Raw genomic sequence first — 72,089 nt, 5'->3', positions numbered from 1 at the left:
AAGGTTTTATAAGTTTGGTAATGCTCAATATCAATCAAAGGAGTAACCTAATACCCAATCTAGATATATCAACTATCTTTGACTGGCAGAGACATGTAAACATCTGCCTCCATGTCTGGCCCCCCTCTCTCTTTCTCTCTCATCACCTAGCTCCTCCTATCCTTCTCCTCCTCTCTGTACTCTTCCCACCTTAGCTCTTCCTACATATCACCCTTCCTGTTAAATAATTTTTTTCTCAAAATACAGTTAGAGCATAACTGTACCAATTTATGTCAGTAAGGTGCAAGATAGAACTAATACCCAGTCCATCATTTTGTTGACTAAGCAGAACCTCTGTCATCTCTCCTAAATAAAAGACTTAGTTCTGAACCTAGCTTTTTTTTTTCTTGGCTTTAGAATGAATGTCAACTGAAAACCATCCTCTGAAATCTTTTCTCTGAAAGTAAATAGCAAGGATTGGCTATGAGACTATAAGTTTTCAACCCCATCAGAAATCCAGAATGACTGAGTTAACTGAAATTATGAGAAGCGCAAAGCATAGCTTCTAAAACATAGCCAATTTATAGAGACCACTGAACACCTGGACAGTCCCTATACTACAGAATTTTGGAACATCCAATCTTCAGAGTTCTGGCCCAGGATCATCTGACAGACCTAGTGATGCAGAATTATTACGGGCTGATTACTCTGTCTTGGCAGATATGATCAGTCAACTATTCTGCAAGTGTGTCCTTTTCTGGACAGTATTTTTTCTGTAGATGGAAAGAGGCAATTCTTGCCTAGTGGCTGTCTCACCACAATTCGAATAACCCCAAAGGTGCTCCATTTCTTCTTAGAATCCAAGACAGGAAGCTGTCAGGAGCAGACAGGTCTCTAATCAAAATGAGCATTAATACAGAAATGTTTGTAACATCAATTCTGTGGATTTCTGATGTTTTGAAAACCAACTATTTATGTAAGGCAATCTGGACTGTTGTCTGTTAACTCCTCTCAGCTATTTATAAAGAAAACATAGAAAACTCCCTAACAATAAACTCAAAGCCATGAATTTGCTATAGGCCTTTAACTCACGGGCTAACCATCTCAAATAATTTAAAAAAGTTAAAGAAGGACTGGGTCTAAGCTTTGTATTCCTAAATGTGTTCTACAGGCGTAATGCCTTAGATAGTAACAATATTCAACTCACTTTTATATTAATAAGAAGCTTGTACCAATGAAAACCTTAAATTTGAAATCAAAGTAAATTTTGTATCATTTAATTAATTTTAACTTCATCTTAATAACAATTATACATATTTCTACCAGTAAGTTATGGCTATGCAATAAATCCTAGCTAATCCTCCCTGTTCCACCAAACCCACTACTTTGCCCTAGAAAGACAGCCCAATATTAACCACCTCAGTCCCCAAGCCCAGGGAATAGGGGCGCCGGCTCTTCATTAACTTCTTCAAGCTGATTATGGGTGTTGAGATATTAAAAGAAGGGTTGGGGGAAGAATAAATTGATAAGACTCTGACACTGTCTTCACTGCATCCAGCTGGTATTCCAGGACATCAGAAGTTCGAGCAGGTCTGCTCAGCTTGCCTGATGAGTAGATACACCAAGGCTATGTATTCTGCAGTATACAATTCTCAAAACAAATTTTACTATCAAGATAATTGTTTGTTTAAATTCTGGAATCTAGTCTTCCGGCTGCCTGCCTCTATCATGTCTGATCCATATAATTCTGGGCGTTTCTATGAAGGTCTGCTCGCACCATCCTCCCATTTTCGCCTCCCTGCTCTCAAATTCCTCAATACTAGGGAATCCAAACTTTCAGGCACCAAGGCCCTCCACTTCCACTGATGCCTAACCCCTTACCCCTTCTCAAATTACTATGAGGGTGTGCTCCCACCATCCTCTCATTCCTGCCTCCGTGCTCTTGAGATTCCCCAACACTTGGGAATCCACACTTTCAGGAACCAAGGCCCTCTACTTCCACTGATGCCTAACCCCTTACCCCATCTTTCCTCCTCCAATTAATTTGAGGGTGTGCTCCCACCATCCTCTCATTCCCACCTCCCTGCCCTTGAAATTCCCCAACACTAGGGAATCCAAACTTTCAGGTACCAAGGCTGTCCACTTCCAATGATGCCTGGCAAGGCTACCCTCAACTATCTATACAGGTGGAGCCATGAGTCCCCTTCTTTGTGTTCTCAGGCTGAAGATTTTAGAATTGCTACTCCAGCTTGTTTCTTAGGACCATTTGCTTGAAAAATTGTTTTCCAGCCTTTTTCTCTAAGGTAGAATCTGTCTTTGCACTGAGGTGGGTTTCCTGTATGCAGCAAAATGCTGGGTCCCGTTTATGTATCCAGTCCATTAACCTATATCTTTTAATTGGGGAACTGAGTCCATTGATGTTAAGAGATATTAAGGAACAGTGATATTTGTCTCCTGTTATTTTTGTTATTAGAGGTGAAGTTATCTTTGTGTTGCTATCTTCTTTTTGATTTGTTGGAAGAGGATTACTTTCTTGCTCTTTCTAGGGTATAATTTCCCTCCTTGTATTGGAGCTTTTCTGTTATTATCCTTTGTAATGCTGGGTTTGTGGAAAGATATTGTGTAAATTTGGTTTTGTCATGGAATATCTTGATTTCTTCATCTATGGTAATTGAGAGTTTTGCTGGGTATAGTAGCCTGGGCTGGCATTTGTGTTCTCTTAGGATCTGTATGACATCTGTCCAGCATCTTCTAGCTTTTATAGTATCTGGTGAGAAGTCTGGTGTAATTCTGATAGGTCTGCCTTTATATGTTACTTGGCCTTTCTCCCTTACTGCATTTAATATTGTTTCTTTGTTTTGTGCACTTGGTGTTTTGATTATTATGTGACAGAGGTATTTCTTTTCTGGTCTAGTCTATTTGGCTTTCTGTAGGCTTCTTGTATGTTTATAGGCATCTCCTTCTTTAGATTAGGGAAGTTTTCTTCTATAATTTTGTTGAACATATTTATTGGCCCTTTAAGTTGGGAATCTTCACTTTCATCTACACCTATTATCCTTAGGTTTGTTCTTCTCATTATGTCCTGAGTTTCCTGGATGTTTTGTGTTAACGACTTTTTGCATTTTGCATTTTCTTTGACAGTTGTGTCAATATTTTCTATGATATCTTCTGCACCTGCAATTCTCTCTTCTATCTCTTGTATTCTGTTGGTGATTCTTGTGTCTATGACACCTGATTTCTTTCCTAGGTTTTTTATCTCCAGGGTAGTCTCCCTTTGTGATTTCTTTGTTGTTTCTACTTCCATTTTTATGTCCTGGATGGTTTTGTTCAATTCCTTCACCTGTTTGCTTGTGTTCTCTTGTAATTCTTTAAGGGATTTTTGTGTTTCCACTTTAAGTGCTTCTACCTGTTTACCTGTGTTCTCCTCATATTCTTTGAGAGTGTTATTTATGTCCTTCTTGAATTCCTCTATCATCATCATTAGAAGTGATTTTAAATCTAAATTTTGCTTTCCTAGTGATATGGGAAATTCAGGACTTTCTTGTATGGGAGAACTGGGTTCTAATGATGCCAAGTACCCTGGGTTACTGATGCTTATGTTCTTGTGCTTGCCTTTTGCCATCCATATTCCCTTAGTGCTACCTGCTCTGTCCCTGACTGGAGCCTGTCTTTCCTATTATTTTGGTTGTATCAGAACTTTGTATGGTGGATGTAACTACTGGGGTAATAAGCACTGGGGCCCAAAATCTGCTCAGTGCTCAAGTTCAGACAGGATACTGCCTGAGTTAGAGCACCTGGGATCCCCACTTCCTCTGAGTTCTTAGAGATTAGGGACAGAGCTACCACCCAAGATCTGCTCAGTGCTCTGGCCCAGACCAGAAGAAACCAGTGTTCTGGGCCGTGAGTGACTTCCTGGGTCCTTGTGGGTCCCAGTTACTCCCAGTAACAGGTCTGCTTACCTAAGATACTGCCCGAGTTAGAGCACCTGGGATCCCCGCTTCCTCTGGGTTCTTGGAGATTGGGGGTAGAGCTGCCACCCAAGATCTGCTCAGTCTAAAATTTCAATTAAGGAAAATACTCAGGTAGAGTAAGAAGAAGCTAGAGAAAATCAACCAAGGGTTATTAGAAAACAAACTTTAGTGTATCCGATTAATATGCAACAAAGACCTCCAGACGTTGATTATCCACAGAGCTATCAGGAATTTGAATGGTGACCTGTGGATATGTTAGATCTGAGAAAATTTAAGGAAAGTGTGACTAATTTTGGAATGCATTCACCATTTTTAAAACAAATCCTGACTTCTTGGGCTATTAAAAATAGAATAATCCCCCAAGACTGGGAAGATATGGCAAGAGAAATACTAGAACCTGCTGCAAATTTGCAATGGTTTGCATGGTGAAGAAATGAGGCACAGGAGATAGCACAACAAAATAGAGCCAGGGGAAGAGAGATTTCCATAGACCAACTGCTTGGTGAAAGTTGCTTTGCTGAGGTAGAGGTGCAAGTTGTATATGATGAAGAAACTTTGGCATTGTATCAATTTTCAGCCTTAAAGGTCAAAGTCACAGAATAAGGGAAAAGACTTGAACCATTTACTTAAGTCATACAAGGTCGAAAAGAAACCTTTCCTGACTTTTTACAAAGACTGACCTCAGCTGTGGAAAGGACTATATCAAATTCAGTCACATAGGGCAATGCCACAGGCCACAGAGCCTCAAGACATCTCCATATTCATGAATTACTTAAAGGCCAAAGGGTGTAGCCAATTAAGCTTTTCTTCCAGACCCTTCTCCTATATGCAAAAGGTACTCTTAACCTCAGTCCCACCCTGAGAACATGAGGTACAATTTCATCCATTTTCTGCCATGACAATAAACGTTTTGAAACCATGGACAACCTCTTGTCATTGGGGCTTTGCTGTGGGAAACCATGGAGAATGTCTTCAACTATCAAGCTGCCATCTAATCTCCCACCAAAGACCCCTCTGCGTTCCAACCATGAAGCCCACTAACTTAAGCAAGCTAGCCATGCCATTGGAGACCCAACCAAGTGGGTCACAGTGACCAAGAATCTCTACCCCTGGGGCTGCCAGAGTTTCACCCTCTGTCCCATTTAGACTGAAGCCTGCACATTCCATATGAATGTCTTTACAGAACTACATGTTGTTTTTAAGTTTTATACACTCCAGGATGAAAGAAGGGAAAGACAGCCCTGAAAAGATTCACACTCTGGGATGATCAGATTCGGGGACCTTCCATTCCAGCTTTCTGCTTGACTCTGCTTCAACCACATCGAAGCTGCTTCCTTTAAAGACTTGCTTCCAGAATCTTCCCAGAACAGCTAGCTTGCCTGTCCAGCCTTTCAGACTGTCACAGTCATGGTGTCAGCTAAGCAATAACCTTTCTCAGCACATAGTGACTGCAAAGCAAATGATGTCAACTACCTCTTCTTAGACTAAGCCAATTTTCCTACTTCCCTTTGGGTCCCCAGATGTGAATTCTTCACCCCAATTCAGCTAGAAGCTGACAAAGAAAATCATCCTCTCAGTTCCTTATGTTGAGGTGGATGCTTCTTGTTATTTTAAAAATTATAGATATGTTGTCATTTAAAGGATATTTTACAAATGTACCTTTAGACAGGGAAGGAACTAGAGAGCTTAAACTCAGGGATTTCTACCTTTCCTGTCCTTTTCTCTATCCTTCCTTCTTAGGTAAAAGGGAGGGGTCATAAAGGAAAGGGGGGATACAGTAATATCATACAAATCATAGAAATAGACAAATAGAGATAGATTAACAAATTTATGCTTAAACAAAACATTATATAGGTATATCTTACACTGATAGAAATCTTTATAATAGATACAAAGTTGAAGTTATAATTTCTTACATTGGTACAGAATTTATTTTGTACAAATTTAAAGTTTTCATTGGTATGAATTTCTTATTGATATAAAATTGAGATTAATATTGTTACTCTCATATAGTGATTGTGCCTATGTAACACCTTTAAGAGTACAAAGCTTATAACCAGTCCTTCTATGACTGCTGTTATAAATTGTTTTTAGATAATTAAGAAATGTGAGTTAAGGACTTTAAGTTTATTGTTAGGGTGTTGTCTAGATTTAAATTTAAAATAGCTGAGAGTATTTAATGGACAATGGTCCAGATTGCTTTACATAGTTGTTTTAAAAAACATCAGAAGTCTACAGAATTGAATGTACAGACTTTTTTTTTTATTAAAGACCATATGATTAGACACCTGTCTGCTCCTGAAAGCTTCCCCTTCTTAGATTCTAAGAAGAAATTGAGCATCTTCGGAGTTACTCCAGGGGTAGTGAGACAGCCACTAGGCAAGAATTGTTTCATTTTGTCTACAGATAATACTGTTCAGAAATAGGACACATTATGTAGAATACTCGACTGATAATCGCTGCTGAGACAGGGAAATCAGCCCTTAGAAATTTTACATTACTAGGTCTGTCAGATGATCCTGTGCCAAAAGGCTAAAGATCAGATGCTCCAACTTTTTGAAGTATAAGGGATGGTCTAGGTGATCAGCGGTCTATATATATTGGCTAAGTTTTAGAAGCCATGCTTTGTGCTTCACATATTTTCAGTTAATTCAGTCATTCTGGATTTCTGATGGGGTTGAAGACTTACAGTCTCTTAGCCAACCCAGGCTATTTATTCTGCGATAACAGATTTGAGAGGATGGTTTTCAGATGACATTCATTCTAAAGTTAAAATATAGTCAGGTATAAAACTAAAGTTTTTAGTTAAGATAGATGACAGAGGTTCTATTTAGTTGGCAAAATGATGGACTGGGTAGTAAGTCTATCTTTCACTTTGTAAATCACAAAATGGTAATAGCTGTGCTCAATTTGTATCTGAGATAAAAGAGTCTTTTAATTGGACCAAAAAAGAGAAGTGTTGTGAATAGCCCTGGTCTTGTATTTTGATGTTAATTCCACTTTCCTGGGAGGGGCTGCAGATGAGGAGTGAATCAGTATACAGGTGACTTGTGAACCTTCTGCCCACTGTAATTTGTAGAGTAAAGGCTAGAGCCTATGATTGGGCAGGAGAAGAGGAGGTGGAGTGAAATTTTTGAGGAGAGAGGTGGAGGACGAGGAGGAAGGTGGTAGGACAATGGAGTAGAAGCACATGGCCTGGAAAAACTACAAGTTATAAGGGATCTCATGGATGGGGAATAGAGTAGTGTAGTAGTAATTCTGCCCAATCTAGGCATGCAGTTTGTACTTATAGTATTTGAGCATAAACCATTGGTGTTCTGTTCAGGAACTTTTCCCCTCTGCCTAGGTATTCGAGGGTCTTCCCCAACTTCTCTTCTATTAGTTTCAGTGTATCTGGTTTTATGCGAAGGTCCTTTATCCACTTGGAGTTGAGCTTTGTACAAGGAGATAAGAATGGATTGATTTGCATCCTTCTACATGTTGACCTCCAGTTGAGCCAGCACCATTTGTTGAAAATGCTGTCCTTTTTCCACTGGATGGTTTTAGCTCCCTTGTCAAAGATCAAGTGACCATAGGTGTGTGGGTTCATTTCTGGGCCTTCAATTCTATTCCATTGATCTTCCTGCCTGTCTCTGTACCAATACCATGCAGTTTTTATTATTATTGCCCTGTAGTACAGTTTGAGGTCAGGGATAGTGATTCCCCCAGAAATTCTTTTTTTGTTGAGAATAGTTCTCGCTATCCTAGGATTTTTGTTATTCCAAATGAATTTGTAAATTGCTCTTTCTATCTCTATTAAGAATTAATTTGGAATTCTGATGGGGATTGCATTGAATCTGTAGATTGCTTTTGGCAGGATGGCCATTTTTACTAAATTAATTCTGCCAATCCAGGTGCATGGGAGATCTTTCCATCTTCTGAGATCTTCTTCGATTTCTTTCTATAGAGACTTGAAGTTCTTGTCATACAGATCTTCCACTTGCTTGGTTAGATTCACTCCAAGATATTTGATTTTATTTATGGCTATTGTGAAGGGTGTCATTTCTCTAATTTCTTTTCAGTCTGCTTATCCTTTGAGTAGAGGAAGGCTACTGATTTGTTTGAGTTGATTTTATATCCAGCCACTTTACTAAAGTTGTTTATCAGGCTTAGGAGTTCTCTGGTGGAAGTTTTAGGGTCACTTAAATATACTATCATATCATCTGCAAATAGTGAAATTTTGACTTCTTCCTTTCCTATTTGTATCCCTTTGACTTTCTTTTGTTGTCTAATTGCTCTAGCTAGTACTGCCAGTATTACTGTATTAAATAGGTAAGGTGAGAGTGGGCAGCCTTGTCTAGTCCCTGATCTTAGTGGGATTGCTTCATGTTTCTCTCCATTTAGTTTTATGTTGGCTACTGGCTTGCTGTATATTGCTTTTACTATGTTTAGGTATGGGCCTTGAATTCCTGATTTTCCAAGACTTTTAACATGAAGGGATATTGAATTTTGTCTCACTGATACAAATTGGCATAATTATGCTCTAATTGTATTTTGAGAGAAAAGTTTTATTTTAACAGGAAGGGTGATATGTAGAAGGAGCTAAGGTCGGAGGAGTACTGAGAGGAAGAGAAGGAGTAAGGAGAGGAGGAGAAGGAGGAGAGGAGCTAGGTGATGAGAGAGAGAAAGAGAGAGAAAGAGTGTGTGTGTGTGTGGGGGACATGGAAGCAGATGTTCACGTGTCTCCACCAGTCAAAGATAGTTGATATATCTAGGTTGGGTATTGGGTTACACTTCTGATTGAGCATTACCAAACGTATAAAGCCTTTGATTAACATTTTAAAAAAAATTGTATAAAAGCAAAAAGGATAAGGGGGCATGGGATTAGGGGTTTTCTATGGAGGGGAAAGGGGGGAAAGGAATGGCAACTGAAATGTAAATAAAATATCAAATAAAAAATAAAAGAAAAAAATATTTGAGTTGTGTTTTTATTGATCGGGCCTTTTTGGGTTGAAGATTTACTGCAACACACATGTAGTTAATGATTGCACTATATGGAACATTCATGGTAATGGTGCTTCCACAGAGGAAAATAAAGGTTACTGGTAGACTGTTCTGAATCAGTCAAAGCCCATCCCAGGAAGACAAGATGCTATCAGTGAAAAGAACCACTGGATTACCAACAGCCATGGTTTTCTGATTGCATCAGGAAAACTGGGACTTTAGAAGCTCCCAGGAATAGAGGTTGAGTACATATTAAGTGGAGGTAACATCAAGGAAGGTTTCATAAAACCAGGTCTGCCTAAGCGAGTTTTGAACCAAGAGAGGGTTTAGGAACAGAGGCAGAAACTCTACCAGTACAAAGGATGTAGACAACACATTACCCATAGCTCTTCATTAACGTTTAAAGTTCCCAGTTTACATGTGGGAATACAAATAAGCCCCTCATGTTTTGTATTTGAAATTATAACTACAACATCCTGGCATAAGTCTTTAAAAATTACAGAATACTGTTATGTGTAATTTTTGTCTTTAATTCTAATGTTCAATTGTAAGAGTTCATATCCAAAGTTTTAAAAGAAGGCTGTTTCTGTATTCTGCATTTTATTTAAGGGGACTCAATCTAATTTTTAGAGACTGAAGACATTATTTTGTTTTGAAATAAAAGGTAAGCTGTATTTCTTCTTCTATTTAGCTTCTGATGAGTTCTGAGACAGGGAAGAAACAAAAGGCTGAGTAAGTATTACCAGGTTGATTATCATCGATGCCATATAATTTTATATGTATTATTTTGGACTTAGTCTCACTTCTCATGATATGTAAAACAGTTCTGCTAATGGTATATTTAAATTTTTTCTACTTGATGCCAAGTTTAAACAACGGGTGGCAGAAATAGCTACCTGATTTCTTATTGACAGGTTATTCCAAATATACTTTTCTGTGTGTTCAAATGTATTTTGCCCACAATCTAATAAATAAAATGTACATGTGATTGTACATGTGTTTGTTGGTGCTATATCCTTATGTAAGCTCTGAGCATATAGGGGTCGGGGAACAACCTGATATGTCTTTCTTTAGGCACCATCCATCATTTTGGCAGGGATCATGAGGTTTCTTTCACCACTACTCAACAAGTAGACTCACTTGGCAAAGTTGTATGCTATCATACTTTGTTTTTAATATACATTCTGGGTATCAAATTTGGTTTGAATTGCAAGACAACCTTTTCCTGAGGAATCTAAATTTCTAAGCCCTTCCACATACATTTTTATTGTCAGTTCTTTGAGTGTTTTGTAGAATGTGTTTTGATTATATTTATCTCCCTTCTTCCACGTCTTTCAGTTCATGTCACTTTCCTACCCACCCAAATTTATGTCTTTTTTATTTTTAAACCCACAAAGTTATACTTGTGATACACACATAATCTTGGATATTTGGCCTGCCACTGAAGCATGACTCACTTACCAGGAGCTTTACTTTTAAGGAAAGTTGACTCACCGTTTCTAAGAAGCTAACAATTGTCAATAGCTCCTTGCCTATTGTAGAGGTGGGACTTCATACCTCCATTTCATATACCTGCAGTGTGGTCTGGCTTGAGTTCTCACATATCGTATGTCTGCTCTCATAACAGAGTTTATATGTCTAGCTTATTCACTGTGTCTGGAAAACATTGTTTAGTTTCTTGTAGCCATCCACTACCTTTAGCTCTTATTGTAACTTTGTCACCTCCTCTACAATGATCCCTAAGTCTTAAGAGGAAGACTGTGGTGTATATGTTACCGTGGGATTGAGAGTTCTGTAGTCTTTTATTTTTGTCATATTGACAGGATGTGGATGTCTGGGTTAATTGATACCATTTTCTCTGATGAAGGCTGAGAGAAGGAATCTATGGTCTAATGGTAAGTCAGGAAGAATTGTTTTAATACTATGTTTATTTGGCAACTAAAAGTAATAGGTTCTGCCATAGAGCCTAATACCTGTCTAGCCAGAAATTCCTTGTCCAAATATGTTTCCAGGTATGGGTTTTATCTTGTGAAGTAGGACTTAATTCCAACCAGAAAGTAATTAGTTGCTTTGATGATCTTGCCATGCTTAAACTAGTGAATATATCCTTCCAGGTCAGTCATTATTATAACTTGCAGTATTCATAGATGAAGAACCCACTCACAGTGCCCATAGCACCTTCAAGTACTATGAAAACTAACGAGTAAGGATGAAACTTCTAGCTCATTACCGCCATAAGTTTTCCAAACCTTATGACTCTAACATCTATATACGTTCAGCATACAGGTTGGAGGATCTAATCTCTAACACTCACATATAATCTGTGTGTAGTAACATGTACCTGGAACACACATGTTACAGATACAGAGACATGCTGATTTTGGGGGCTCATCAGTAGTCAGTCTGGCCCAGGCTAGTAAGAAAACAGATACTGTTCCCCAGGCCCGAGAGAAAGAGAGAGAGAGAGAGAGAGAGAGAGAGAGAGAGAGAGAGAGAGAGAGAGAGAGAAGAATAAAGGCAATGAGGAAGAAGCCCGAAGTTGACCTTTGGCGATTACCATCTACACATACAGAATAGCATATTGTGCACATATGTAAACACAAGAATTCCATCCCACACACATACAAACAAAACCACGCACACCACATATACATCACACACATACAACCATTTTTCATTATATTTAATACATTTACACACTAATGTAATGCAATGTTAATTTTAAAGAAGTGTTATTTTGTCTTGTAAGTCTTATGCCTATTAATGGAAAACTTAATTAGCTTTTGAGCAAGAACAATGCCTACAGGACTACTATTGGACCCTGTGCCAGGCATGACATATGCCATCTGATCAATTTCTCACAATGACAATGTCCTGTATTATAGTCTTCTCATAGACAAAGGGAAATAATAAATTTTATGAAAGCTCTCATAGCTAACACATGACAGACATGGGATTTTGAGTCAGAATTTATCTGCTCTGATTCCAGTTGATTTTGTATAGTCCAACTACTCATTAAATCACACTTCTCTGTTTTGTTCAAAATGTATGCACTTTCACTTAAATAACTCAAAGTTTTTAAACTAGAAACTTCTTTCCCCTACATTGGGGGTACAGAATGATTTATGAGAAGTCTATCTAGCATACTAGTTTCTTTCAACTTGTTCCTGTTTCGTGATTGTATGTGTGTCTTCTTAGATTTCTGTGCAAAATATTTTTTAATTGTATCTTTCGTCAGAATCCCTTTCAACCATTTAAGAGTCTAACCTTTTTTTTTATATATATTTCATTTCCTTTTTGTACTTTCTTTGCTATGTTTGTTTCTTTCTTTTCCTTTTGTGATTATGGTATCATTACACCACTTCTCCTCTATCTTTTTTTTCCTCCAAACTCTTCCATGTACTCCTCCCGATTCTCTTTCTTTTTTTCCCATTAATTGTTGCTCATGTATGTGTACACATGTATGTACATATATATTTGTAAATAGAACTTGTTCAATCTGTATAATGTAACTCAAAGGTATGTTTTCAGGGCTGACCATTGGCACTAGATAACCAATTGTCTGCAGTTCTCTGGAGAAGACTTATTTATCCCACTCTCTCAGCAATTTCTTCATTACCTGTAGGTCCTTGGGTTAGGTTTTTGTCATCACAGGCTCTTCCTCACACACTGTGGCATGTTCATGGTATCATCCATGTTAATCACATATTTGACCATGCATATCAGTGAGACTTATAAAATTAGCTTCTGACATTACTAGTAGACACAGTCTCACAGCAAACTTCCTGGTTTTCTGGCTCCTACAACCATTTTCTTTCATCTTCTACAGTGTACCCTGACACTTAAATGTAGGAGTTTCATACAGATATGTCCCACAGACCAGCTCAATATGAGTGAAAAAAATTTTTTTGTTTTATGCTAATACATAACTAGTATTTTCTGAGTTACTAAAATAATGATGAAATTTGTTTTTAGGAAATAAAATTTTCTATTCAAAACAACATTTATCATCTAAAAACAATTTTATTTTGGTTCTATGTTGCTATTGGGAAATGGCTATGTGCTTTTTGTTTTGGTCAGGTGACAAGGAATAAAACACGGTAAGATCACTGAGCCATGGCAATTGAGGGAGTTGCCCAGTTGGCCTTTAAACAAATGCAGGTGGTATCTGTGATTTCAGCTTAGTGAGACCAAAGTGAAGCTTCCTTTAGAGTAAGCTGAAGATTCGAGATACAGTAGAGCTAGAGTATCACATTCTGTTTCAGAATATTGCTTGCCATTCTTGTACTGTCTCTACAGCTTCACTGTCAGTGTCAGGCACTTAAAACAAGAATGAACCTGGAATTATACATTGTTCTTTTCATGTAACCCATGAAGTTCTAATAGTTTTCTGTCTCATCATGGAGTATGATCTACAGAGAAATACTTTATGTGTAGCCGCCTGCGGCTACGGATCAACTGGGTTCACCTAAAAGGGGGGCTGGAAATGAAGAAAGGGACAGAGGGTGAGAGGAAATGAAGCCAAGACAAAGTTCTCTGATCAAGGCTTGAAGTTTAATGTTCAGCTCTCATTTTAAAGGGAAAGTCTCACCACCGAACTTTTTCTTGCTTCAGCCAGAGATGAATGGAAGAACCCATTCTTTGTCACAGCTGGAGATAGCTCAAGGCAAGCTCAGTGGGCAGTTATTCTTCTAAGTTCCTGTAGCAGGCTGTACATACAGCCAAGGTGGGTAACTCCACCTAGGTCCTATTATATTTGGCCTATTGTGGTAAACAAGGACTTTCAGGCCTGCTCAAGGCTGGAGGGAGGGCACATTTATGGACTATAGTTTCCTGATGGTTATATCTCAAATTTCAATGACTGTAGCGGCTCTATACAAAGCCCTGCATAAAGTTTAAGGTTGGCTAGAATTCTTATCATATTCTCTGTACAATAAAAAATGCTTAACAATTATAAGACTTTGATTAATACCATCAATGTGCTAATGACCTATTTTATATCCTAAATACTGGGGGAAATATGCTTCATGCTTTAAAGATTGTGCAGAGAGTAAAAGCCTGGAGGATCTCTTATCTGACAAGAAGGGAAGGCTGGCTGTGTAATGCCAGTTGCATATATTACTGATCTGCTACAAAGGAGAGGAAATTACCCAGTCAGAATAGATATGTCTCTGTAGCCTTGTATCTGCATTCTAATAGCCACAGAGTTTATCTTAGTCTAAATGAAGCTCTGAGTTATTAATTGTTTTAATGATTTCATTGATTTCTGTTACTCTAGGTAATGTTCCTTACCTAACTTGGTAGTTTATTTTGCTTTTTAATTAACCTTTTACTTTTGTTATATCATTTTTTATTAAAAACAAAGGTTGGATCTGCATTTTAATGATATGCCCATCTTCGTGTATTATGAATAGTATTTGGCTGTACAACAATTTCCCTGAATACTTCAGGGTAATGGCCAATCACAGTGAGTATTCTTTATTTCAGGTTATTGTCTATATGAAATTTTTTATAATGTCATTGGAATAAATGATAGAATCTTATGTAAAAGATAAGATTCTATGTAAGAACCAAAAATATTTTTAAAGAATTTTAAAGAATATTACCATGAAGAGAAAGTTCCTATTTAACTTGTGCTCCACGTCTTTAAATTTAAGAATCAGAAAATTATTTAAATTTAATTGTAATTTATTTTTATTTTATTTAGTAAGTAATTTTAAAATGTTATCAAAATTTTGGAAATCTAGTTGAAATAAGACATATACTTTAAAAAAATGCACTGTGTATATTTTCTTGTAATTACATCTTATACTATATGTTGATCATTTAATATTCAATTTATTATGCCTAATTAAAGCCTCAGTTTGCCTTGAATGATATGAGATTGTGTACCCATAAAACATTAGTAAGATATCTAAAAATGATACTGAATATTCTGTATTCTTCCTTTCTGAAGAGGGTTATTCACATACAACTTTTATACCAATTAAAACCTGTTAATGACTAAACACTGCAATTGAATAGTCTTTGTATGTTTACAGCTCACTTTAATTGCTGAAAAACGCCATTTGTCAGCTTCATGTTCTATTGACAATGCTATTGACTTATCTGAATTTGGCTTTGTCTTGTCTCTCGTACATAAAACTCACATATGCAGTTCAAATGGGAAATGACTGTATTGATTTCCTTAACTTGAGCCCAAATGCTAAAGATTTTTGGATAAGCTTTCTCATTACTTAAGCCAAAATCAATAAGAAAGAGCATCTTTTAATGAAAGAGCAGTTTGAGCAACATACTTCAGAAATAGGGTCCTGTTCATTCTTTGCTTTACAAATCGATTTCCTAGGTTCCTTAAGTGAGGTCCAATTGGTTGACATTGTGGTTTGTCTTTGTGTATAAACTTGGAGCTTCAGAAAAGAGAAGCTGAGCTATGCAGACAGTGGAAGGAACACTCTCCCTGGGAAAGAAGGTATCTGCTCCCAGGTGTAAAACAGAATCGGCAGCACGACTTACAAACAGCAACCATTACACTTGCTTTTTAACAATTCTCTTTTTAACAATTCTCTGTGCATGTGATATACATTTATTTTATGTACTTCAGTACTATTTCAACATTAGCACGTATTTAAGTATATCTTTCTAAACATTGGTACAGTTTGCATAATGGAAAATAATTTATGAAAATATCAGGACATTTAAAATGTATTTTTGTTTGAGTGTGTATGTGCACATGTGAGTATGTGCACGTGAGTGACTGTGTGTTTGCTTGTGCTTGTACGTGGGTATGTGTGCACATGTGCTTGTGCATGTACTTGTGCATGTGTGTGTGCATGCATGTGTGTGTGTGTGTGTGTGTGTGTGTGTGTGTGTGAGAGCGAGAGAGAGAGAGAGAGAGAGAGAGAGAGAGAGAGAGAGAGAGAGAGAGAAATGTCTCAATTTCCTCAGGAAGACAAGCATAAAAATGCACTGAAAAAAAAAATGTGCCTGTTCTGAGGAACAGCAGGAAGAACTGAACACATAAAACACATTGAGTGGACAGGTCAGACGTCAGGTTCTGTACTAAGATACCATTAACTCCATGAACTACATAAATTAAGCTGATTATGCCTGCACTTCATTAACTGACAATGACCTATTGATGCATAGGCCATGTGAGCTAGAGACCGCCTGCTGCACTGTACTTAATTTATTGGGTTTCAATTAGTTCTTCTCTTGCCTGTGATTGTTGAGGAAAAAAGTTCATTTACCTCTGTGTCTTGTGGTATGCTTTCACACACAGAGAATTTATATTTAAACCTGTATTCTCAGTCATTATTGTTATTATTAAAAATCTTAAGGTTGATGTGAGAACTTGCTTTTAAATTGCTTCATATAATTTGATTTCTGGATGGAATAAATATGTGGATTAATTGTCTAGTTATAGAGATATTATGTAAAATACTATTAAATGATATTCATGAGGATCTTCATAAGTGATCTTATATTCACTTCAAGTGTCTTCCTGTAGTAAGCTTTAAAAATAAGTTCTACTGTAATTGCTGAAATATATAGTTTTATGAATAAAGTTCTAGGGCAAACATGCATAGGTTTTAGTGTTTTTTCTTAATTATAAAAATTATACTCCAAGTTACATCTCTAAAATTTTTCAGTAAGTAAGGCTAATATATCCAATATATATATTTCAGGCCAAATATTCTTTCACATTACATTACAGGTACAGGGAAAATAATGGCAGTTACACCTTACTATGTTGCCATTTGCTCTGTAATCTACTAATGTGAAGATAATTATTGATCATTTTTAATATTGTCAGACTCATTTAAATCACCAGATACCACTGTGAGTATTATACTTATTTGTGGCTACCTATTATGTGTATATATAAATTATTAATGTACAGGGTCAGTTCAAGTATAAAACTAAAAAAAATATAAAGATAACATGTTAGTTTGCTTTGGTAAGCCATGGACCCTTTACAATCTCCAATTTGCATTTCAGTAGAGAGTTATCAGTGGAATGTGCCTTCAGAGCTCTTCTTAGGACTTTGAGTCCTATCTGCATTTTGTGTACTTATTACCTAGTTTGGAAGTTCAGAAGAGATAAATATTTCTGTGAACTGAGGAAGTCAAGAATGGATTAATGACTTAATTGGCCATACAGTACATGGGTAGCACTGTATTGTCTGCAACCATAAATTTAGTGTTGAATAGTCTATGCATAAACCCTAGTATTAGCAAGGGAGTTTGTAGCCATTTTAAATGAAACACTGACTTATGTTTTTAATTGATTTTGTTTTCCTACTTTAAATATTTTTTCTAGGAAAGGAGCAGTAGAAAGGGAAATAACATGATATAAGTGACTTGAAAGGGAGAATGAAAAGGCTTTAATTTAGGTAGTTCTGGGAATATTCTCATTCAAGACAGAGGAAGGAAAGTTAACATTATAACAAGGATATCTAAAAAATAATTAAGAATAATATTATTATATAACTACCTAAATTTACATATAATGCATAGATGTATTAAAATAAACATAAATTATAAATGGAAGCTTATGATCCATGTTACCCAGTGCTCTCTAAAGAGCCATTGAAAATCTAACAGAAAACCCAACACTAGGCTTACAAAGCCCTCATTTGCATTGTTAGTCAGAGTTGATCAGGGGACTCCTCATTCAACATTTGCTATTGCCTTTGCTTGCATTCCTGAGGCCAGACATAAATTCATATTGATGAAGATATCATGTACTTTAAATATAGAACCCGCAGGAACTGAAATAATCTGAACTGAGTATCTCTCCCCTGAGGATTAGCTTTCATGATACTAAAAAGCACCATTCAAGTTTCCAAAGGAGGAAAGCAACTAAAAGTCCTCCCCAGATATGACAGCTATGAATGAAAATAGTAACCAGCATGGAGTGACATCATTAAGGTCACAAAAGTGTCACATGTGCCTTTGAGGTAACCAATAACTCTCTAACTGGACTTAAAACCTTTTCAACAAGAAGGAACTGATACCTAGTACTAGATACCTAAAGTACTAGATACCTAAGTATTGGGGGATATTAAAGTTATGATCTTGGAGGGGAACAGAAAATTACCACTTTACCAAACCAGGATAATACAAAACCAGATTCTATATATTTGTCCCTATATGCAGATAAATGTAGCATACATCTTCATCAAAAAGCAATGTCTTTAACCAACAGGTTTACAGAAAACTACAACTGATCAAAATACAGATCCCAAGTGATCATGTCATGCCCAGCCCAACTGATATGCCTACATTTCAACTTCTAAACATAAGAATTAGTATTCTTAGCCAAAGTGCAGATGAAAACATTGTCAGAACAAAAACAGAATATTAGTTGTGAGATTGTGTCTTCTAGAAAAGTCAGAGAAGCTAAACCTAAGAATTCTTATCAATATTGCTGTCTAAACAAGACCAAATAAATAAATAAATAAATAAATAAATAAATAAATAAATAGAACTGTAGCAACATTGATGTTGAAAGGGCAAATCCTACTGGGCTTCAATCTTATATTATTAACTACTTGAAATTAAAAAATGTGAGAAAACTGTCTCCTCCAGGGAGATTAGGTATCCAATACCAAGTGGTCAGTTCTGAAATCAATCATATATCATATATAATATATCATTATATATCATATATCACCATATATTAATCATCCTATATCATCATATATCATATATCACACATCACATATTACATATCACATATATCATCATATATCATCATACATAATCATATCATATAATCACATATCACACATCACACATTATATCAAGTATCAGTCACCATATATCATATATCAATCATCATACATCATATATCAATCATCCATATATTATACACTTATATGATACATATAAATATATATGGCCAATATACATCACACATATGTATATATAAATACACATATAAAACACACATATACATATATACAATAACATACAGAGTAAATAAGCTATTGTTAAGAATATATATCACAACAGATGGCCATATTTTAAGAGATAGGGCCCATGAATTTGAAAAAAAACTAGAGAGATGAGTAGGAAGTGCTGGATGGAAAAAAGTGAAATGGAGGAAATGAAGCAAATATTTTTTTATTATATAAAAACTAACTTTTCCAGTAATTCTCATTGAAAATTTGACTGACAAAGTTAAATTATCATTTGTTTCCTTGAAATTTTATATGATCCTGAAATTTATAAATTAGAAAATGGAGAGGGAAAGAAACATTCTTTGGAAATAACAAGCAGAAGTTGCCTATCTAAAAATGAATTATATTTATCTAGAAAACAGTATATATAAAATGTATAATTCTTCCCCCAATTAACAAGCTAGTATATGCAGTATTGTTAAGCACTTTTCTTTAGAATTTGTTTGGAAACAGTGTCTCATGTAACCCAAATTGGCCTCCAAATTACTATGTAGCAGAAGGTAATCCTGACCTCATTTTCCTGCCAGCAAACTCTTCAGTGCTGATATAATGGGCATATGTCACCACACTGAGTTCATGTGGTGTTGAGAATCAAACTCAGAGCTTCAGGCAGACTTCATGAGCCCTCCAGGAAAAGATTCACATTGCCAGCCCCAAGTATAGGTTTCCTGACGAAGAAATTCTGTTCTTTATGAGCCTGTGTGCACTTGCATATGCACATGTGTGTGTGTGTGCACATGCACATTTATGAATGTGTATCTTTGTGTGAATATAGTACTGGTGTATTTTAGAGGTTTTGTAACCTCAAATTTGGAAATGGTCCAACATGCAGAAAAGAGTGGGAATCAAAGAAGTAAATGTGAGAGAACTAGGAAAGAGTTAGGAATGGTTTGTTTACATGTCAGCATTAGGTAGTCAGAGATGCGCAGTCAGGGAAGCAACCAAACACAGTATGAAGCCAGAAGACACTTCGAAATAAGACAATCATGGAAGCCAACTGCCGGTGGGTTCCAGGAGAAACCATTATTCTGATAGTCAAGTGAGAGTGGAGATTTATGGTTGAACATAGCAATGCAGAGGGACTTCTGATAATGTTAAGTGTAGAAGTATGCTAGTGGGTTTAGCACGGCCACAGCTTGAAAGGCCAGCATAGACAGACAGAAGACCTATAAATGGTCATCTGCACTTGGATTCAACAACTTCTCAGTTTATTACTGAACATGTTTCATATTGTATTTAACCAGCAGGCACTTACTTCAGCCAAGTGTATAGTTTGTGTTTTCTGAACTTCTAAAGACCTTTAAGTCACACTTATGATTTCCTGAAGATTTAACTTGTACAGATGTTTAAAAGAGAATTTTTTCATGAATATGAAAAATTTCAGTATATTGAAAAGTTTGAATATGTTGTCAAAGTGCAAGAGTTTGGATATTTTAATATTATTAATTTAATTCTGCACAATTTGTATTCATTGTCATGAAGTTTCATTATGGAAGGGACTTGTTATGATCCATTTAATCAAATCTTTGTTTTAAAAACCAACAAAATGAAGCCAGACATAACAGAATTCTCGAAACTACAGTATATGTCTAATTATGTGCTAGTTAATAGGACTGTATATATTAAAGTGCACATTGTTGGCCATATAGTTTTCATAGACTCGTAAATGCAAAAAAAATTCATAATTTAAAATCCTTGGACTTTAAGGAAGATGAGTAACTATTTTTATACTCATTCAACTTGCCAACAGTTGTACTTGTACTCCTTTTAATCATAAAACATTCACTCAAAACCTTTAGGAGAATTATATTCAATTCAATGATAATTCTCTAAACTTGAAGCCCAGTACTCTTTTATTTGGCTATTCTCAGTGGCTGAAATATTTGCACTAAGTGGTTCATACTTATTAATTATGAGATGCTTTCCCTCATTTTAAAATTTTGTTTATTTACATCTCAAATGCTATTCTACTTCCTGGTTTCCTCTTTGAAAAGCCCCACATTCTACCCTTCTTCTCCTGCCTCCACTAGTGTGCTCCTCCATGCACTTGTCTACTTCTGCCCCATCACCCTAGCATTCCACTACCCCGAGGCATTAAATCTTCACAGGACCAAGGTCCTCCCTTCCCTTTAATGCCAGACAAGGCAATCCTCTGCTACATATGCAGCTGGAGTCATGGGTCTCTTCAGGTGTATTCTTTGGTTGGTGGTTTAGTCTCTGGGAGCTCTGGAGTATTTGGTTAGTTGATATTGTTATTCTTCCTATGAGGTTGCAAACCCTTCAGCTCTTTCAGTCCTTCCGCTAACTCCTCCTCCTGTGGGTTGTCATTTTGTCCTACTGACAATGTCCTTTGCTTTACAGAAGTGTTGCAATTTTACAAGATCCTATTTGTTGATTATTGATCTTATGACATATGCCATAGGTGTTCTCTTCAGGAAGTTTTCCCCTGATCCCATGAGTTCGAGGCTCTTCCCCACTTTTGCTTCTGTTATTTTCAGTGTAATTGGTTTTATGTGGAGGTCCTTGTTTCATGTGGACATGAGCTTTGTACAAGAAGATAAGAATGGGTCAATTTGCATTCTTCTACATTCTGACCTCCACTTAAGGCTGCACCATTTGTTGAATATGCTGTCTTTTTTTCCACTGGATAATTTTAGCTCCTTTGTCAAAGATCAAGTGACCATAGGTGTGTGGGTTCATTTCTGGGTCTTCAGTTCTATTCCATTGATCTTCATGCCTGTCCCTGTACCAATACCATGCAGTTTTTATCACTATTGCTCTGTAGTAGATCTTGAGGTCTGTGATGGTAATTTCCTCAGAAGTTCTTTTACTATTGACAATAGGTTTTGCTATCCTGGGTTTTTTCTTGTTCCAAATGAATTTGAGAATTGCTCTTTCTATCTCTGTGAAAAATTGAGTTGGAATTTTGATGAGAATTGCATTGAATCTGTAGATCACTTTTTGCAAGATGGCCATTTTTACTTTAATCCTGCTGATCCCTGAGCATGGGAGATCTTTCCATCTTCTGAGGGTTTCTTCACTTTCTTCAGAGACTTGAATTTCTTCTCATACAGATCTTTCACTTGCCTGATTAGAGTCACACCAAGGTATTTTATATTCGTGACTATTGTGAAGAGTGTCATTTCCCTAATTTCTTTCTCAGTCTGTTTATACTTCGAATAGAGGAAGGCTACTAATTTGTTTGAGTTAATTTTATATCCAGCCACTTTGCTGAAGTTGTTTATCAGGTTTAGGAGTTCTCTGGTGGAATTTTTAGGGTCACTTAAGTAGACTATCACATCATCTGCAAGTAGTGATATTTTGACTTCTTCCTTTCCAATTTGTATTCCTTTGACTTCCTTTTGTTTTCTAATTGCTCTGGCTAGATATTCGAGTACCATATTTAATAAAAGGAGAGAGTGGGCATCTCTGTATAGTCTCTGATTTTACTGGGATTGTTTCAAGTTTCTCTCTATTTAGTTTGATGTTGGCTACCAGTTTGTTGTATATTGCTTTAATATGTTTAGTTATAGGTCTTGGATTTCTGTTCTTTCCAAGACTTTTAACATGAAAGTGTGTTGAATTTTGTCAAATGCTTTTTTGGCCTCTGATGATCTCATCATGTGGTATTTATTCTGTGAGTTTGTTTACATAGTGAATTACATTGATGGATTTCTGTATTGCCTTCATTCCATTTTATACTCTCAGTAAGGTGACAGAATATTTACACATTTATTCTATTAAGCATAATCTAATTAGCCACCTTTCAGAAGGCTCTGAAGTTCTTGATATTTTCCTCACATTAATGGCTGTGCTCCATGTATCTCTTTGGGTTAGCATTCTTTTACAACAGAATATGGGCATTCTACCACAGGAACAAGCAACCAGCTTAGCAAACAGAATAATTGGTCCTATTCTTTTCACACACACAAAAGTGAGTTAAAACAGGATAGAGCTTTCATCATCAATTGATTCTTAGAAGTCTTTTCTTGATATTTCAGCCCCAAGGCTTATATCAAAGTTGTTTCCTTCAATGTAGAAACTTCAAGCTTCCAATTCAGCAGTCTGCAAACCCTGAGCATCAAAGCAGACCTGCCCTGTGATCCACGGCTAAACACTTACTTTCTTCAAGTGATTCTCAGTGCTCTGATTCAGCATCAAGATCTAAGGTTGCTGTTATGACAAGATAAATTAGGAAGCCCTACGATTACACCCTTTGGCCTCCACTGAGATCTTCCTTAACAGAAGCACTTGTCTCTGATTCCTCTTTGACACTTTATTGTTTCCATATGGCAGCCATTGCTCAGAATTCACAGTTGACCAATAGACCACACTTTCCTGAGAGATTGACATGTGTAATGCCTGCTGCTTTACAGGTTCGCTGCTGGGAGTTCATGGAAACCAAAAGAGCTAGAACTGCACATCATCTTCTTTTTTCCTATCATTTTATTTAGCATCAGAACACATTATAGATGTTGCAGATCATAGAAGCTTAAAATCCTTGTTTTAAATAATTCTCTGATATTTCCTTTTTATTCTATCAGTGTGATTGTTTTATAGAATCTTATTTTTATTTAAAGAAACTGTAGTTTTAAAATCATCATAATCACTATCATAATCGCCACCAGCCTTCTTTTTAGCCAAGTGAATTTAAACAAGTGGAATACAAAAAAAAATCTATATTTTTTAAAAATATTGCTTGATTATCAAATATCTTGCATGTGTCATTTGCTATATTTTGAAGTGTCCAAAAATGTTCATTTTTTATTATACTGATAATAAAACTCAGGCCATCACATAAGCCAGACAGGTTATTTATCATTGAGATTCACTGATGCTTTATCCTCAGATATGACATCCTGGCTCCTGTAAAAGCAGCAGAAGCAGGAAAGGTATCCCCAGCTCCCCATTGTGTTTCTTAAAAATAAGTTGTAAGACTTTGATTTCTAAGTTGCCTCCTTATATCCAGAATGAAACATCATTACTCCTGAAGATAAAAGGCACCAGATGTATATGAGCAAACAGTTGTTGATACCTGACCCTTTGTTATCATTAGTTCATAGCTTCTTTCCCCATCAGACTTCTCTATGCCTAGACATTTCATTGAACCTGGTATAAAATGTCCACCAGAAATTATTTTTCATAATTCCTCTTCTTTCACAGGAATGCTTGTTGCATGCTTTATGTGTTAAGTATATTTTTATATTAGGGGTGGCAGAGATGAAAATAAGTAACCTATAAATAAGTAAAATTTTTTTCTTTTTTTTTTGTTTTATTTTTTTATTGGATATTTTATTTATGTTTCAGATGTTGTCTCCTTACCCCATTTCCCCCCACCCGGCCCAGGATCCCTCTATGCCATCCCCCCTCCTCCTGCTTCTATGAGGATGTGACCCCCTACTCCCACCTCCCTACCCTCAAATTCCCCCACATATGGCATCCAGCCTTCATGGGACCAAGGATCTCCTCTTCCACCTATGCCCAACAAGGCCATCCTCCCCTACATATACAGCTGGTACCATGGGTCCCTCCCTATGTGTTCCCTACCAAGCTGGTGGTTTAGACCCTTGGGATTCTGGCTGGTTGGTATTGTTGCTCTCCTCATGGGGCCACAAACACTTTCAGCTCCTTCAGCTCCTTCTCTCTAACTCTCCATTGGGAAACCCTTGGTTAGTTCAATGGTTAGCTGTGAGCATCAGTCTCTGAATATCTCAGACTCTGGCAGACTTCTAAGAAGACAGGTATATCCTGTCAGCAGTTTCTGACATCCACATCAGTGTCTACCTTTGGTGACTGCACATAGAGTGTATACCCAGGTGGAATGGTCACCAGACAGCTCCTCCTTCAGTTTCTGACTCACACTTTGTCTCCATATTTGCTCCCTTGAATATTTTGTTACTCCTTCTAAGAAGGACCAAAGCACCCACACTTGGTCTTCCTTCTTCATGAGCTTCATGTTGTCTGTGAGTTGAATCTTGGGTATTGTGAGCTTCTGGGCTAGTATCCAATTATCAGTGAGTGAATAAATACCATGTGTGTTCTTTTGTGATTGGGTTACCTCACTCAGGATGATATTTTCTTTATAGAGTCTACCTCCTATTGTGAAATAAAAAATAGATGCTTAGAATCCATTTAATTTTCTACTATATAATATTTAAAGAGATGCAATAATTTTGAAATATTGTGTCTGTGCTACTTAAAGGTAGCAACAACAATCAAGAAATTGAGAATAAATAATATTAAGCACAATAGAGTATGAATATTTTAAATTTTTAAATTTTGTCTTTATTTTATGCACATGAAAATTTTGCCTGCATGTATATTTGTGCACCATATATTTGCAGAACAGTATGTACAGAGCCAAAGAGAGAATGTTAGAAACCATGTAATTGTTGTTAATGATGGTGATGAGCCATCATGTCATGCTGGGAACTGAACATGGGTCCTTGGGATGAGTAATAAGCATTCTTAACCACCAAACTAGTTTCCTAGTCTTGCATAGAAGTTTTAAATTTTGTTCTGCCACAAAATGAGCCAATAGTCATGATATGCCAGTTTTTACTTATTGCTAGTTTTACAGTCTGCTCTCTCCTCTGAGTTAAATCTCAAATGTCTCCGCATTTAAGAACAATGTTCTTTCCTGTGTTCTGAATGAATCCCCTGGCACTCAGTGCTGACCTCTTATTAACACTGCTATATATAGTTTTACACCCAAATAAAGCATCCTCTTGGCTAAAATGAACAAACACTCTAAATCTTGGAATCCAGTAATTCACATAGACATAGGTACATTTATTTCTTCCAAGCAAAAGCAAGTCCTATTAAAACAGTATATAATAAATGCTGGTGAGACCAGGTTTATCAGTTCTGGTTCAGGAATGTTTAAAGTCGTTAGGCTGGATTTGCTTACCTCAGTTTCTAATAGCAAGTATTCACAGAGGAGGTGAATCATAGTAAGATTGGTATCACATTTACAACTCATAAAAAGTCAATAGTACTGGTTAAAGTGAACATTTGTGTCTTTTTATCATGAAAAAACTATTAAACACCACTGTCTTGTATGGATTGTTATGAATTTCCCATTGCCATCTCATTCCTTCAGAACTTTCGTGTAGCCTAGAACTTTTTTTTCATCTTTATTCTTAAGAATTTCATATACGTGTTTAATGAAAATGATCATATTTGTCCCCATTTCTCCATTTATTTCCTCTCATTCCTCTATTAATATGCTTCCTTCCCAACTTCATGTCTTCATAAACAATCCACTAAGTCCAATTGGTGGGTCCCATATATGTTTGAGTATAGGGTTATCCAGTGAGGCATGGGAAACCGACCAGCAAGCAAGTCGAAAGGAGACTTGTTATACTCCCATAAACTATCCACTGCTAATAGCTGCTCAGTACAGAATACCACCTGGAGATGATCTATCACATCTATGCTGGCTTAATAGTGTGCTGACAACCACAGATGCAGTGAGTTCATGAGTGCGATAGTGATGTCATATTTCAGGTGGTACCATTTCAGAGTACTCTCCACATCCTCCAGTTCTGTCTGTATCCTAATTACTGATGATCTCTGAACCTTGCAGGTGAAGGATTTGATATTGCTGTCCCCTTTAGGGTATATCATGTACTCTTTGCTTCTAGACTTTGGCCAGTCATGTATCTTTCTGTTGACTGCTGCACAGAGCACAAAGAAGCTTCTCTGAACAAGGTTGAGAGGAATGTGTATGTATGGTTACAAATATAAATATGTGTCTAGAAGCCTTTTTCACATTATGACTAATCAACAAAAATGGTAGCAGGTTTTGCCCTTGACCTGTGAACTCTTCAGCTATAGGATTTTACCAGGATTAATGGATCAGATATCAAATTCCCTCCTGTTGGGGTAGGCCTACAATCTCACTAGAAATTGGGTGGCAATTTCTGACTGTTCTGTATTGCAATATGCACTGTCTAGGTCTGGATAAGGCCATTTGTCTTCTCTTCCCTTCAGCCAACTGTACAGTACCTTCTAACACTAGGAAAGCTAGCCAACAGAAAAGATTTTTCTAGTTGGTTTGAGATTAGTTTTTTGTATGTGCTGTGGACAGTGTGTAGTGTCTTCAGCAATAGCGTCTTGCCATGTAGTTATGGACTGTAACTAAGGCAATGCCAGGGTGCTTTTAAAAACTCTGAAAACTAACAAATAACTCACAGGGAGGTATCCCGTACTCTGTACTGCTATTTCTCACTTAATAGTTCATGTATTCTTAGAAAAATCTTGTCTACCCATATCAGATATTACAGTTTAAAGTCTATTTTTGAAGTTGTGTTTCAAAATTAGCTTATACAGTAGTGAGCTTACAAAAGACTTTTATATATAGCTTTAGATTGGCAAACATAACCAAAACAAACAAACAAGCAAACAAACAGTAAATACTTTATACTCCCTGGCTTCCAATCATGCTCTAAGTCAACACACAAAACACAGGATTGAAACTAGAATCTGCATGTGAGACAAAATACCCTTTGTCTTTCTGGGACACATTCTTCCTCACTCAATACATCTCCCAGGTCTATCCATTTACCTGAAAATTTTATTTTTCTTTAAATCTGAGTAGTATCAAATATAGCATATGTAATGTATGTTAATTATCTATTAATCTTTTAAATTATCATGTTATTTGGATTAGTCTGCCTTTATCAATAGTTTTAGACTTCTCTCTTGTCTTTTAAGACCAGAGTCTTCCTGAACTAATAACCTGTCTCAGCCAACTCAGTGCTCAGAATAAAAGCATTTACGAATACATCTGGCCCTCTAAAGCCTGTGTCTAGAACTTATTCCTAATCATCACTAGGAGCCATAGGATTAGTAATTTTGGAAGTCATGTTATTTTGATCTTTAATATATTTTTTTTGCTTTCTTTCCACTGGGACTTCTACAACCAGGGTTAGTTTATTGGTTGAGGTTTTCTTTCCTTCTTTTGTATTTTCATTCTTTTTCAATGTCAAATCCTCCTTTTAAACTCAGAGAAAGTGTTTGCAGTGTTTAGAAGAAGTCTAAGTCGAGGCAGAACTAGCATGCCATCTCCACTGTAGGACTCAGAATTTTTAAGTGTATGACATCTAATTACATTAAAATTACATTCCTCAACTGGACATTGTTAAATTAGGAAAATAGTATAGAGGAAAATTTTAATAATAAATAGATGGCCATGAAGTTTTTACTTTATTTTTAGTTATCTTCATTTTTCTTAACATATTATTTGTTTATTCTAAAATTGAGCCTGCTCTATGTGTGAATGTGTTTTGAAACTTTTTCTAATATTTTTGCATTGTTCTACAAATTATGTATGTGTGTATTTGAGTGCACGCATATGTGTGCTTGTGCTCATGTATACATGTTGTTAAAAATTGAACTCAGGAATTCTACCAGTTGAGCAATATCTCCAAAAGATAGAGAAGTTCTTGATAGGTTCAATTTTTTTCTGAATAAAAGTACAGTGTAGAAGAAAAGTACATAAATGTAAATCGGTCAATTTTAAACAATATAGATATGTACTGTCTATGTGATTCTCAACTGACAAGGAGCCAATCATGGTAATGACTATGCTGTTTCTGAAGCCCTAATTCCTTCATTTGCCTTTTGCTTTTGAAACTATTTCATAAATAAGTAGAGTAACAAGATAATTTTCTATGTTCATTTGCATAATTGCCATCATAACTTCTTTTATCTCCCATTAGCTTGTAACAAAAGCTCAGAATAGTTTTATGCAATTATTACTTTTTATATTCATTTCAAAAAATCATTAAAAATATTGGTGATTCCTGAGCTCATCTTTACAATAATTAACCAAAGAGCAACAGATGTGTTTTAACAGCATGAACACTTAAAATAACTTGGACAGTAATAATCAATGTAAAGAAAGAGATATATAACAGGGCCTCCTTGTGACACATTTTAATATTGAAATGTAAATTTGATTAAAGTACAGGAATAATGAATAAAAATCAGCCCCTTTGGCTATGTTTTTATGACTGACTTAAGTTGCTTTGTAATTAAAACAAACATTGAATAAAGAATGCTAGATGTTCACGGTCAATCTTGAGTAAATTCTGGAATTTTGACTTTAGCACATCTAAGATAAACTAACAGACAAATATCAGTCCTAGTTTGACGGTGAGTACAAAATTGTATAAGTAACAGATTTTGCCTCCCAAGTAGTTCTTTCTTCATAGATTATGTGCGTTTGTGTGTGTGTGTGTGTGTGTGTGTGTGTGTTTGTATGTTAATCCTGTGTATGTATCCTTGTACTACACTGTGCATGCACATAAGAGGCTTTGGTACATTTTTGTAGAAATAGAAAACTATATAGTAAGATCTTACAAAACCACGTAATCTCCCAGTATCATGAGAATTTAGGCCAAAGTTGAAGGCATGATACTGTCGTAAAAAGACACTCACAAGTTAAAATGTAATCCAAACAACCAAGCCCATATGTCTTCAGCTAATTATGTGTTGGCAGGGATTTTGAGAATACTCTTCAGTAAGTATTACTGAACTGAAGAAATTAGATGTCCATGTTAATAAGAATAAAAAACTAACCCTTTTCATACACCATACAAAAATATCCAAGGTAAAATGAATTAAAGATTTTATTAAAGCTTAAATAATAATATTATTAGTTAAAAATACAGGGAATGACTCCTTGAAATTGTAATTGGCGAACACTGAAAAATATTGAGAACAAACGCAGAGGCCATGAAAGCAAAAATTAAACAAGAAATTCCATTAAACTCAAAAACTTCCCTATGCCAAATGAAAGAAAAACAAAACAGAGGTTGAGTGGAAAAACCATAACAGTCTCAAGCCATTCCTGATAAGTGGCGAGTAAACAAAATAAATAATAATTAAAAAGAAAGTTACACAGCCAAAGCACAAAAATGCATAGTACAAAAATTAAAATTGGGTAAAAGATTTGAATAAAAATTAGATTCTCCAAAGAAAAAAATAAAAATGTCCAATAGGTATATAAAATAGTGCTTGAAATTCTGCATGAACAGAAAAATGTCAAGCGAATTGCAAGCAGTTACCAGCTATGGTGATTACTATAAAATAATGATAAGAAGTGATGGTTGCTTGAGAGGCAGTGGGGGAAGAAAACACTGGTGCACTGTTGATAGGAATGTAAAGATATACAGACTACAGGGAAAGCCATTTGTATGTTTCTTAAATCATTACAAATGAGACTCCCAATGTGAGCCAGTAATCTCTCTAGTATGTTTATATCTAAAAGAAGCTGATTATTGTTTTAATAAAACAAGTATCAACAGTAATTTATTATTAAATATGTTACAATTTAGACATTCTCCAATATTATATATTTTGTTTCGCTTTTACAGTTTATTTTTATATTTTAGTTTTGACATAATAATACACTGACATAATTTTTTTTCTATTACAGCTTTCACATAGGTTACTGTTTGCCTGGAGATGCTGATGGTGGCCCTGAGCTCTAGCTTTGGTCATGCCAACAATGAGCTGGCTGAGTTTCTGCTTTGTTTGATGTTTACAATGTACCTTTCTAGGGTTAGGACTATAATGAATATCCAGACATAATTGAGAAACCTGACAATTTAACTATGAATGTTGCCTCCATAGCATGGGATGTATGTCATTTCATTTCAGTTACTTTTATATTTCTTCCATACACTTGAATGTTTTGTATGTTTGTTTCCTTTCTATAGACTTTTTAGTTTCTGTGTTTATGTGCACTTTGTTTTGGGGTGTGTTAACATTGTACTTTAGATTTTTCTGATCATTTCTGATAAGTATAAAGTGATTGACTTATTTATAAAAATATTTTGTAAAATATTGATATAATATATAATTCTGGATTTTGGGTCAATTCTTTCATTTTTTTTTTTTTTTTTTTTACATAGCCACACTATCTGCCATCGCAGATCCTTGCTTCTTTCTCAAAATATAAAAATTTGTGTATTCTTATCTTATTCTGTTATCTGGGACTTTAAATAAAACATTATGAAGAAATTGTAAGAGGAGACATTACTGAATGACAATAATTTATTGGGAAAATTTTAGTGTATGTATCTTAGAATATGTTGTACTACATGTGCATATTCACACAGGTGGACACCTATGCACAGCCTTATAAATTAAAAGTATGAGTGTTTTAAAAAAGAGGAGAGATTACATTATATTCTACAGTACATGATATTATTATATTGGGTGGTCTTTGATAGCTCAAATATACTACACTGTAATTTTTTAATATACCTTTTTACATCAAAAGATTTGATTTATTTTTAATTTTATCATTTTTATTATTGATTATTTTACATTCCAGATTTTATCCGCCCCCCCATCCACCCTCCAAATGTTCTATATCCCATACCTACAACTCAACCCCTGTCTCCCAGAAGCTGTCCCCAGCCTTCACACCTTTTGCTTTCTTCTTTTTCCTAGTGGGACTGAGATGTCCTCACTTGGGCCCTCCTGTTTGAGTTCTATAGACTGTATCTTGAGCATTATGTACTTTTTTTTATTGGCTAACATCCACTTATTAGTGAGCACATACCATGCATGTTCTTTTGGGTCTGAATTATCTCACTTAGGATGATATTTCCTAATTCCATCCATTTGCATGCAAAACTCAAGATGCTCTCATTTTTTATAGCTGAGTAGTATTCCACTGTGTAAATAAACCACATTTTCTGTATCCTTTCTTCTGTTATGGGACATCTGGGTTGTTTCCAGCTTCTGACTATCACAAATAAGGCCACTATGAACATAGTGGAACACGTGCTCCTGTGGCATGGTAGGGCATCTTTTGTGTATATTCTCAAGAGTGGTATTTCTGGGTCTTCAAGTAGATCTATTTCTAATTTTCTATGGAATCTCCAGATTGATTTCCAGAGTGGTTGTACCAGTTTGCAATCCTACCAGCAATGGAGGAGTGTTCATCATTTTCCACATCCTTGTCAACATGTGTTGTCACCTGAGATTTTGATCTTAACCATTCTTATTGGTGTAAGGTGGAATTGCAGGGTCATTTTTATTTGCATATCTCTGATAACTAAGGACTTTGGGCATTTCTTTAGGTGCTTTCAGCCATTCAAAATTCCTCTCTTGTGAATTCTCTGTTTAGCTCTATACCCATTTTTTTTCCATTGGATTTTCTGGGATTTTTGTTGGTTAGCTTTTTGCATTCTTTATATATTTTGGAAATTAGTCCTCTCTGAGATGTGAAGATTTTTTTGCCCACTGTCCCCATATCTATTCAGTATAGTACTTGAAGTGCTAGCTAGAACAATAAGACAACAAAAAGACATCAAGAAGATATAAATTGGCAAAGAAGAAATAAAGGTATCACTATTTTCAGATGATATGATAGTATACACAAGTAGCCTTCAAAATTCTACCAGAGAACTTTTCCAGCTGATAAACAACTTCAGCAAAGTGGCTGGATATAAAATTAACTTAAATAAATCAGTAGCCTTCCTTTATACAAGTGATAAACAGGATGTAATGAAATTAGGGAAATGACACCCTTGACAGTAGCCACAAATAATATGAAGTATCTTGGGGTAACTCTAACCAAACAAGTGAAAGACTTGTATGACAATAACATCAAGTCTCTCAAGAAAGAAATTGGAGAAGATCTCAGAAATGGAGAGATCGCCCATGCCCATGGATTGGCAGAATTAATATAATAAAAATGGCCATACTACCAAAGGCAATCTATGAATTCAGTGCAGTCCCAATCAAAATCCTAGCACAATTCTTCAAACACATGGAAAGAGGACTTATCAAATTCATGTGGAAAGGCAAAAAACTGAGAACAGAGAAAACTATCCTCAACAACAAAAGAATGGCTGGAGGAATCACCATCCCTGACCTCAAAGTGCACTACATAGCAATTGGGATAAAAACTGCATGGTATTAATACAGAGATGACACGTTGATCAATGGAATAGAATTGAAGACCCAGAAGTAAAACCACACATTTACAGAGAGTTGATTTTTGACAAAGACACCAAGAATATACATGGAAAAAAGAAAGCATCTTCAATAAATGGTGCTGGTCTAACTGGATATGTGTATGTAGAAAAATGAAAATAGACCCATATTTGTCAACTTGCACAAAACTCAAGACCAAGTGGATCAAGGACCGCAACATAAAACTGGATACACTGAATCTCTTGAACTCATTAGCACAGGAGGGTATTGGCTCCTCTAATGATTCATGCTATGAAATCCAGAATTGATAAATAGGACCTCATGAAACTGGAAAGCCTCTGTAAGGTGAAGAACATAGTCAATCAGCAAGCTACAGATTGGGAAAAAAAAAATCTTCACTAACCCCACATCCGATAGAGGGCTAATATCCAAAGATTTGACTTCTAAATGTATTGTCAAACACTTTTAAATTCAGGATTATGAGAGATATTGATAACACACACACACACACACACACACACACACACACACACACACATTACCTTTTTCTGTTTGGAAATTAGAATAATGTTTCTTTACTTGAAAGAATTAAAGATCACTATAAAGAATTTAAAAAACACCCTTAAATAATTAGTGAATGTGTCTTGGCTACAGATATTTTTGTGTGTGTGTTCTTTCAGTTACTTAACTAGGTTACATAGTAGTCATGGAATATTTGCTAATATTATGGAGTCAGCTGATTATGATTTTTAAAAGATTTGGCCCATGTCTCCTATGTTATAAAAATTGAATGCACACATATTTATTTATACTAGTGACTCACTATCTTTTAAATACACATATCCTGACCTTAATTTCTGATGTTAAAAGTTCGTGTTCATTTTATTTTCATCCATGACTCCATGAAAGATTACTTCATTATGTATTACAAAGAATCAGCTTTTTGTTTTATTTGTTGCTCTATAGATTTCTTGCTTCCAATTTCATAATCTCTAAGTTTTTATTCCTTTTTTTTTCTTTCTTTGAATATAATTTAGTCTTCTGTTTCTATTGTTCTACAATTAAAGGTTGGGTCATTTCTTTGTGATTTTCCTTTCCTGTTTTGTGCATTGAAGTTCATCCATCCCTTTCCCCAAGCATGGATTTCTTTGTAGGTTTTTTAGTTTTGAATGGTTTTCATTCCATTTTCACAGTTTGACTTATGGTTAAAGTTTACTTTGGAATACATGCTTTGATGTGTGCATCATTTTAATATTTTACTTTTTGTCTCACAGTTTCAGACATTATATTCATTGTTATACTATTGCTTTCTAATTTAATTCAAAGGTTGTCTGAGAGCAGGTATTTTATGATTCTATGCTTTTACATTAATTAACGTCTGTTTTATGGTCACAGACCAGGTATATCTTGGTGAATGTTCCACAATTGCTTGAGATAAATTTTTATTCTTCCTTGGATAAATTAGTGTGTAGATGTCAATTATATCTAGTTGATTGATTATACTGTTCAGTTCAACTATGTTCTTACTGATTTTCTGTCTGCTGGCTCTGTCCATTTTTTGATAGAGGAATGTTAGTGTCTCTAGCTATAGTAATAGATATATTTGTTTGTCTTTAGATATGTATCAGTTCCCAGCTCTAATGTCTCATGCCTTAAAAACACTTGTAACTCCGGTTCAGGCTAACCCAATACCTCTGGCCTTTGCATATACCTGATCTCTCTCTCACCCTCTCTTCTTCTCCCCCTCCCTCTCTCTATCCCTCCCTTCCCCCATTCTCTCTCTCTTTCTCTCTCTCCCCGCACATGCACATGTACACACATGCACGCGTGCATGCGCGCGCACACACACATACACACACACATATTTACAAGTATTACATAATACTTACATGTTAGCAATAAAAGTAGAACCTATAGTATGCATATACCCAGAAAGTGTGTTAAGGGTAGGAATCAGTGAATTACATTGGGCATTCAAATGAGCAGAATCTGCTGAGGATAACAGCACCTGCTGTTGAGTCTGTAGACCTCATTTCAATCTCCATAACCTCATGGAAGGAGAGATCAGTCTCCTGAAAGATATTCTCTGATCTCAACATGAATACCATGGCATGATTGACACCCCTCCACCAGTATTTAATAAAGTGTGAGGAAAAAGAACATTTAAAAACATTCTTCTGCTTATCCAAATTCTTTCCTATAACTTGCATTCATTGTAAACAATTATTTAATGATGCTCTGCAAATTTCTCCTAGGAAAATACATTTATTTGAAGTGCTATGAGCTTTAGATCATGTCTGATAAAGACAGCCTTGTAAGTGGCATCTTCTAGGCAACAAACAGACACATTTATCTATGATAATATATAACTGGGAGCTCTATGGTTCCCCATCAGTGACTGACAAGACACTGGTTTCCTTTCTCGTTTGGAGACTAATCTGGACCTGAAAAGGGGATAACAAGAAAAGGACATCTTAAATACCTAACTTATTATGCACTTCATAAAGAAAGATAGTGGAATTGTGATCAGGGTGTATTATGTAGAAAAGAATAATTTTCCCTGTGCTGAGTACTCCCTTTCACATTTTCATTCTAGAAAAATAGTCAAATGAAAATCGATTGAGAAAATATGTATCGATGGGCATTTTTGATTAAACTATAAGATATAGTTCTTTCTTGTGATTTCCCGGGCACAGAAGATGTATAAATGCTACTTCAATTCTTTTAAAATGTGAAGCATAGGCATTTTATAATAAAATTATGGCAAACATTTCTATTCATTTTACCTTTGTCTGTATTTATTCTTCTAATTTGGTGTGATAGTGAACTTTCAATTTCTAAATTTCTAATAAAATTAATATATTATTATAATTATATAATATATAATTATAAATATTAATATATAACACAATTTTTAATGTTAGCAAATGATCTGTTTGCTATTATTAAATATTAACCATAACATTTTACTCTCATTCAGATTAAGAACACCTGTTCAACTTAATCTGAAGCAGAATAAATCTATATTTTTTCCAATATTTCAATAAAGCTAGGACACAATAACTTTTCAATTGCTGTAGATGCCTGTATTAAAACATTAAATAACATCAGCTGAAACTTAAATAGGTATCACAACTTAAGAGAATAAAAAACTATCTACTGTACTTACAAATTTGTAGCATGAAATTATAATCCTTTGCTCTAATATTGTTCTTGAGAGGCAGTTAAGTGGCTGAATTGAAACACTTTTTGTGCATTTCTTCTGAAACTATAGTTGAGGTGGGTAAAGTTATATTTAGACAATTATATTAACCATTCTACACCAGCATATAGTTTCTTTGAATTATAGAGTACTGTTTTTTAAAAGCTACTGCTGTTAATACCTATAACATATAGGTAATATAGCTGGCTTTTATTTCTTGTCTTTACCCAGAGCATGCAACCAATTGTGTGCAACAACTTCAGGCCAGGAATCATCACCACAGCATGTTTTGTGAGAATAAGTTTGGCCAGCTACTAGGCTGCACAAGATAAATGGCAGGTTAGCATTAGTGTTCTTCCTCTTTGTCTCTATCTGTCTCTCTCTCTTTCTCTCTCTCTCGTGTGTGTGTGTGTGTGTGTGTGTGTGTGTGTGTGTGTGTGTGTGTGTAGAGGTAATTGGACAACATCAGGTGGCATTCCTATCTTTTCTGTATTAGGGTTATCAATCCTGTGATGAAACATCCGGACAAAAGGCAAGTTTGGGAGGAAAGGTTTTGTTTGACTCCTACCTCCACTTCCTAGTCTACTCCATCAGTGAGAGAAGTCAAGACAGAAACTCAAACAGGATAAGAACCTGGAGGCAGGAGATGATGGAGAGGGCATCAAGAGATATTGTTTATTGGCTTGATTTCAATGCTTTCTTATAGAACCCAGGACCACCAACAGTTAGCGTGGTCTCACTAACTGTGGCCTAGGCTCTCACAAATTAGAAATATGTCCTACAGTCTGATATTATGGAGGCATTTTCTCAGTTGAGGTTTCTCTGAGTCCAGTGACTAATTTATGTCAAGTTGGTATAAAACTAGCCAGCACAATTCACTCCTTGTTAAATTGACACACAAACAAATCACTGTTACTCACATCCTTTCTTTTCTTGTTCATAACTGAGTTACACATTAATAAAGACATCATAATATATATAAAACATTTATAAACTTAAAATGCTTAAAAGTGTTTTTCAATATCCAAAATTTCTTTTAAAAGAACAGTGTCTCCAATGGGGCTGACCCTAGCTGAAATGCCCAACAGTGGGGAAACAGAACATAAAGAAACAACCTCCAATACATAGACATGGCCCCTATTTAAGATGGGGGGGCCACCCACACATATTCAAAGTTCTTGACCCAGAATTCTTCCTATCTAAAGGAAATTCACAGACAAAAATAGATCAGAGACTGAAATACAGGTTATCTAAAGATCGGTCCATGCACAGACAGCAAATCGGGACACTATTCCAGATGCCATGTGTGTGTAGCATGACTGTCCATTGAGGAGCTACCAGCAGCTGACTGAGACAGATGGAGATACTTACAACCAATCAATCATTGGACTGAGTTTAGTGATCCATATGGACAAGTTATAGAAAGGACCGAAGGAGCTGAAAGGGATTTTAAACCCATAGGAAGAACAACAGTATCAAGTAACCTGGACCCCTCAGAGTTCCCACAGGCTAAGCACACAATCAAAGACCTTATACATGGTCCCTGCTATAGATGTAGCAGAGGACTGCCTTGTCTGGCCTTATTTGAGAAAGAATGTGCTTAATCCTGTAGAAACTTGATACTCTAGGGAAGGAAGATGCTAGCAGAGTAAGGTTGGAGTGAATGGGAGCACCCTCTCTGAAGCAAAGTGGAAGGAGGATGGGATGGAGAATTCATGGAGGCAGAACCAAGAGTGGGGGCAACATTTAGAATATAAATAAGTAAGCTGGTCTCTTCTTCCTTCCTCATCCCCCATAATACTTTTAATAATCCTCTGGCAGTTTCACATCAATGCACCCCAATCAGAACCACTTCCCAATCTTACCTATCTACCCCATGTTGTCACTTCCCATCCTCAAAGGACGTTAAGAAAAAAAATAAGAGAAGACAAAACAAACAAACACGTCTGCTTTGTGTCATCCATATACTCACTGGAGCATGGTCAAACTCTCAGTGACCTGCCCCTTCAAAAGGACAGAGTCCTTCCTCTCCCACACCTCTTCCAGAAGCCATCAGTTGTAGAGATGTACTCTTCAGAATCTGCATAACACTTTGAAAGAGTTTTGTTTGGGTCTGTTACTTTTAGAAGATTGTGTTGGGGTGAAGGTAAGGGTTGTAACTGATGCTTTCCATGTTCCCCACTCTCAACTGTACAACTGCAGTGCATCACAGCAAGAGTAGCCTTCTTGCTCTTCACAGTCAGTGGGAGCATGGATCTTCTTAATCAAAGCAGATTCTACAGCTCCAACTGACCAGCTTCCATTCTACTAACCAAGCAAAGGTTTCTTCCACTAATGATGCTTTTTTTTTTGCCTACAGCTTCATATGGAGGCATTTTCTCATTTGAGGCCCCATCCTCTGCAGTGATTCTAGCTTGTCTCAAGCTGACATAGAAATAGCCGGCATATATGCCTACCCAGATTTTCATGACACATTGAATCTCACTGAGCAGGGGCTTGTCATGTATGCTAGGATGGCTAATCTCTTTCCCAGCAGTGAGATTACAAACATGCAACTAAATTCAGATCCTTACACTGAAAAGCCTAACTTTGCCAAATGGATTCTCTTTCCTCCCCACCTGATGGGATTTCCTAATATATACTGATGTGATCTTGGTTGTTTCTTGGATTGTTTTTCAACTTAGACACTTCACATTTCTTCATTAGATTCAAACTTTTTTTTTTGTCTCTATAGAATGTCACCATAGCCTCTTCACTGAAGTCTGGCCCATGTATCAGAAGTCACAATCTGCATTCTTCATTATCATGCCATTCTTATCCATCTGTGTTAATGGCTTATAAAGACACATATGATTGTCTTCAATGAATCAGATTGGCTACTTAACATTTTTATAAAACTTTTTTGGAGAAGAAAATTCTTAAATTGTGCATTTAAAACTGTTATTCAAATATGTACATTTTCTAAAAATAGAATTTTCCCCTTTATTCAAAGACATTTTATTGTTAAGTAAAGTAAAGGGAAAACCTTTACTTTAATGTAATGGGTTTTATTGTTTTTTAAATTGCAGGTAATATTGTAAAATCTGTAAGTTAAAGTATTTCAGATATACATATTAATACTTTCTACTAATAAAAATTGCTTAGATTACTGACTTCTATAATATATTCTTAAAGAGCTATGTAAGAGGCAATAGACCTTAAAATTGTCAATTTAGATAGTGATTAGATATCTTACTATATTTTCTAATTAGAAAGTAATTTGGTATGAGATTGTATCAGTGGGGCACGTATTCATTATTTGTGACCAGATTTTAAAATGCCAAAATAATTAATATCTAAATTAAAGATAGGCCATTTTTGAAATAAATTTCTCACAATATCTCCCAGTTCTGCAAGTATGTCAAAATTTATGTAAAAGAATGTCCATTATAGTAAATTTGTTAAAATAACCAAGCTTGAAAAAAATTCCATCCCAAAATAGAGTGCCGTTTAAAGACTGATTGTATATTCAGTCTGTGGTAACCACTTAGCACCATGCTGACCTCCGAATCTTGACAGGAGAAGATCTACCATAAGCAATTAAGTAAGCATGTTAGGTTTTTGAATAGCAGTAACCTATTTCAATAATTATTGGATTTGCAAAAAAAAATTGTAAATGCTTATTACAAAGCAGGTTAGTTTTGTAGTTGCTTTGTGGACTTTGCTTCATTTAATATTCACAACTTGGTTAATTATATACAAGCTCCAAGTGATAATTTGTCAAAAGGCAGAGGTAGAAAATAGTAGTGTCTGTCTCTGTCTCTCAGCCATTTTGTCTCATATTCTAACTGAAAGAAAACTATTTAAGTATGAATTTTATATAGGAAAACTAGAGACACTTCAGCATGAGGATAAATCACTTACCCACTTAGAGAAACATATGTACATAATTGCATAAACATAATAAATACATATTCATCTACATACAACTACACAAAGAGACACACAGACAGGATGTCAAGATGTTAGGAATTAGGTTCATAAAAGAAATTTACATTAATTTTTCTCGGGCAAAGTGCTTGGGTGAGTAAGATTATTGAATTCTATTAAGAAAAAGGTGTCTTTGTTTCATGGCAACTTCATGATACTTCCGTATATTTTAGCAAGTGTATTTCAGGCTTTGGACTGAGATTAATTACAATTCTTTGCATTTCAGTTCAAATTATATTTCATTTTATGATCTCAGTATGAAAATTAGTTTATTTGTCCTAGTTTTATTTTTGAAAAAAATTTAAAGATCAATCAGTGAATTAGATTATAATGCATTTCCTCCTACATATTCTTTAATTTTATTGGGTATATTAAATTGGAACTGAAAGAGTTAACAGATGTTAAGCAATCAGTAAGGAAAAGGCACCAGTTTCTGAGGAGAAAAGAGGAAGGTACAATTTGCAAAGTGATAATATGAAAGGTAAATAATTTTAAATTTAATCAGAGAGATTTTAAGTTAAATGTGGTTTTTAATCACAGGCATGATGGAGATACTCTGTCCTACATTGTTGTTTTCCAGGTTTGCCTATCCATTTTTATCATTTTTAACATTTGTTTTGTAATTTCTTCCTTGAAATAAAACGACAAACTGCTTCCCATGTTTCAAATGTGAAGACCTGGGCCTGGCCAGCAGCGCATTTAGAGATTGTTCAAGGTCATAGCACTGGTCTCAGGACCTAACACTGAGTATGTGAGAGTGTGTGTGTGTGGGGGGGGTACTGCAGCATGCTTCACAGCTTCTCAGTGACAATGATCATGCTTGAGAGTCTTGCCAAAGGGAGCATCACCAAACTCAGCAAAAGCTAATTAAAGTGCAAGATATTCTTAATGTAAATTTTGATAGCAATTTGTTTTAGCAGCAAGCTGCAGGTAATTTTGCAGCTATATACATGGCTTTTATTTCTGAAATTGTGTTGTACTATTTCTATTTTCTTGCTTTTTGCATTCTTTGTCATTTTTAATATCTTTAGTGATTTTGAAATATTTGGTGCTGGATCATTCTGCTGCAAATATGACCTGTCATTCCAACAAATGAACTGATTGAATCTGTCACACTGGTGAGATTTATAGTAAATTCACCGCAGAAAAAGTAAAGACATTAGAAATTGCACTGGTTTAAATGACTGAATAGAAGAGGCACTGATTTTATCAGCAGCCTGGCTTATATTTTCTCTCTAAGTAACCATGGAGAATCTTAAAATTACATCAATTTTAATGTGCATATGTTACTGTGTTGATTTGTATTTCAGATCTGCAACATGATTTTTGCTTCTAAAAATCTCCATATTGAAATAATTTATGGCAAGAATTAATCAGATTTTCTACTGTAAAGTGTTTTGCTTTGAGAAGCATACGTAAACTTTAAGTATTTTCTTTTAACATTCATTGTAATATATTTATGCTTTAATATGGATAAACTACTTTATAGTGTACTTATTAAAATTTTTACAGTCTTTTATATTAGCTTTTAGACTAACCCCCATCCAAAGTGGAAAAATAATTAACTTAGTAAGCAAGCAGCGTCTACAACTTTAAGTAGCCATTCTGGTTTTGGTGATGTAGAAAAGACTAAAATGGTTTTGAGTGTTTGTTGTCTTCGTTTACAGAATTCTTGTTATTCCAAATAACATACTCTGACTCATTTTAAGCAGTGAGGAAGAAAACACATTTGACTTTAAATCTGGTAGCACATGGCAAATATTCTGTCAACGATGTATGTTATTTTATTAAAATTGTAACTGGTAATATATTTTATTATATTATATAGTTATGGTAATTTTATTTTCTGCTGATTGTCTTTATTCAAATACCTGGATTTTCTATATTTTTAAAAAATATTTAATGTCACTTCAGTTTGTTTTATTTTGTTAACCTAACAGTTCTATTTGATATTATCCTTATCTGAATACTAACAGCATAATAAAAAACTACCTTAATAGTCTTGTAAAACAGAGCACATAAAACATGAGCATTTATTTTTGTTGAAGACATGTGCTAATTTTTTTATTGAGAAATGCATTAAACATTGATACCTCCAACCTCTGATTGAACCACTAGACCTGTCACATGTAAGGGCTGGGGAAGATTTATTGCACAATATAAAATTAGGCAGATACAGTAAACTTGATAGTAAACGACCTTTGCAAACATGAGACTGCCACAGAGAACATTTACACAATAGAAGGGGACTTGAAAAAGACATTTAAAAACATTCAACATGGAGTAGCTGAAACCAAAAGCATAAGGACTAAAAATTCTCTGATGAAATAGATACATAGAAAATATATTTTCTGAAAGTTAATTACTTTAATACATATAATTTATCAACTAAAATCTGTATTAAACAGCAAATACTTAACTTGAGAGAGAAACATTCCTCAATCACCTTCTCATTTAATTGTACCTTTGAAACACAAGTCCAAAATATGAAGCTTAATATGTAAAAACCAAACTAGTAGAGAACAAAGACTTGCTTTGTGACTAACATGTGTCAAAAATAGGATGCTCATGGCCTGAAGGGCTGCTCTCATGGTGGACTGTATTTAGCTCAGGTTCCATGCTATTATATTCCCACTCTTCTTTCCCTCCTTTCTCTTATTTTAATGTCTAGTGTTTCTGTCTTTCTGTCTGACGTTCTCTTTCTCCCAGATGGACACAGATTCTCCGTATCAGGGATTTGGTCGAGAATTATAAATGTGTTTCCTAGGCACAAATTTACTGCCCTGATGTGCTAATAATTATTCATTATAATTTATAAAGAAAGTCATGAAATGTTAATATTATTTACTCAAACTGTATTATTTTAAGCATCATTCAGCTTACAAAAGTCACAAAAAACATTTTTAAGACAGCCTAATTCATTTCCTACAAATGAAAACAAGTATGATTTTTTTTTGAAAAAAAATAAAAGATTCTATGAGTTAAGAGTGCTAACATTTTATCTTCTCAGTGGTGAATCACTGAGAAACAGTAATTCTCAAAATCATTGAACAAAATTTAGGGTTATATAAATTTCTCAATTATCCTTTAGTTCTATAAGAACTAAATGCCATCTTAACTCATTTATGCATATAAACAACCCTATGTAAGTGGACAGAATATTGAGAGTAGTCAAAATTCATTTTCTTTTCTAAAATAATGGCAAATGTTACCTTTTAAGAATAAACTTCCACAAAAAATATAAAACAAACTATGAGTGATTCTTCATTTTTCCAAAACCTGGCTGTCTAAATAAATAACTTATGCAATACTTTATGTTAACATGACCTGGTTTACTAAAATTTGGTATACACCTTTGAAAAATATGATGAAAGTTTGCTTCAGTGTTCTGATGACCAGATGGACTTGTGAGTCCAAAGACCTGGTATGAAGAGAGAAATAAATAATGAATATTCAATTTTAAAGGCTATATAGAAGAGAGAATTCATATATATATATATATATATATATATATATATATATATATATATATCAGAGACACTAATCAATGGGCATTCTTGTTTTGTTGTCAAACAGAGTTCAATACAATATAAAATTTAGCCTATTTTCAGAGTTGATAATAGAAAAGGTAGAGCAGGAGTATTGTTAGAGGTAACCTCATTTGCTAGAACAGCATTACCTGTATATCTCATATCTAGATGATTTTGCTTTTTGTGTCCCTTGGGCATTTTCTTCCTAGATATTTTGTAATGAAAGTTGAAAACTGTATTGACTTAAATGTATAAAGGTAAGTATTTAGAAAGTAAGTTGATATCATGTTTTCTTTGTAAACTGAAAATAGTAGACTTTTCACTGTAGCCTCTCACCCAAAGCCAGTGTTTTTGTTCAGGTTTACCATTCCAGGCATGAGTTCTCTCTTGTGTACTGGGCCCAACATCTCCTCAGAACTCAGTTAATCCCACAAGATCTACACCAGTATTGAGTCCATGGGCATATTATGTCAGGGTAGACTTTATTGTATCTTGCAGGGATCATAGGTGAGTAAAGTTGCTGATGTCTTTTCTCTAGACAGCACCCGAGTTTATACCTTGTGCTTCCATGAAATCAGGCCAACGGAGAGAAAGCTTTAAGGATGATATTGGCTTGATTTCCATCCTACTACCCAAGCATGAGTTATCTTTAGCAATGGGGTCTAAAGAACAAAGAGTTAGGATTATTTTGGGAGCTTCTTGGATCCCATATAACTGAAGTGGAGTTATCCAACTCTTGGCACTAGGATTATTGTTTAATATATATTAACTTTTGGCTTTTGGAAAGATCATCCCCCCACCCCACCACATAAGTTGTCTTCATTCATACTCTTTAAATTGTCTATTTTGAAAAGCATATAAACCAGTTTCTTTATGGCTTTTTAAAACACTGGTGTTATGACTCTGATCTCTTCCCTTACCTCTCTTTACCCTAACTTGACCATTATCTCTCTAATTTATCTTTCACCATCACACTACCTGTATCTATTATTATCCATGCCTTAGGCTCCACCTCCTGAACTGTGGCCACTAGTAGTTTTTTTTTTTTGTCCCACAAGCCTTGTTATCACTTAAACACACAATTCCAGTAGATCAAAACAAATATACACAGACGTGAGACCTTGTTTTGCTCATTATTCTTAGATTACTTCACTGGGTATTTTTTTTCCATTCCATTTATTTACCCTCAATTTTCATTTTTCCTCATAGGCTATTGTGTATCTGTACTACATTTGCATATTTTGTTAATCAGCTGATGGACATCTAACTTACTTCCTTGGTATTGGTTGCAACAGCTATAAACATGAATGAGCAAGTGTCTCTGTTGTTAAAGCTTTCTGAAAATAGGCTCAAGCGAGACAGAGCTGGGTCACATACTAGTGTTATTTCGAGCTCTTCGGAGAAACCCACACACAGAGTTTCACAATACTACATGACACTATACTCGCACCAACAGTGAATAAATGTTTTTCTCTATATATTCTCTCCTAAATTTGTAGTCATTTATTTTATATTTTTTATCTTAACTATTCTGACCAGTGTGAGATGAAATCTCAAAGCAGTTTTACTTTGTATTTCCCTGTGGGGTTTACATTTTTATTTTGGGTTCCAAATGGCCTGAAGGTCCTTTCTAGAGCACAAATCCTCTCTCAAATGTGGCCCATGTTTGTAGAAAACTGTATGCATGTGATAAGGCCTAGGACAAGTGTCTTCTCTGGTTAAGCAGGGCCACAAGGGCTGGTAATGCAGCAGGAAGAACTAAGAGAAGACATTTAAGATATTGTTGTCTGCTCTAGCTGTACTTGTGAGAGCTAGCTAAGCAATAATCAGCAGTGGGAAAGATAAAACTTCTTCATTCTTGAAGTGAACCCAGGGGCCCGTGTCTCTGTCTTCCATTACTCTCAACTTCATTTTCCTGATATTCAAGGCCTTGGCAAGCTGCGCTCAACATAGGATACAAACCCAGGACTCTGGGATTAAGAGTCACATGCTCTACTCACTGAACTAGCTCCATGAGATATTTATTTATGTACTCAACTTACTTACTTTAATAATTTGAGGCATAGGTATTTGATTATAGAGAGTAGTCATTTAAAAAGTAAAATTTTTTAAAATCATTGTTAGAGTGTAAATGATGTTTAAAAATCAATGTATTGGTAAAAACAAAATCAAATCCATAAACATTAAGGAAAAGAACAGTATCTTTGACCCCTTGTCTGCATTCTCCATTCTGCACCCCACTGCCAACAGGTTTTAAATTCTCTTATCTGAGTCCATCCCTCTCTACTACCCTGCCTATTGCCCTTGTGGTTTGCTCTGAAAGACATTTTACCAGGCTCAGTATCCTGCCTGACCTTTTCTGTAGTTATGGGAATACATCTTGATCAGGATTTGGAACTGAGTTATAACTAGAGACCATCTGGACCCCAACACTCTTACAAATAATTTTTCTTTATTTGTGTTCTTTCTTTTGTGAACATTCTGTTCAGTTTCATAGCTCACTTTTAAATTGGTTTGTTTCTAATATCCATTTAAAATAAACATCTTTCTAAGACATTAATCCTGTAATATCTATATCTGGTAAAGGTGAGTCCCCATTTGATTTCCTTGTTGATTAGCGCTTTTCTTTGCAAACAAAGCTTGCCACTCTCAGGAGGCCCCACTTGCTGCTCTTAATTCCTCGGTGATTAGATCCTATCCAGAAACTCTTTGCCTCAGGCTTTTTTCTTCTAGAAGTTTTAGAGTTCCAGACCTAATATTTAGACCTTTAATAACACTGAAATTTCTCTTGTACAGAGTGAGAGATAAGGATCAAGTTTTCTTGCTCTGAATGTATAGATATGTTTTACCTGCAGTATTGTTTGTTGAATATGCCATCTTTTCAATGATGTATAATTTCAGTGCCTTAAAAAAATAAGATGGCTAAGTGTAAAGATTTATATGTGAGTCCTCAAAGAGTTCAGTAGTTATAGTCACAAAATATTTATTTTATAGAAATAGTTAAAATTTAAAAATTATTATAGTAATTCCAAAGTAATAATTTAAAAATTGGCTATGGCACAAAATCCACAATGTTGATTAATTTTCTTATAGAGCCTTTATTTCCAATTCTATGTTATGTTCTGGTGAAGGTCTATTTCTCCTGTGTTATTTATTCAAAGGTTACTACTGTTTTCTCTGCACAGACACAACAACCACTATATTTAACCAGTTTTCACCACTATGTCCAAAAATCCTGCCAGGAACAAAGTAGGAGTTTCTTTCTTTGATTAATGCTTTTATGTGTCTAGCTCCAGTCATTCTTCGTCCAAAGAGATATAAGGAAAACAACTATAAATGGACTAGAAGGAATATAAAACACAGAAACTGAGTTTGGATGAGGATTAAAAAAACACTCTCAACTAGAATTAGAAAACCTGAAGCAAATGCTGCAAGACATGGACTCAATCAGGAGACTGGCCATCTCAAAGACTTGGTAAGGAAAGGTAAACACGATATTGGCTCTGCTGAGAGACTCATTGCAAGTCTTCAGGATGCTCTAAGGAACGTTCAGAGTAGCTGGACCTGACAAAATCTGGGTAAAGGGGATGAAGGTTCATTTTTTAAAAAAATTAATCATTACATTTATTTACATCTCAAATGATTCCCCCAATTCCCAGTTATCCCTTCACAAAGTCCCCATCCCACCCACCCTTTTTCTCCTCCCCTTTGCCTCTATGAGGGTCTTTCCCCACACACCCATGCACTCCCATCCCACCACTCCTGTATTCTGTACGCTGAGGCATCATTCCTCCACAGGACCAAGAAGCTCACCTCCCATTGATGTCAGACAAAGCCATCCTTTGTTACATGTGTTTCTGGAGCCATGGATTCCTCACTATACACTTCTTGGTTCGTGGTCTATTCCCTGAGAGCACTAGGTGGTCCAGCCAGCCAACATTGTTCTTCTTATGGGGTTGCAATACTCCTCTGCTCCTCCAGTCCTTCTCCCAGCTCCCCAAGTGGAAGCCCGAGCTTAGTCTGATGGTTGGCTGCCAGTATCTACATCTGCATTGTTCAGGTGCTGGTAGAACCTCTCAGGGAACAGCCACACCATGTTCTTATCAGCAAATGCCTTTTGGCAACTGCAATAATGTCGTGACTTGCTGTCTTCAGACAGGATTGATCTCCAGGTGGGGAGGTCCCCTGATGGGCCTTCTTTCAGTCTCTGCTTCATTTTTTGTCCCTGTCTTTCCTTTGGACAGGGACATTTCTGGGTTAAAAACTTTGAGATGGATCCCCAGGTGGCTGGGTGGCCCCATCCCTTGACTGAGAGCCATGCCTATCTATGGGAGGTTCTACAGGTTTTTTCTACCCTTCGTTGCACATTTCAACTAATGTCATCCCCCACTAAGTCTTGAGAGCCTCTGGCGTCCCTGGCCTCTTGTACCCTCCAGTGGCTACTCCCAGTTCTTCATTCCCCACTGCTACATATTTTTATTTGATTTCACTGACTCTTTATATTTCTCTTCCATCCCCTCTAGTACATGATCCTGCCCCTCTTTCATCTCTCCCCCTCCTCTCTCAAGTTCTTCTCCTACCCTCTACCTCCTTCTATCTTCCTTGTTTGCCCTTCTACGCAGGACTGAAGCATCCACACTCTGCCTAATCTTTACTCCTTTAATCTCCATATGGTCTGTGGGTTGCATCAGTGGCATTATGAGCTTTTGGGCTAATATCCATTTATCATTGAGTACATACCATGTGTGTTCTTTTGTGTCTGGGTTACCTCACTAAAGAACACACATGGTGTTCTAGTTACATCCACTTGCCTGTGAATTTCATGAAGTCATTGTTTTTAACAGCTGAGTAGTACACCATTGTGTAAAAGTACTACATTTCTGTATCCACTCTTCTGTTGAGGGATATCTAGGTTGTTCCCAGCTTATAGCTATTATAAATAAGGGTGCTATAAATATAGTGAAGCATGTGTCCTTGTTATATGTTGGAACTTCTTTTGGGTATAAGACCAGTAGTGGTATAGCTGGGTCTTCAGGTAAAACTATTTCAAAATTTCTCAGGAACTTCCAGATTGATTTCCAAAATGCTTTTACCAGCTTGCAGTCCACTAGCAATGGAAGAGAGTTCCTCTTTCTCCATATCTTTGCCAGCATCTGTTGTCACCTGCATTTTTCCCTCTAAGCCATTCTGGTTGGTGCGGTGTGGAATTTCAGGGTCATTTTGATTTGCATTTCCCTGATAAAGATGTTGAACATTTCTTTAGGTGCTTCTCAGCTGTTCAAGATTCCTCAGTTGAGAATTTTTTGTTTAGCTCTGTACTCCATTTTTTAATAGTGCTATTTGTTTCTCTGGAGTCTAATTTCTTGAGTTTTTTTTTTTTTTTTTTGTATATTTTGAGTATTAACTATCAATCAGATGTAGGGTTGGTAAAGATCTTTTCCCAATCTGTGGGTTGCCATTTCGTCCTATTGACAGTGTTCTTTGCTTTTCATAATATTTTATTTTTCATAGGAAAGTTTTTTAAAATGTTAATGTTTAAAACCTCAAAGGCATTCATATGTAACATTGTGATAAAGAAATATGTTATAGGAAAGAGAGAGAGAGAGAGAGAGAGAGAGAGAGAGAGAGAGAGAGAGAGAAAGTCACTCCTGGCCCAGAGCACTGGTTTCCTCTGATCTGGGACTGAGCAATGAGCAGATCCCAGGTGGCAGCTCTCCACACAATCTCACAGAACCCAGAGGAAATGGGGCTCCCAGAAGCTCTAAATTGTGCAGTATCTTAGGTAAAGAGACAGCAACATCTGCCCCAAACAAGGAGTAACTGGGACCCACTGGGAACCAGGAATTCACTCCTGGCCCAGAGCACTGGTTTCTTTCTGTCTGAGCCCCCAAGCACTGAGCACATCTTGGGCTTCAGCTCTAACCCCAGTAGTAACACCCATTTCCACACAGTTCTGATATGACCAAGATACTAGGAAAGACAGTCTCCAGTCAGAGACAGGGCAGGCAGAACTAAGGAGATCCAGATGGTGAAAGGCAAGCACAAGAACATAAGCATCAGCAACCCATGTTACTTGGCAGCATCAAAACCTAGTTCTCCCACACTAGAAAGTCCTGAATTCCCCATATCACCAGGAAAGCAGGATTCAGGTTTAAAATCACTTCTAATGATTATGATAGAGGACTTTTAAAAGGATATAAATAACACTCTCAAAGAAATTGAGTAGAACATAGGCAAACAGGTAGAAGCCCTTAAAGAGGAAACACAAAAATCCGATAAAGAATTATTATAGAACACAACCAAACAGATGAAGGAATTGAACAAAACCATCCAGGACATGAATATGGAAGTAGAAACAATAAAGAAATCACAAGGGTTTTCTACCCTGAAGGTAGAAAACATAGGAAAAAAATCAGGAGTCATAGACACAAGCATCACCAACAGAATACAACAGATAGAAGAGAGAATCTCATGTGCAGAAGATACCATAGAAAATATTGATACAAGTGTCAAAGTAAAGGCAAAATGCAAAAAGTTCTTAACACAAAACATCCAGGAAATCTAGGAAACAATGAGAAAATCAAATGTAAGTATAATAAGTATAGAAGAGAGTGAAGATTCCCAACTTAAAGGGCCAATAAATATCTTCAAGAAAACTTCCCTAACCTAAAGAACGAGATGCCCATAAACATACAAGAAGCCTATAGAACACCAAATAGAGTAGACCAGAAAAGAAATACCTCTCACATAATAATCAAAACACCAAATGCACAAAACAAAGAAAGAATATTAATTGCTGTAAGAAAAAAAGGCCAAGTAACATATAAAGGCAGACCTATAAGAATTACACCAGATTTCACACCAGATACTATAAAAGACAGAAGATCCTGGACAGATGTCATACAGACCATAAGAGAACACAAATGCCAGCCCAGGCTACTATACCCAGGAAAACTCTCAATTACCATAGATGGAGAAAGGAAGATATTCCATGAAAAAAAAAAAACAAATTTATACAATATTCTCACACAAACCAAGCACTACAAAGGATAATAGCAGAAAAGGTCCAATAAAAGGAGAGAAATTATACCCTAGAAAGAGCAAGAAACTAATCTTCTTCCAAAAAATCCAAAAGAAGATAGCCACACAAACAGTGCCACTGCTAATAACAAAAATAACAGGAAGCAACAATCTTCTATCCTTAATATCTCTTAACATAAATAGACTCAATTCCTTAATAAAAAGCCATAGGCTAATGGACTGGATATAGAAACAGGACCCAGCATTTTGCTGCATACAGGAAACCCACCTCAGTGACAAAGACAGACACTACCTCAGAGTGAAAGGCTAGAAAACAATTTTTCAAGCAAATGGTTCTAAGAAACAAGCTGGAATAGCCATTCTAAAACCTCCAGCCTGAGAATACAAAGGGAGGGTCTCATGGCTCCACCTGTATAGGTAGTTGAGGGTGGCCTTGTCAGGCATCAGTGAAAGTGAAGGACCTTGGTGCCTGAAAGCTTGGATTCCCTAGTGTTGAGGAATTTGAGAGCAGGGAGGCAGGAATGAGAGGATGGCAGTAGCACACTCTAATAGAAATAGGAGGAGGGTGGATAGAATAGGGGGTTTTAGGGGCTAATGGGAAAGGAGATAACATTGAAAGGTAAATAAATAAAGTATCTATAAAAAACAGATAATGGGTCTGGCAATTGTAGTTGAGCAGTCAAGACTTTTTGTCAACAATTTATTACGGGGATCTCTTATAATCCTCAAGGACAAGGTATTGTGGAAGAGGCCCATGGAACTTTAAAAAGATTGGTGAGACATACTGTTGCTGAGACAAAGAATGATGCCAATCTGTTAGCTTGCTGAGTGCCCTGATAAGGGGAGCTATATTGGACATATGTTTTTGACCCACCTTTGTTTGACTATACCCCAGATGGGGCAAGCTGCCTTGCCTCAAGGTTTTAGACCTTGTGGGATAGAGAATCAAAAAGAGAAATTATGTCTCTTGTATTCTTCTTAAAGGTACCCAGCTATTAGGACTCAATCATGTACTGGTCTAGAAATTAATCCAATATGGGAAATAACAGTCTACTTTTGGAAAGACTGGATCTGGACTTTGTCAGAGACATATTTGGAAGCTAGCTGTAACTTGCTAAGATGTTAGGATAGTAAGAGATAATGTTGGGACATGATCTGAATTTCAAACAAAGGTTAGTGCAGGTTTTAAGACTCTTAATTGTCAATCTAAAATTGGTTTTGTCTTTTCTACAGCATTTATTGTAAGTTTCATTGACTATATAGTTTCCAATTATGTTAGTGTGCTAAAACCTTGCATGTCTGTTATGGGGGTCTATAAATCAGCTTTTGTCTCACTGCCCTGAATATTAGAAAACCTTTGAAAAAAGCTTGAAAGTGCTGGAAGAACTGAGTTAGGCTTTAAGCAAAAGCAAGAGGGTAGCGGGCTTGATTATTGCTGGTATAATAGCTTTAATTTCATTAATTTCTAGCACCACTGCTTTTGCAATAGCATTGACACAAGGAGTTATGACAACTATTTTTGTAAACCATCTAGCAAAAAAATGTTACTAATATATTGAGTATACAAAAGAATTTACATAGGTATCTGGAACAACGAATGACGCTCTGTAACACATTCAAATTATCTGAAGGAGGTTCAGGGTTCAGGAGTTAGGAGCCATCCCAAGTGTCATGACAAATATCATTAAAGTAGTGTCACTTTTGAAATTCACCATGATTGTCATTATAATTAGAAAAATGTTTATAGACACCTATAGGATATTTGGCATAATTCTAACACCTCTCTGGGTGTGTTAGCTTTGCATAGTGAGATTATGAATTTAAAGAATGTTGCTCTGTTGACCTTTGATGCTGCAGATAATGCCAATAAAATTATCCATGGCCTGAGCTCAGTATTTCTATTTTGGACAAACCTCAAGAATGGCTTATATAGCTTGTTCAGGTTAGCCCTTCTTGTCCTGGAAATACTTTTATTCCTACCCATCATTTTAAAGCTTATCTTTAAAAACATCAACATGTTGGCAGCCAAAGTACATGGCTTAAAACTGAAAATGTATCAACAGATAGAGTTATTAAATTAACAGGCTGGCAAGCCAAGGATGGGTAAGATTCTGCACAGAGCCTTAACAACCTAAGGCAGAAATGCATTGCCTTTGATGCATATTCCATGACGGGTAAGGAAGACATTTCTTTTTTCAGAAAGATCTAAGACAGGCTCAGTCATGTTAACAAAATAAAAAAGGTAGAGAGGTGGAAAGCATTTGGGGCTGCTTGGCAAGAATCTGACATTGGCCAAGGACAAGGAAATGGGCTACTTGGCAAGAATATGACATTGGTCAGGAACAAGGAAGTAGGCTTCAGGCAGGAATCTGACACTAGACTAGAACAAAGAAGTAATTTCAGATAGGAGTCTAAATCATAGACTACAACAAAAAAGTAATCTCAGGCAGGAATCTAAATATCAGGCTAGAACGTAGAAGTAATTTCACACAGGAATCTAAATTTTAGGCTACAACAAGGAAGTAGGCTTCAGACATGAAAATAACCTTGGGCTAGGATACTGAAGTAGGCTCAGATACATTGGTCATCCTGATAAGCCTTTAGAAACAGTGATCACAGGAGTGTTCACATAACTGGGTTTAATACCTTGCTTTTTCTTTGACTATTTGTGTTCATTGTATTGCTTGTTTCTCGATTATTTGTATCTATTATATTGCTAGACCCCAACCTAGAATTGACCTTAATACTTGCAAGTAATTAAAATGGTATAAAAGCATAAAGGAAGAGAGGGTATAGGATAAGGGTTCTAGGGAGGGGAGATTGGGAAAGGGGATTACTTCTCTATTGTAAATAAATAAAATATCCAATAAAAGAGAAAAAGAATGGATGATGAAAGAAAGGAAGGAAGGAAGGAAGGAAGGAAGAAAGAAAGAAAGAAAGAAAGAAAGAAAGAAAGAAAGAAAGAAGAGCTGGGTGATGGTGGTGGCCCCTATAATTGTAGCACTAGTGAGGCAGAAACAGGCAGATCACTGAATTTGAGACCAGCCTGGTCTAGAAAATGAGTTTCAGTATAGCCAGTCCTATACAGAGAAATCATATTTCCAAACAAACAAAAAAACCAAAATAACAACAAATAGTAACAGAGAACTTCATTCAGGATGAGTGCAAAGGAGAAATGCTGCTTAGTTTTGGGTAGATTGATAAATAGAAATATGGAAAAGTCATGGGAAAAGATATAACCTCAAAGGTTAATGCTTAATGACTACCGTTCCTAGAACCAGGTCTTCCTTGACCATAAAATATTAGGTCATCAAGTTACATCATTTTATTAACTTTTCAGTAGTCCAGAAGCTTGCAAAAGCACAATCAAGACAACTTTGGGGGAAGTCATTTCTTATAAAAACCATAAACATTGGTTATCTGATATTCAAATGGCTCATATTCATCTCATATCTAAAAATATTTGTGTTCTGACTCCCCCCATTCCTATAATATTTACAGTTCTATTACTTAGGGAAGTATTTTTCTTGGATTTACTTACAAGGTGCTCAGATATTGCTGTAGCCATAGTTGAAGTAGGCCAGCATACTTCTTCTCTTGGCAATAGGAGTCATTGTCATCCTCACAGTGTAGGTTCTTCAGGCCTATAATATACAATAGTTATGATGCCATAGATGCTTTCATCAAGGTTACAAAACAAAAAATATGTGAATTGTGCTGCTATGTGTAGAATTCTCTTTTGACAGATCTTGCTGAACATGATAATTTGAAACCCATCAAAAACTAAATCAAAATAAACTTTTATTCCACGAAGTTGTTTCTGTTAGGATTTCCTGTGTAGGCAACAGAGAAGGGAGTTAGAGTGTGGTGAAATCACCAGGAAACCCTATGAGAAAGTTGCAGCTGGGAAGCACTTTTCTCAGAATGAACTGACTTAAATGACTTTACAACTCATTGACTGTTTCAACTGTCTTTTCTCTCTGTGTCTGTCTGTCTCTCTGTCTGTCTCTGTTTCTGTCTATGCATTTCTCTTTTAACTCTACTCTTTCCTGTTTGTTCACCTGAGAGTTGGGCATATCCTATCTCTGACTCATTCTGTCAAATCTTTCTCTAATTCATCACTTTATCTGTTTCACAATTAAATACCATTTTGAAACATGGTTGCTTCCTTCTATAAACTAGCCTTACTTTTATTGTTTAGGATTGAAGGTGTGTACTAACAGGGTGTCTGTATTTCAGCTAGAGATTAAAGGTACGTGGCATGTCTACATTCCAGCTGGATCATATAGACCTAAGTCTTTGCATTTGATCCCTTGCCAGAGCAGCTCTTTTGCTGGATTAAAATCTCTCTACAACTTTCCACTTCTTTCCTTCCCACTGCTTCTGTTTGTTTGTTTGTCTGTTTCTAACTCCAAATCCCTGTGATTCTAAATGTCTATTCATTTTGGTACTATAAGTTACCCACTCTGAAGCTGCCCATAATGACTCAGACAAGGAATTTTATATGCTAATGCTCCTCTCCAGACGTGAAGAATATCACTTCTTCTAGCTCATACTTTTGTCACCTTAATGGTGCCACTATTTATGTCCGTATCTTAATTTGTCCACAATCCACAATTTCTTCTGCTTCTTCTTTTTTTCTTTCTTTTCTTCTTTCTTTCTTTTCTTCTTTCTTTCTTTTCTTCTTTCTTTCTTTCTTTCTTTCTTTCCTTCCTTCTTTCTTTCCTCCTCCTCCTTCTCCTCCTCCTCCTCCTCCTCCTCCACCTTTTCATCTTTCTTTTGCTTTTATGATTACATATAAGAATATGTCATTATTTCTAGTATTGAATATCTTGACTTTGTTGTGAGTTGTGTACTTATAATGTTTATCAAGTCTCTTGAAATGTTGTACGTTCACAGTTTTTTTTCCATCTATGCAACATTTATTCAATGTTTCTTTAAAATATTTTTCTTTCCATGTACCTTCTGTTCTGTGACATGATTCATAACTGTACTGATATCAAGCCATTTGACATTGGTCTTCATGTTCCAGGTGCTCCTTTATTTTTCAAAATTTTCTGCATTTCCTTTCTAATAGATTTTATTTCTATGTCTTTATATCCAATAATCATATTTCTATTTCTCCTGCAAAATTTAATCTTGGGCTAATATCATATTTTCCATCAATACATTTTGTTTCTACTTAACTATTCAATTTGTATCAAAATTTTCATAACTTCCTCATCTACATTTTAAAAATTTCCAGTTTCCTACAAATTTCACCCTGTCCTTTAAACATGTTTGCTTATGAATTCACACATTTTTGTCACATACATATCATTTTTTTGGTCATTTTTTTGTCTTCAGTGCTTATGTTTGTTATTTCCTTCTAGGCTTTTCACTTTTTGTTTTATTGTGGATTTTGAAAAATTTGAATTTGTTAGAAGGACAAAAAAATTTAAGGGTCTTCATTTATTAATGGCCAATATTTATGTAGAAATAGTCTTGACATATTCTATGTGATACAGTTGCATTACTATGGTAATTTCCTCTCTTTATGTGATGTTTTAAGTATTTGTTAGATGAAATGAAAAACATGTGCAGAGTCTTGGTATTTACTTCTTCATAGAGATACAAAGCATTTAGTATTCTCTTTCATGCTCCATAAATCATGAGATTTGTGAAAAATATAATTACTAGAATAAGATGCAGCATTGCTGTTTCTAAGTAAGTTAAATGTTTATTTAACACTAATCCTACTGGTGGTTCTTCAGCTCTGAGGCATGTGCTCCTAAGCCTTCTATTATTGTGACAAATACATGAGATGAAAGAATTTAGGGGTCTTGTGGTTTCATTTTGGGTTTCCTGAAAACCAGAATACATGGCAAGGCACACATGATGAAGCAAAGCACTAATTTCATGATATCTTGGGAAGCAGAGTTGGTGATATATCTGGGGTCATATTTTGACTTATCTGAGCCCAGCCTTTCAAGTAGCTCAAACCTCCTGCAGATGCTACCTCTTCCTTTCAGGGTAACAGGTTACTGACCAAGGCTTTATATTAGAATTTGAAGAACATTCAGATTTAAATGACAAAATTTGTTCTTATCTACAGTAAATCATGTTGGTCTCCTAGTCCAAAAGGCACTTAAATATTTCTAAGAATCCCTGAAGTTTTAATAATTCCAACATTTCTCAAAATTTCAAGTCTTAAAGTTCTCCTAAATTTCAAGGCATGAAGTTGTGTGTACTTTATAAAATTCAAGCTGATATGACTTTATATAATTCTAACATACAATGACAAAGAGTCAACATTCTCCCAATAGAAAAACAAAGCAAGAATAAACTCAGCTGATTGACTAATAGGAATTAGGTAATCATTAATTCCTATAACTTCCTTCTGAAGTTCTGGTCACAAGGTGCTGAACTTTACCTACCAAAGTTTACGGACAGCACTTGTATCTATGGTCTCACTAATATACTTAAATGGACTCTTTTGATGTCCCATGATACCTAGACATTCCTTGAAGTGTTGGTGTAATCATGCACAAGCCTACAACTGTTAGGATATCTCAAATTGGGGCAGTCATTGATTGGCTGTCTTTTTAGGCTCTGATCCATCTTTATCTGTGCATGTCTTATAAGCAAGATAAATATTGAGTTAAAGATTTTATGGTTGGGTTGAAGGTGCCCACTTCAGTCTATATCTTCCTCTGGTAAAAAACAGCTAGATCTCCTAGATAGACTACCCATATCCTCCCCAGTCCTATGCCTTTAGCTACTCCCAGAGATGCTCCTCCCATCATTTCTCTTATTACTCCCATCAATCTCCCAGCACCTTCTACCCATACCTGATTGCCATCCCTGTTACCCTCCTCATACCATCCTTCTTTTCATCCATCTCCAAATGACTATTTTGTTTCTCTTTATGAGTAAGATTCACAAATCCTCCTTGGGCCCTCCTTATTACCCAGTTTCTTTGTGTTTGTGGATTGTCGCATGATTATCCTGTTCTTTATGGCCAATGTCCCCTTATCAGTGAATACATACCATATGTATCTTTCTGGTTCTGGGTTACCTCACTCAGGATTCATTCATTTGACTCCAAAGTTGATGATATCTTTGTTTTCAATAGCTAAATAGTATTCTATTGTATAGATTTATCACATCTACTTTTTAATTGCAATAAATAAAAGTAAACAGGGAACAGATTCAAAATAGACTATTTTCTCCCCCAAATCTAGAAAATCTACCTGAATCAGAGATATAAATAACTTATTCTGTTTAGCCACCAGAGGAAGAAAATAACCCGAGATAACCTAATGTTAACAAATGCTTTCTTTCTTTTGTTTCCTTGTCCCTTCCTTTCTACACTATTCCATAAAAAAATAAAAGAAAAAATGGAAAATTTATGACCATAATTAGAGTCATACAAATTTTATTACATGGCTAACTAAACCTTTATCTAGTTTTTTCATTAATGCATATTACATATATCCTTTCAAGAAATGTTTCATTTTGTCACTGCCTTTATGAAATCTTCAGTTATTAAGTTTAGATGAGCCATGTATGCAGGTTACAGAATAATTACTTGTCTAGCTTGAGCTTGGGAAGGTCTAGTACGTGCATGCTGTTACAATTGCTGTGCATTCACATGTTGTGTCCACAAACATGTTCCATAATTTTATCCACCACTGGAAGGTAGTGAATTTTCTTTAATAATGTGACCCTTCATAGCCTGGTGACACTTTAAGGTACTCTCCACTCTCAAGAGGATTTGGGCAGTAAGAACCTAGATTCCATGCACTTAAATTACAAAAAAATAAAACTCAAAGTTGGGTACATAGCACAGTGAGAGTAGAGATGATAGATCTGGGAGAAGATGGAGATGGAGTCAATATGGTTAAAATCCATTGTACAAAATTCTCAAAGAATTTAGAAACATTAATTTTTAAATAATTGATTGTATTAGTTTAACCAATTTGAGGTTACATTAAGATTATTGTAATTGGCAAATGGAAACCCATTTCAGAATACTATTTATTATCAGATATTTGTAATGATGATGATGACAGATAATATATAGTAGATAGATATCGATACATAGATACATAGACACAGTATATTCTTGAGACATGATGATATTTAGATGATGGTATTTATAAGTCTACAGATAGGTCTATATATCAATAGATAGAAACATAGAAAGAGTAACCCTAACCTGTTAATTAGGACAGAGCCTGTTGCACTGTGGATTGATCTGGCCTTCACAAGGATGACCTGTCCATTTTTCTCATGTGTTTTCATTCCTTTCAGCCCTTGGAAGTTTGCATACAGTGTTGAAAATCACCTCCTCTGCTTTACCTTCCTACGCTTCCGCATTTGTCTTATATTCCCAACTGTTAGGATTTCCTCATATACCTGAGCTGGCAGAGATTATTTCAATGATCATTTGGCTATTGCCAAGGCCACCTTCAGTGGTGTCCTAAAATGTTTTATTATCATAAACATTTTGCAAATGGATGTATGTAATAATCCCTAAGTAATATAATACTTTTATTTCTTATTCCTTTACAAGTCATAAGAAACTCTTATTTTGTAAAAGTATGTAAGAATGATTGTGCAAGTGTTTTTATAACCAATAGACAAATGCAATTTGCTGAGTAGAAATGATGAAGTATAATATTTGTTGATCAACCGGAAAACATAGTTTGTATCAATGCCCACTCACGACAAAGGATGAGTTCAATTATGAATATAACTTTAAAATTGCCATGTTAGTATTCCCTTGATCTTGTTTTCCTTTCTTATGCTTTATAATTAGGTTTTAGTTTTTCTTTAAAGATGTTTGTGGAAATTAGCTATTTGCCCATAGGAAAGCATAATAGGAATAAAAATAATTGGAGAAACATTCACTTCAAATACAATATAAAAACTATTTTAAAACTCATTAGTATACTAAAAGCAAACAATAATTAACTATGAAACAAAACATAATAAAGTATCTTCATGCATTTTATAACCTGTTATAACGGCTTCTTTTTCTGTCATTGTTATGATGACTTCCTAGTGTTCCATGACAATCTCTTTCTTGTGAAGAAAAATATGAACCAGGATGAAATTAAGTATGCTTTACCTCTATGTAAAAAAAGAGTTCTGCTAGTCACTGCACAACCTGACTTATGCTTATTATCAACTTTTATTATAAGTGTTTTATTATCACTAGGTATTCTAATGTTTTTAGAAAACATTCATAAGATGTCTATTGTCAAAGTTAAATCAGGATGGAAAGAGTGAAGTAGGTTTGCAGGCTGTGTATTTAAATTCCTTCATGATAGTGATTATATAAACTTGGAGTAGCATAATGGCCTAATTTTAAGTACCATTAAAATGAATAATTTTATCTATGCAGAATAAAATATTCCTTTTTCTTCCCTACTGTACAGTTTTCAATCTTTGCTTTGGAAAATGACCTTCACTTATATCGGTATAATTTATACCCCCCTACCTTGAATCAGTAAGCATGAGTAATTATTTCTCTTTACTTTTTAAACCACTGAATAAACATGTGAAGTTTGTGAGAATTCCTTGGGTCTCCCCTTCATATCATTAACATCCTTTACATTTTCCATCCTTCCTTAATTTCCATGTTTTTTCTCCACATGACCAATTATTCTCTGTAGCATTTTGACATCATGTATCAGTGTTTGTGTCAAAAACCTGTATGTTGACTCTCTCACCACAAACACATTCTTCTCTCTTTGCAAGTTGTCCTAACTTCTCATTAAGGCTTCTTGAATGGATCTGCCCATGTATTTGATCACTTTTAATTAATTTCACCACGAGGGGATCTTGACTTCCATTAGTATTGCTCCCTATTCCTTGTCATTCTCTTTGCTGCTAAATGAAACACACACTTCTCCTAGCACCTTAAAGCACTTTGCTCTGTCCATTACACTGTCAGTTACCCTCTGCAAGTGTCTTTTGAGGTGCTATATTTGTCTAGTTTTCATTTCCATTATTTGTGCTCAGTTTTTTTTCCCAACCTATTCTCTTTTTAAAAGAACTTTTCAAACTTTAGTGTAATGGCGTACTAAGTGTCTTCAAAATGCAATTTTGAGTACGTAGGTCAGCAATGGCTCCTGCAACTGAACATCTAATACGTGTCTAATGCACACTTTGGGTAGGTACTTCTACACGATTACTGAAAATAAAACTAACTAACATACATTTTAAAATATCTCAGGATACCCTCTTGGATGCTCTCATCAGTCCTATTTTCTTTAATATTATAATCCAATGGCTTCCATATAAATGTCCACCCTCATCCCTTTTTAAATTTCTAGATCAGTGCACCAATTTCCTACTTAAAACGTCAATAGTGATAAACATCAATAGATCTTTCTTTTTATTTAAATACTTTTTATCTATAGAAATATAGATATAAATCTTTAATTTCTTATGTCAGTTAATGATGTTTCATTAGGAAAGTCAAAAATTCAAGCCCAACATTTATCTCATTCATCAGTTGTCTCCTTTTTTGGCCTACCCTTAGCCTGTTTTATAGATTTCAGTTGAAATGTCTTTTTAATGGATTTTTCCTGACTGTTCTTACAAGGTAATTCATTTACTTCATCCAGGATTCTGTGCTTTCACTTCAGATTTCCTCTCAAATTTGTAAGTATCTGTATTTTATTCTACAAATTTGTTTGAAGTCTAAGCATTATGCTAGGTGTCACTACAATGTTCTTAAACGGACACATTAGCCCTGATGATGCAGAAGGAGTAAAGTTATGTCAGTTTAGTTTTCTGCTATATCAGCACCTAGCACACTACTTTGAATTCAAACATTTGTAGAAAGAATATTTCAAAAAGATAAAGTAGAGATGATAAGGTTTTAATCCAGATATTTTGACCTTCTAACTCTGTAATTTATTTTGCTTCTGTGATACTTAACTGGCTCAAACTGAATTAATTTTCAACTGTCGTTAATTTAAATAGCTACTTGATTTCTCCCTTAGGCCTTACTGCCAGATAGAATGGTTCATCGCTGCTGAATGTCGGCAGTGCTTTGTAATTGGGCTAAGTGAAAACCAGAATTTGGTTACATTTTGTTAAAGAACAATTAATTACATGATATGTGGACAAAGAATTGACACCTAAAATTAAATGCTAAAGATGCTAGAGATTATTTAACCAAGATATGCCAAGTTAATTTCCTCTAAGGGCCTACAGCAGCTAGTTGATAGTGACTATAGAGGTACTAAAATGTGCTCCGTCCTGGCATTCACTTAAAGAGCAATGAACTGCACTGACTATTACAGAGGCAGAATGGGACTTTCAGCTTTGTAACATCAACTCATTTACAGAACTTTCTAATTTGCTTTATTACATATTCATCTATAAATTATTGTACATACATTGATTGTGTTATTGTGACTTTTAGAATGAAATAAGACCCAATAACTTTAACATACTATGTTAAGGCAGTGAACCACAGTGGCAAGTACTGCTAATCCCAGTACTCAGAACTCGGCAGTGAGAGGATGGGAAGTTTAAGGCTGGATGGGCTGCAAAATGAGTCCATGGCTATAATAAGCATCTACGTAAATAGGTATTAAGGGTTTATTTATTCAGACACCTAAGCAATATTGACAGTGATGTCACTTAAGTTGTTTAGTATTTGTCAATATGCAGGTTCTATAGCTGATTTGGTGTTCTATCTGTACTTGATTAAAGAATACTCAGCTGGTAGGACCTTAGCTATGCATTGCATGGTCCATACTGAGTTCATCCTACACCTGCTGAAAGGGTCATTATCAAGTGGAATGGAGTTTGATTATAATATTTTGTATGCCAGGTGTGCATGTGTGTGTGTGTGTGTGTGTGTGTTTGCCATTTGAGACAGTAGGGAAGATACATTTTCAAAATCCTGTGCTCTACTAAAACAGTTGGGCCCAAGTAGGACAAAAAGTAACATAGGGGCAAACACTGGGTCTCTCCTCTGTTTTTTTTAAACCTGTCTTGCCCTGCTTTTATAATTTTGGGGCTAGAGAGGTGATTTAGGGGTTACAAATGCTTTCTCTCTCTTGCAAAAGGCCTGAAGGTTGATGCCTGGCACAATGTCCATCATAAAACCATTTATTATTCTAATTACAGGGGACCTTATTCTCTCTTCTGACCTACCTGTGGCATATACACATATATGCAGACAAACACTTATGCATAAACATTAATAAATCTTTTAAAAGAAGAAATGATTGCCAGGTCTTCAGCCATCTGGCCCTAAGATACAGCAGTGGCTCCCAGTTCTTTCAGCTATCTTACATCCCTGGTTTCTAGGCATGAACACTTACATTGAGTCATGATGCTATGTTTCTTGGTATCATATTGCACACAACCTATGATATGATTTCTTGTCATCCATAATCATGTGACCCAATCCCTCCAATAAATGATTTTTTCTCTCTGTATGTCTTTCTCTGTTTCTGTATTTCTCTGTCTCTTTGTCTCTATGTGTCTCTCTAGTGTGCGTGTATGTGTGTGTCTATGTATAATATAAAGCATTATCTGTTAATTATATCTTTTTGGATATTTCCAACTGAAACAATTAATATTGACAATATTTAGAGCAATGTATATTTCAAGTACATTGCAAACTATACTTTTTATTGGATATTTTATTTATTTACATTTCAGATGTCATTGTCTTTCCCCATTTCCCCTCCCTATAACCCCCTATCCTATCCCCCTCCTCCATCTTGCTTTTATACCATATTAATTACATGCATGTATTAAGGTCAGTTCTAGGTTGAGGGTCTAACAATATAACAGATGCAAATAATCAAGGAACAAGCAAGACAATAAACGCGAATAGTCAAAGAACAAGCAAGGCATTAAACCCAATTAGGTGTACACTCTTGTGATCACTGTTTCTAAGGGCTTATTGGGATGACCAAAATATCTGAGCCTACCTCCCTGTCCTAGCCCAAAGTCACTTTCATATCTGAAGCCTACTTCCTTGTTCTAGCCTAAAGTTTAGATTCCTGTCTGAAATTACTTCTATGTTCTGGCCTAGGATTTAGATTCCTACCTGAAATTACTTCTTTGTTCTAGTCTAGTATTATATTCCTTCTTGAAGCCTACTTCCTTGTCCTTGGCCAATGTCATATTCCTGCCAAGCAGCCTATTTCCTTGTCCTTGGCCCATGTCAGATTCTTGCCAAGCAGCCCCAAAGGCTCTCTGCCTCTACCTCTTTTTTATTTCATTAACAAGTCTGAACCTGTCTTAGTCATTTTGACAAAAATGGCTTCCTTACCTATCATGGAATATGCATTATTCAAAGCAACGCACCTCTGTCTCAGGTTGGTGAGGCTCTGTGCAGAATCATAACTATCCTTGACTTGCTCCTGACTGGAAAGATGTATTGAACATATGTTTCTGACCCACCTGATGGAACAAGTTGCCTTACCTCAAGTTTTTACATCTTGTGGAACAGAAAATCAAAACTAGAAGTTATAATGACTCTTGTATTGTTCTTTTTTTGTTTGTTTGTTTGTTTGTTTGTTTTTCGAGACAGGGTTTCTCTGTGTAGTCCTGGCTGTCCTGATACTTACTCTGTAGACCAGACTGGCCTCGAACTCAGAAATCCGCCTGCCTCTGCCTCCCAAGTGCTGAGATTAAAGGCGTGTGCCACCACCGCCTGGCTTCTTGTATTGTTCTTAAATGTGACCAGTTATTCAGACTCAATTATGGACTGGTCTAGATATCAATCCAATATTGGAAATAACAATCTTCATTTAGAAGTCTGGTTCTGGACATTTTCAGAGACATATGGAAATTAGCTGCAGTTCTCTATGATGTTATGTTAGCAAGAGATAAAGTTGGGACAGGATCTGGATTTCAAACAGGCATTAGCACATGTGTTAAGGCTATTTTAATTGTCGAGTTAAAATACTTTTGTTTCTTCTACAGTATTTAATGTAAGTTACATTCACTTTATACCTTCTAATTGTGTTTGTATTTTTGAAATCTGGCATGTCAGTTATGGAGGTCTATCAACCAGCTTTTGTTTTAGTTCCCTGAGTATCACAGAACCTTTGTATTCTAAAAACAGCTTGCAAGTACTAGAAGAAGCGAGTCAGGCTTTAAGCAAAAGTAAGAGGGTAGTAGTCTTGATTATTGTTGGTATAACAGTTTAATTACATTAATTGCTGGCACCACTGCTTCTGCAATTGCTGTGATACAAGAAGACAGCTACTTACGTTAATCATTTAGCAAAAAATCTTACTAATGTGTTGAATATACCAGAGGATTTAGATAGACATTTAAAAGAAGAGATTGATGCTTTTTATCCTATTCAAATTATTTGAGGGAGGTTCAGAACTTAAGGGTAAGGAGCCATCTTGAGTGTCATGCCAAATAACACTGGATTCATGTTAGTTCTAAAATTTACAGTGGAAGTCATTATAATTAGGAAGAAGTTTAAAGACACTTGCAGTGTATTTGGTATAATTCTAACACCTCTCTGGATGTTTTAATGTTACATAGTGAGCTTATGAATTTCAAGAATGCTGCTCTGCTGAGCAGTGATGTGGTAGATACTAAGATAAAATTAGCCATGGCCTGAGGTCAATATTTTTATTTTTGTCAAGCTTCAAGAATGTCATATACAGCTTGATCATGCTAGCCCTTTTTGTCCTGCCCAATACTGTTAATGCATATCATTCACAACATCAACATGTTGGCAGGCAAAGTACATGGCTTGCACCTGAAAATGGATTCCTAGACAGAATAAATTGTACTTTTTAATTACAAATATTTAAAAATATAATAGCTTCTATCTAAACTATATTACTACTGAGTGCTGAAGTATTCTTTCTAGTGTGGTATATGAGGTTTATGGTGGTTCTTGGTGACATGTTTTGACAGCTTGGTGGTAACAAATATAAGAGAGTGCTTCCTTAATTGGGCAAATAACCCTTTCATTAAAGAATAAAAGTTATAGAAATGTACAATAATAGCAGGATCAAAAACAGCATCCACAAACATTCAAGCATAGGATAGAAACATTTGAAATCTGGGATATAGAAGCATATTAACAAAAATAAACTTTGAGTCTCTGTCTCTGCCAGTATATACTTTTAATATATAGTAATGATCATAGAGCTGTGTGGTGTCAAGATTCAAACTACTTGTGATCTTTCATATTATAGGAAGTGCAGCAACAACTATATAGCCTTGTGCTAGAGAATCCTATGTAAATCTCTTTCATCTTGTATTCTGGTGATTTCCTCTTCTCCTAATAGGTCTACAATAATCCCAGAAATTCAAGGTTTCACACTAACATGATTCTGAATGATCTGCCTATGATAGAGAAATATCATATTTATATTAGAATATTTTCAGTTGTGTTCATAAGGGACTGTCAGCCTGACAAATTAAGGTGTGTTAATAGTCAGGTGGATGAACAGACAGATAGGATGATGAATAAATGAGAATGGATTAATCATAGTACCTCACTGTTATGGTTATGGAAACAGAGATTTTGTTACCTACCAAGTAAGAAATATGGAGGCGGGTAGAGTGGCCTAGAAGAAGCGTGGGCTCCTAGGACCGAGAAGAGATGGCAGTGTCCAGCACAGCACAGGGCTAGAGTACTCCGTGTCAAGGGTGTGTGCAGTGTGTCTTATCCCAGCCTTGGAATCCTCCTGGACCAGAAAAGTTGGCGTGACAGGTCTTTGCAGCTAAAAATATGATACCCTAAGTGTCCACTGTTGTAATCAGCCTAAAGTCTGTAAACACATAGAGTAGGCAAAAAAAGGGGGAATACTAGCATCAGAAAGGATACAAAAGTACAACTTTCCCCCACCATTGTGTTTTCAGAACTCTTGGTAGAACTGATATTATCTTCTCTCATGGAGTGATAGAGACTTTAGTTTACCAGCTTACAGTTTAATTTCTTCTGGAGATGCTTTACATGTAGAGAAAAGTTATGGTTAGCAATGAGGAAGGCATTCTTTGATCAAGTCAATAGACCTAAAATCAAACTATCTTGGCCCTGTTTTACTTGTTTGTCTCACCTCCTTTCCCTCTCTTTAAAATATTATTTTTCTTAGCTTGCAGTTCTCATATAAAGAATCAACATTGTAATCCTTGCCCTAGGCACTACTTTCAATAAAATCCATATGCTAAAAGAGTATTCTGTTGGGGGTAACATTATTAGGTATAGGTTGTAAAGCAGCATTTTCTCAGAAGCAATAACTAGACCAATTTTGCATGGATATTGAAATGCATATGCATGTATATGTATATTTAAAACACACATAAAATACCTAATAAAATGCACACTGTTATATAATTAAATGCTTCAGAACACTAGAGTTTGGGGGATGTAGGAAATAACTAACACAAACAATTTGTCAGTATTTCCTCCATCAACTTTATTTTAAGAAGAGAATTTTTTTGGCAGTAGTAGTTTTAAAAAATCTTCAACAAAAAAACTCTTGTACACAGAGGGGTTGAGTAGCATGGGATCCTGAACATTTATTGAAACAGAGAAAGTGATAAAATTTAGCAGCTGTGTGAAGAAATGAGATCTCAACACTTCCAATAAGAAGCCAACTACGAAATATCACAACTGTTTCTGATACCATGCACGTTCTTTAAGTTTCATGGAACACTTTAATTTACAATACTATTTCACTTGTGAAGGAAGGTGTCTTGTTATTTAACTGTAGTCCTCTTATGACTTCAACATTTAATAATCATGTCCTTAAATATTTACGTTTTTAATAAATGTCCTAAGAAATTGTTTAATATTTATTAAAAAAAATTAACTGTTGGTTAATCCATCTGTGTGGAACATTCTAAAAGGTTCTTGATTCACTTTTTTCAATAAGTGGTTAGTTTCCTGAATTTAACAATTAAACCCTGTTCTATGATTGGGTTAGCTCCTGATTTAAAAAGGCCTACTGTTTTGCTAGAAAAGTACAGCCAGTTTTATTTTCTTTTTCCCATATTATTTTAATGTATAATATTACTTGGTTTTGCTTTCTTTCAAAGAAATGCTAAATGGAGCCTTCAGAAGGTGCTGTGTAATTTAAAGTATTTTTCATTATTTCTGGTGGCCTTTTGATTTGTTTTATGTTTTTGAACAGGTATCTGCATGTCAGTTTCAAGTGGTATTTGTCAAGTACAGAATTTGTTTTCAGCTATTTCCAATTTTTTTCCTCATTCCTGCAGATGTATTGTTTAAAGTCATAGTTAGGAAGAACTCTGGTAACTTGATCCTTTATTTGACAGTGATGCTTTTGAAGTTCTTCCCTCAGGTCAGATCAGGGTGTAGCTTTTGGGGGTGGGGGGTGGGGTGAAAAGTCCTGTAGATTTACCTAAGCATGATTATCTCAATAAGAATGCTGTGGAATTAAAATATCCACTCAGATGTTTTTCAGGAGTAGGACTTTTCCTGCTGAGTATAGGAGAGCAAATCTTTGTGTTAATTGCAGCACTGTAAAAGGCTTCAAAGACTTTTAACTGTAAATGATGGTATTAAAAGACTAAGTTCAATGTACTTATAAAGCTAAAATACTCTACATGAGTTATAGTTGCTATAATAAAATGAGTTACATTTTGTTGTCAAAAGGATTATTTCGCATGTTTGTTTTACCTGACAACTTGGTAAAAACACATTTGTCAAAATATTTCACAATAGTTATTTAGATATCTAAATTATAAATACTTTTATATTATACTTTGAAATTCAGTCTATGTGTGAAGAAATTACAATATTGTAAGTATGTTACATATACCATAGTGAAACTTTTTTTGTTATATGGTCATATTACTGAATTATGAGTCAAATGAATATATTTTTGCCATCACTCCCCATCCAGTACATGAGTTACTAATTAGTTTCCCACACTGAATAAAATCACTGAATGAATGAGAACTATTGAACTAACATATATAGCTCTGCATATTAGTTAAGGAATAATTTTACCCCTAGTGCTTGGTGCTTTAAAAATTTTTACATGTAGTGTTTAAAAATTAAAGTCTTTTACCATATTCCCTCATTTACAGTCATGTAAATGCAGGACTAAATTTTTTTTTATAAGAGATAGTACACTAACTTTTAGCCAGGATCCAGAATGCTGGGAAAGAGCACTTTGGTAAACCTCTTGGACAATGTGAATTGTTCTATTATCTTATAATATTAGACGATTTAATTAATGCATCCAACTATGTATATTAGTTAGGGAATAATTTTTACCAGTATAGCTTATTTTAATAATCATTTATAAATATTTCAAATACATATTTAAACTTAGGAAGATCCTCACTTTTATCTTCTGTATTATACATATTTCTTGTTTTACAAAGTCCTAAAAACAATAATCTTAGCACTGGAAGATTTTAAGAAGGAGAATCACAAGTCAAAGGACAATACAAGAAACACAGTTTTCTAAAATAGTCTAAGCTGTGGAATAACCCTCACTCAAGTTATAAATAAATAAAATATATACATATTCTTCAAGTACTGAAAAAGATCTTTGCTAACATATTCATCTGCCAGTTCTAATGTTCAAGAAATATTTGTTTGTTGTATAATGAATTATATAAAAACATACCATTTGCCCAGATTATTATAGTAGAGTGCCTAATGGTATAAAATGAAGCTTCAGAATCCTGGTAGAAAGGATACAAAATGAGAATCCTAAGACTATGCTATCCTGCAGACTATGCTATACCAGTCCTGGGCATATACCCACAAGATGCTCCAACAAGGGCACATGATCCACAATGTTCATCGCTCCCTTATTTATAATAGCCAGAAGCTGGTAACAACTCTGATGTCCCTCAACAGAGGAATGGATACAGAAAATGTGATACATTTACACAATGGAGTATTACTCAGCCATTAAAAACAATGACTTCATAAAATTCACAGGCAAATGGGTGAAACTAGAAAATATCCTGAGTGAGATAGTCCAATCACAAAAGAACAAACATGGTATGTACTCACTGATAAGTGGATGTTAGAAAAAAAAAAGCTTAGAATACACATAATAAAATTCACAGATCATATGAAACCCAAGGAGATGGTAGACTAAAGTGTAGATCCTTCAGTCCTACTCAGAAAGAAGAAGAAATAATCAAAGGAAGTAGGGGAAGGGAGGGATCTTGGAGGGAGGAAGAGGGTGAAGGATAAAAGAAGCAGGACCAGGTGTGGGAGGAAGTGAGGCAGAATACAGAGTCAGGAAATTGAATGGAGGTGTGTAGCAGTGGAGGATGGGAAACTGAAGGTAGTAACTAGAAAGTTCTATATGTCAGGGATCCAAGAATTTCCCAGGACTCAACAGAGATGACATTGGCCTAAATGACCAAAAAAGGACAGAGAGAACTTTTAAAGACCATATCCAGAGGTTAGGTACAGCCCCAGTTGATGAATAGGATCATCCACTCATCTCAAAAATATTACACAGAATTGCTCCTGTCTAAAGAAAATGCAAGGACAAAGAGTGGAGCAGAGACTAAAGGAAAGGCCCATCCAGAGACTGTCCCACCTAGGGATCCATCTCATCTGCAGTCAGCAAACCCAGACACTATTGATGAGGTCAAGAAGAGCTTGCTAACAGGAGTCTGGTACAGCTGTCCCTTGAGTGGCTCTGCCAGAGCCTGACAAATACAGATGTGGATGCTTACAGCCAACCATAGGACTGAGCACAGAGACCCCAGTGGAGGAGTAGGGGGTAGGACTGAAGGAATTAAAGGGATTTGCAGCCCCATAAGAACAACAACAGTATCAACCAATTAGACATCCCAGAGTTCCCAGGGAATAAACCACCAACCAAAGAGTACACATGGATCCAGTTGCATATGTAGCAGAGGATGGTCTTATCTAACCATAAGATAAAATAATAAAAAAGAATTAAACAAATGAAATGGATGCCTTTATTAACCATTTGCACCAGAGTATTTCACTCTGTGCCAGTAGATAAAATTGTTACAGAAGTGTCTCTCTTGCTCCTGTATTTATCATGTAAGCATTTAACTTCATAGACAGGAAAATTACTTTTTATAAGTAACTGCATATATATATATATATATATATATATATATATCTTTTAAAAATAGAAAATTATTAACATGATATACAAAATAAATCAAGTATTTTATCATTTTCTTTGACCTAGAAAACCACATCTGGGAATTTATACAACTGGCATTCCTTGTATACTTATGTGTTTCAATCAATATTTACATAAGCACTTCATAAACATACACACACAGAGACACACAATTCTGCCCTAAAGAATTGATAATAGTACATGTAATTTGTTTATTTTTCTATTCTTAACATTTAGTTATGTAAGTTTGTTCTTTTAACACAATGTTTCTATACTGATCTTTTATTCCTATTGTTATTGACTTTTTACACATACACACACACACACACACACACACACACACACACACACATATATATATATCAAATCTACCCTGTTTTTCTCTTACACATTTTCTTTCATGTTTGAGTTAATAATTATACCATTTTCCTTTTCCCCCTTTTTTCTTTAAGCACTCCCATATATCCCCCCTTTCTCTCTTTCAGATTCTCAGGTTCTTTTTCTTATTTTTTTACAGTTCTATTTGTAAGTCTTGAGGGACTTTCTTCACTTACATTTTTCTACATTTTCTACATTTACTTCATTCTACATTTCTTCATTTACTTTTTGTATTTAATTATTTTATTTATCTAAATTCCAAAAATTGCTCCACTTTCTGGTCCCCCCTTCCTGAGTTCTTCATCCCATTCTCCCTTACCCTCACCTCTGAGAGGGTGCTCCCCCACCTTCCCACCCATTTCCATTCTCTCACCCACCCCCACCTCACTCCCACCAGCATTAGTCTTCCCTGGGTCACCAAGTTCCCACATGATTAAGTGCATCCTCTCCCAACTGAGACCATACAAGGCAGTCCTCTATGATACATGTGCCCAGAGTCATGAACCAACCCATGTATGCTCCTTGTTTTTTGGCTTAGTCTCTGGGAGCTCTGAAGGGTCCAGGTTAGTTGACACTGTTGTTTTTCCTATGGGGTTGCAATCCCCTTTAGCTCCTTCAGTCCTTTCTCTAACTCTTCCATATTGTTCCCTGACCTCAGTCCAATGGTTCTCTGTAAGTATCTGCATTTACCTATAGTAGATAGACAGGGCCTCCAATTGAGGCAAGGGACCACCCACCTATCTTCAAAATTATTAACCTATAATTTTTTCTGTCTAAAGAAAATACAGGGACAAAAATAGAGCAGAGACCAAAAGAAAGGTAAACCAATGACTGGACCAATTTGGGACCTATGCCATGCATGCATACCAAATTCTGGCACTATTACTGAGGGCATATTTTGCATGCAGATAGGAGCCTGACATGGTTGTCCTCTGAGAAGCTTTAGCAGCAACTGACTGAGACAAATTCAGATACTTAGAGTCAACCCCATACACTTTTGTA

Source organism: Arvicanthis niloticus, chromosome 13 (assembly GCF_011762505.2).
Source record: "Arvicanthis niloticus isolate mArvNil1 chromosome 13, mArvNil1.pat.X, whole genome shotgun sequence".
NCBI classification, from domain to species: domain Eukaryota; kingdom Metazoa; phylum Chordata; class Mammalia; order Rodentia; family Muridae; genus Arvicanthis; species Arvicanthis niloticus.
This window is presented reverse-complemented; position numbering follows the sequence as displayed.